Source organism: Carassius gibelio, chromosome A6 (assembly GCF_023724105.1).
Source record: "Carassius gibelio isolate Cgi1373 ecotype wild population from Czech Republic chromosome A6, carGib1.2-hapl.c, whole genome shotgun sequence".
NCBI lineage: Eukaryota > Metazoa > Chordata > Actinopteri > Cypriniformes > Cyprinidae > Carassius > Carassius gibelio.
The window spans coordinates 14,844,382-14,916,470 of NC_068376.1; the positions used below are offsets into that span (position 1 = coordinate 14,844,382).

The following is a 72,089-nucleotide window of genomic DNA, read 5'->3' on the forward strand; positions in this document are numbered from 1 at the left end:
TTCTATTCATCATGACTATTATACCTTTTGAAAGGACATTGTGAGGCCATCTATTGAAACATTGAAAAATTAGAAAGAAATGATTTAATAATGAAAATAATAGATTATTTATTTGATTTTTGAAGTAAATGGCAAGAAATATAATGGATGAACCTGCAACAACTTGCCTTTATCTATTCCCCACCTATAAAGCAGTAATCAAGGACAATGTATACACATTGTGATACTTCACTATTACACAAGGACAAATTCATGCAGTGCTAAGAATATTAATTTATATATATATATATATATAACTATTTAGCAAAAATCAGTGTAAAAATGTCCTCCTCACCCCCGTATCTTGCTCCTCAGGTGCTGGACATCAGTAATGTGCCTGCTCTTGGTTTTAATGCAGTACAAGATCCACGTTGATCATTCCTGCTACATTCTCAGTTATCCCTCAAGTGTTTGTAACAATAAAGCCCATGGCACCATCTTGTAATGCAGAATAATTAATCTCGTAACTCCCTTTATTTCACTAAAAAATGTGCATATTTGTTACTAAAATATAAAAAAATTACTTTCTGGTGTACTGATGTCCCAGATGTTATTAATCCGATCAAAAATGTTTATGTCTTAAATAAAAAAATAATCCCAATAATTAATATGTTGTTTTTCCAAGTCTAAAATAAACACATATGAGCCTACCTAGTAAAATTATGTATTTACCAAGAATCTTCAGAACACAATATTCACCATTTTCATTTTATTGAAGCATAGACTATAAAGTTGATAAAGTAGCATCAAGACAAATAAGATTCAATGAAAATAATTATCATCAAAAATACATTAACCTCATATATAAATCAGTTCACACAGATGAGTGATGAAATGTCCTTAAAAGTCACACAGTCCCATCCAGTCAACTGTGATACAGATCATGTGATACATATAAGACATGTGATACTGTTTCAGAAAATAATGATTCCCATCATCACATCTAAACTGGTTTCATCTCCCCATCGTGTTCTTCTTCTCTCGTGTCTGGAAACAGTTTGTGGTTGATATCCAGCACTGATGTGGTGTAGCTTCTCTCAGTCAGAGGATTTCTCAGTCCTAAGATCCCAGACCTGGTCAAAGTGAAACAAGCAATCCAGATGAAGTTGTTTAATGGACAGAGAGCTCAGCTTATGTTCTGTGTGATTTTAGCAGTGTGAGCAACTATGACCCTTGTAGTACTGTACACTTACCATTCTTCAAGCTGGTTTGAGACCTTTTGAGAAGCTTTTTCTCTGAAGAGAATTTAGCACATCCTCTTCTTTCACTCCTTTCAAGAGCATCACTTGGTCAAAACCCCTCATTTGGCTGATGAGATCATCTGTACAAATTAAAATACTGCAATAAAAATTAAAGAATTAAGAAAAAGTTACAGAGGCAAAGGTCTTGTTCATGAGACTCCATTAGCATGTGTAGTTCTCAGAGACTCTAGAATTCATCTTTTGTTGCAGTAAATGAGTTTTTTCCCTCTAGAATCTTTCTCCAAAGTTCCTGACTTCTCTCACAAATGTGTTTTAGTCTGTGCAGTGTAAGGCCTGGCTTCAAACCAATCCACTATCAATTCACAATTTATAACATAACATTTAGAAAATAATTAAATAATGTACATTGGTGTTTATATCAACTAAACCAATTTCATGATACTTGTCTACTCTTAAAACAGGTGGTGTGTTTTTAAAAACATAATATTAAAAATGTCCAGTCACACTTTGCTAACATGCTGTAATTGTAATAGTAAAAAAAGAAATCAAGGCTGACATGACCAGTTCTGTGAGAGATCATCATAAAATGTTGTATAACACAGCATTGCTTCAACACACACATACCAGAGGACTTCTGTTTGTTTGAGCACAAGATGGCCATCTTCATTCCTCATCCTGAGCAAATCATTTCCTTGGTCTTCCTTCTCTTCTGTGAAACAAGATAATCTCTACTTACTCTGTGTGCAATTAATATTGCTCATTAAACATAATTAAGTAAATTTAAAGTAAGATTCAGACCAGAGCATTTGAGGAGTAAATGTTGATTAAAAAAAATATTCTAAACAAATGTACCTGGGAAGAGCTGATCATGGCAAGATTCGCTGAGACTCAGTAATAGCTCTTTTAGTTTTTAGGAAGGTTTGTGAGGGTTGGCTCTTGAGTGAGCCGTTGAGCTTGATATTTTAGACCTGAAAAAGAAGAACAGCATTAGGATTATCTGCAAAAAATCCTGTAAGACAGAAAGAAGGAAATATTATTAATTACGTGCAACTTGTACATTACACCTCTGTAAAGATGCTGTATAATTAAATGTTAAATGCATCCATTATTGAAAGCAAGTAATTAATAGCAAGCTATAGTCATATGAATACTTTTGATAGTGTCAGATGAGACCGTCCTGGGGCTTGTACAATATCATAAAAGTGTTAAACTGGATTATTAAGACTGTGATGTGTTTAGGGATCATTTTTAAGACTTTGACCCTGTCCAGATACCCACACTTGCAGTCTTGGCCACTTTTGAGTGTGTGTACGTGACAGTGTGTGAACGAGACTGTCCCCGGTCTTAATAATGCCAAAGCACAGCGTCCTTAACACACACTAAACCTCTCCAATACTGCTCCGGAGCACTATACAAAGCTTAGTGTATCCCATCATGCATCATGTTTTGGAATAAATCGTCAGACTTTTTGCCGAGATCTCACAAGAGGTCATGGGAAGCTGTCCAATGTACAGTATGTGAAATATTGATAATTAGATATTAAAAATCTCTGTAAACACATAAGTGTCCCATAAGGCAGTGGCTCCCAATCCTGGTCCTGGAGAAGCCCAACACTGCACATTTGAGATGTCTTCCTGATCAAACACACCTGATTCAACTCATCAGCTCATCAGTGAAGACTCCAAGGCAGATAAGAGAGACACCAAAACCGTGCAGTGCTGGGCTTCTCCAGGATCAGGATTGGGAAACACAGTCATCAGGTCATGAAAAGTTCGACACACACTTGTGGTCATCATGCTCACTCGAACACTAGGCAAAATACAGGAAAGACGTCAAATAAGTAATCAAGTGGTCAAGTGCAAAGATGGCAAGTGTGGGTATTTGGACAGTGCAACAGTTTAAGAAACAACAAATGCTGTACAAATGATAACAGCAGGAATGTTTGATAAAAGGGACAAACTATCACAGACTTACTGCTGCATATATCTGCCTCCGCAGCTTTCTGTCTTCTCCATTTCTGAAGGAATCCCTCTCCAGAAACACCACTGGGCTGACTGCCTTTACGTCTTTTCAGGTAAAAATAAAAATAAAAATAATAAAAAGGGGAGAGTAAATAAAATTGAATTATATACAGAATGTTAATAATGATCTGTGAGCAAAATATTATATATATATATATATATATATATATATATATATATAAATATAAATATAAACTGATATGAAGGAACTGCAAGATGGAAAAATGCATGTTTTAGCATTTATTTTTAATTTGATTTTTTTTTTTTTTTTGGATTTACATTAAAAGGTATTAAAAGCATGCTACAGAACATATGATTACTGCGATATCTGTCATATAAAAGCACATAAAAACACTAACATTACAGACATAGCTGGTTTGGTGATTATTGTATTGTTGTATTGATTATTAATATACCATAGTAAAACTACAGTTACTAATGTCCAGTTTACTGTTTTAACTTCACATTTCATTTATTACTATTGTAAGTGTCGTGATTACCATGATTTTACTACAAATACAACTTACATCATTAATCCTGAAATTAATAATGATATAAAACTGTTCGAAGGTCTATGGCACATCAGGTGACAGATAAGAGTTTAATCAGACTAATTAGCAGCTGTGTTCATTTATTTAAACGCAATGAAACTCAAAGACAGCCGCGGATGACCGATATAATACAGCGATTAAACATATGGCACTAATCTGATTAATAAATAAGACAGAATACATTTTATAAAAGGCATTAAAAGAGCGTATATACGACTACTCACCCAAACTGTGGAACTGATAGCAAGTATCGCGATGTGTGCTGAATGAGACTTCTTGCACGTGATTTCATAGCGATAAACATCTCATGTCCTCGTGTAGAATTCTGACGCCAAAAGTTTCCCATTGAAAGCAATGAAGGTCGTAGTGCTTCGATATTCGACGCCGAGAGGCACATTTGGCGTCATAAAAGTGACGCTAGGGGCGCTTGACCATGCTTCGGTTTTTGACGCCTTTGGAGTGAGAATGGGTTGGGGGTGGATGTGTCTAAATCCAACATACTTATCTCAGCACTGAGAGACAGATTAGCTTTTAAAACTGAGCCATTATTTTTTTTTTAAACATCAACATTTCCATTTGAGAACACAGTGTGGGATTGTTATGGTGAGAATATCTCACACTCTGAATGTGTTGGCGTTTCTTTGGATGATGGATCAGAGGTGTTGGATCTTCACTATACATTTTAACATGTTGAAACGGAAACTGACATTTCAGATCAGCTTCCAAAGGAAGTGTAAATGTTTGAAGTCTAAACACAAACAAACACAGATGGTCGGCTTTATGAAATATTCACATGGACATTTAAAGAGCAGGTCATATTGGTTTTCAAAAAAAAAAAAAAAAAAATATATATATATATATATATATTTATATATATAGAATATATATATATTTGCAGTTTGTAACATAGCTATCCTTCACTGACTGAACTGCTGTGAAGAGAGAACTGAAGATGAACTCGAGCCGAGCAGCATGTGTGTTGTACTAAAAGCTGTTATATGCAGACTCGAAGGTCTGTGCAGCCTGCACACTGTGACTCAGTGTTGTTTCAAGCTCATCATTCTGTGCACGGAATGCGCATTAGCGCTCTGTGCCACTCTGTATTGGCGCCTTTAATATTATAATATTTTTCTCCTCAATCAAAGTTTATTAATAGTCTTTCTTGTTTTGTCCCATCTATCACGTTGCTACCTTTATTACTGTGCTATACACAAAACAAACAAACAAACAAACAAACAAAAAAACCTCTTTTAGATTTTTAAATAAATGTATATACTTGTTTTTTTCATGAATGTATTTTACAACAACACAAAGAGCAATGTGAAACATTTTACCAGATTTTAGACTTATTCACTTTTATTTGTAAATAAATAAATAAATAAAGATTTTATAAAATGATTGTGCACCCATGATTTTTCTAGAATCTAGAGTATATTTTGCTGCTCAATTATCCACTAACCTAGTTTATAATAGAATTTTTGTCATAGATTATGATTATATATTTATTTCTTATTTTCCATTGAAATGACGTTGTGTATATGTAGTAGATTGCGATTAACACAAAATAGTGATGATCAGGTCAAGTATAGAAATTCTACATTGATAAAAAAAAAGAAAAAAAAGAAAAAGAAAACTGCTGGTATCAGATTGGATTGGTATCGGCAGATACTCCGAATTTTGGTTATCGGATTGGATCGGTTCTGAAAAAATGGTATCGTTGCATCACTAGTAGTATAGTCAAGTCACCTTAATTTGTATAGCGCTTTATACAATGCTGATTGTGTCAGGGAAAAAAATTATTGGCACTTCATAACTGCCACAATTGAAATGACCGTTTAATGGATGTTCCACTTTCTTTCTTTTTTTTTTTTTTTTTACTTACGGAATTTACACACATACCCAAGGATACAGATTACTTCATTTACTTTCATTTTCTCTCTCCCTCTTCTCTTGGGGAAATTACATTTTGATTATTTCCATAGCTGGATAAATAAAGTTATAAATAAATATTTACCATTTTCATCAGGCTTCTGTATAGAATATAGTCTTCTTCATCTCTTTGTTTTAAAAATTATATTTACAATATGACATTCTTATATTCAGTTTATAATAATTTCCTCATGATCATTACCTCAGAGACCTTATAAGGAGCACATTACCTGATTCATAAACCTACATCAATATGTGATTATATGCAGAACAAATCACAAGCCCAGCAGTCTCTTAATTTACCTCTAATATAGAAGGCATTTTCTTCTACAATCTGAAGTGCATGAAAATATATTTCCTAATTTAAACAATTCTTTGTTAAGACATAAGAAATAATCAGATACAAAATTAGATGACAATAAAAATAACAATCTTTATTTATTTTATAAATTTTACCTTATACTAGCTACAACAAAATAAAATGGGTGTACAATATTCATAAAAAACAGTCTGTTTTAATGTGTATAATATTTATGGTACTGGGGCATGAATTGCTCAATATGGGTTCTAGGATATTTGGTTTCCATTCATTATTGCTACAGAATAACAGTCAGGATTTAGACAACCATGTCATTTTTTCAATTAATTTGCAAATCATTAGGCAGCACTGAATGGGACTTAAGAACCTGAGACTAGAATCAAAACAGTCCCCATTTTTTAAGCAGTATGCATAATCTTTTGGTTAAAAAACAAACAAAATGTACATCACCTTAAGTATACACTATGTAAGCAAAATAAATCACACAGGTCATGGACTAAGACAGGGGTATCAAACTGATTTTTATTTTTATTTTTTATTTTGGACATTTTAGTAACACATATAAATGTATGGCGATGGAGCCGCACACGGCTGCTTCAGTGGTTGGTTCTCCAGTGTTCTAACTGTTTTTGTTTGTTTTTCCAGTTTTTTGTTAAACACGATCAGTTTCACCAGGGATGAACTGCTGAACATTCGGGACAACAAACCACAAATACTTCTACCGGATTTCAATTATTCTGACGTTTTACTGAACGTTGTAGTCGGCTGAGCAGCTGTGCCGAACAAGAGCTTCAGGATGCACGGACGGGGGAAGGGAGCAGGTGTGCTTGTCTGGCTCAGAAAGCATGGATTTCGAAGGCCGTTGCCTAGCGTCCATCTGGCAAATCTCCGCTCTCTACCCAACAAAACAAGACTAACTTCTGCTCTCCCAGACAAATAAAGATTTCTCACACTCTGCTGCTCTGTGTTACACGGAAACATGGCTGAATGACGCCATTCCAGACAGCGCGATCCATCTACCTACAGAAATGGGTACAATCTTGTCTTATACAATCAGACCAGGAACACACTGAATAAAGAGATTAGAGTGGCTAAAAGGACCTTATGCTAAAAAGTTGGAGGATCAGTTCACTTCCAATGACTCAACTTCAGTGTGGAAAGGTCTGAGAGCCAAACGGATCAGCAGCTTGCTATAACGAACTGAATGAGTTTCAATGTAGATTTGAAAGAGCAAGGTCAGTTTGGTCTGGAGGGCTGTTGGGATGATGGTGTTGAAAGCCGAACTGAAGTCCACAAACAAGAACCTCACATTAAGTTCCTGTTTTGTCCAGATGTTGCAGGATGATTCTGATTGCTTGGTATGCAAACTGCAGGGGGTCCACTAAGGGTCCAGTGATGTGCTTCAGATAAACCAGAACCAGTCTTCAAACGACTTCATGAAGCTTATGTCACTAAAACAAATTCCTTGTATGCGCACTCATACTCATACGCAATAAAGCCTTTTTTGATTCTGATGAATAATCAAATCCAAAATATTAAACTAAATAGCAACTGCAAAACTTCAAAAAAGAAACAAAATTATAATTTTAACTAACAAATTTCAAGGTCGATTTTAGTGGATGTATTGAAACAGATCCCATCTAAAATTCCCAAAGTTTCTGTAAAACATTATAAATTAGCATGTTGGAGATGCCACTTTTGATATTTTTGCTATACTGTATATAATGCAAAGACATCTATGCACTTTTTAGTGTGGCTTAAATGTCCAAAAACTAAGGGGGTCATTGCATGGTGACAACATGAAATATATCTATCAACAAATCATGGTCACATGTATACAAATAGAGAACAAAATGGCTCAGCACTTGCTTTCCTAAATACTGAGATTCACAAAAGAAAGAACGGTCAGTACAGGTGCTTTGGGTCACTGTGATGGCATTCTGGAAATCTAAACAGTTGACAAAAGCTATACAATAACATTCAGGTAACATGATTCGGTATAAATACATAACTATTTACATATTAAAAGATGTCTGGCTCTCTTTAAAAGAAAAATAACATTTAATTTCACATACGTATGTCAAGGCCTTTACAATTAAAAAGCACAACAATAATTACAATGAAAAAATAACTGAACTATTCTTGAAAAAAACAAATGCAAACATGGCACAAAGCACATCAAAATTTCATAGATCGGTAAAGATACCACACAGGGCATAGTAACCACAAAAACGGGGATACAGAAACTGCATTATGTTTATACTCAACCAAAATGATCTTCATACAATGCTTTAATACAGGTCAAAAAACTCTTTCCTAAAAGTGGGTGACTGCACAGTCAGAAGACCTGTAATACACCATATTATACTGCACAGTCAGAAGACCTGTAATACACCATATTATTAACACCTTTTCCACTTGTCTTTGTTCCATTATATATTTTTTATTTTTTTTTAAAGTGAAAAAAAAAAAAAAAAAAAAAAAAAAAAAAAAAAAATATATATATATATATATATATATATATATATATATATATATATATATATATATATATATATAATATATTTATATTTTTAAATATATATACATATATATCATGTTTATACCCAATAGTCAAAGTATGATTTTGTTCAGATTTCAACTTAACCACTTGTGTTATTTGTAATGATTAAGTGAGAGAGCTTTAAGCATTATGGTATGATAAACTTTTGACAGATGTATTTTTTTTTCTGAGCTCTAAGATGTTAACATAAAAGAGAACATTGAAAAAACATCATAACACATCTTTAATAAAAATCTAATTCCAAAACATCATTTTGTTACACATTTAAAGATTCATATTCCACTGATTGGAAATAGTTTTGGTGTTATAAAACAATAGTCAACAGACAGAGCCAGGCAAAATGATGAAAGCAAAATGAACTGAGGAAGTGACTGATGAAAATTAAGAGACTGATGGACAGAAAGCTAGATGGATGGACTGACTGATGGATGGATGGGAAGATAGATTGATGGTCAGACAGACATCTACATTTCATTGGAGAGGACTTCATACCCAGGTACGCCATTGGTGTGGATTGCTAGCTGCCCGTTTGGTTGCGTGTTATTCTCATTGAGTCTGCGTACACGGTACATTTCATAATGGATGCTGCTTGTGATATCTTTGATGTTCTGCATATGAGTTCTAGAAAACAGATAGAGAGAGAACACTTATATATAACAGATGAACTGTAGTTACGCAAAAAAAAAACAAGAACACTTTGAATGGTTGAATACCTGATGAGCAGGTCCCGCAAGTAGGCAAACTCACAGTGTGCAGTGTTCTCCACTGTACAAAAAAAAAAAAGAAAAAAAAAGATGATGATGATGATGTGGTTTTAGAGAGTAGTTAAGTCATGAAAAAAAAAAAAAAAACACATTACCACATTTATATTATTGTATAACCGTGTATGTTTCTATATATTTGTTATTGTGTTTGAGGTGTGGTAGCATCTTATTGCCACTATATGGAAGTGCCGTAATACATATAACTTAGTATTTGAGCAACAAAATGCTTACATCACATTTAAAATAGGCCACTGGGAGAGTGAGCATGTGCATGAATGTGCACGAAAGCCCTATTAATACAAACAAATTAAATCTAATTTGAACTTTGTTGATTAGTGACAGCTAAACACTAACATGTAAGGCTGAAAACTAATATAGTTTTCTGCCACTTTATGACAATTTCAGGGACGAGGAGAAGAAAGTGAGATTATGTGGTGGGTAAGACAAGCACAGAAGGCAACTCTAGATGGAATGATAAAATTCGAAAATATGTCGAACAGAAGCATAATTTCATTATACTTCTAATGATAAGTGTTAATTTATTTCTTACTTGTACACACTGACTCTCTAAATTCTGATGGTCTAAGACAGGGGTGTAAAGTAAAGTAAATCAAATTCCTTTAAATCAACCAATCCAAAAAATAAAAAATAAATAACAGAACATTCCAGCAAGAAAGTTCAATGGCAGAGAGAATGTGCAGATGTGATTTTGGGCAAGAAAAAGTAAGATTGGAGAAAAGTATTTTGAGAGAGGCTGACTGTTTGTGTGTGCACTACCTTCTACTATCCCCCATCTTGTTTTCCTGCCCAGAAGTCTTTTTCCGTTGACCTGATATTCTTGATCACTTCCCACCACAGCAAACGGGATCATCTCCTAAAACAGCGATCATTTGAAAACCTTCAATATACGAAAGCAATACTTTGAAGTACAATATACAGTCAGGCAAAAACAGAAGACACAAAAGCTCACTTCATGAACTGTAAGTCATAAATAAGCTCATTTTAAAACATACCACAGTAGGAGGGGTTGAGTAATAAAGATAAAAAAGTGACAAGTGGACATACCCTGATCTTCTCATTAATCATTCTGTCTTCTGCATCCTCATCAAATTCCTTCTGAGGATAAATATCGATTTCATTGGCTCGCAGGTCCTCTCCTATCTGCAAACACACACACCATAAAGAATCCATGAAACAGTGTTGAGTACCTCATTCATCTTTGGAGGACATGCATAAGTGTGCGAAGAAAAAAAAAAAAAAAGAACAATAGGTCATTTACAATTCAAAAGAAATAAAATAAATAAATAATAAATTTGTTACTAACCTGCATGACTTACTTTCTTCTACTGAACACAGAATAAATGCTAAATAATGTACTGGTTGCCCTTTTCCATGCAATTAATTGGGGCTGGTGCTTTTAAGCTTTAAAAAGATGCAAAATTATAATTAAAATCGTAAAAACTCAATAAATTCCAAGTTATCAGAAACAATTCAGTATCTTTGTTTTACGTACAGGTTTGAAAGCTGAATTAATTAAACACTAAACAAAATTATAAACAACACACTTGTTTTTGCCCTCATTTGCCCCCATTTTTCTTGAGCTGAACTCAAAGATCTAAGACTTTTTCTATGTACACAAAAGGCTTATTACTTTTAAATATTGTTCACAAATCTGTCTAAATCTGTGTTAGTGAGCACTTGTCCTTTGCCGAGATAATCCATCCACCTCACAGGTGTGGCATATCAAGATTTGATATTTTGTTTGTAAACAAATCATATAGACCTTTTCCATAAGATTAATGTGACTTAATTTAGCTTTTATTATATGCAAATGAGAAGCTATTACTTTCTTCATATTTCTTCCTTTACTGTTCCACGAAAGAAAGTTTAACCACGGGTTTCAGTTCAGTTAAGTTCTGTTGGCTTGGCACATCAGTCTTTTTGCAATTTAAAATGATATTTCGATTTTTTTTTTTTTTTTTCAGTACACTTCAACTAAAATTCGAGTACACTTCTGTACACTGTAGAAAAACATGGATTATTATATGTCTACAAATTTCCTTTCAGAGAAGTACTATTTTTATAGATTTGCCATTATTTAGCACTGTAAACACATGTAATGTAATGTATGTTTCATTCATACTGGATGCTAGAGGGCGCCCTCGTGCAGAAAATCCACATATACATCTCAGACATAATGTGACCTTAGAAATCAGAATCAGAATGAGCTTTATTGCCAGATATGTTTACACATACAAGGAATTTATTTTAGTGACAGAAGCTCCACAGTGCAACAGAATGACAGCGACAAGACAGAAAACAGAAAATAAAAATAATAATTATAAAAATATACAATGTACAAATAAGCAAAAACATAATGTATAATATAGAAATGTATATGTAGATGCCTCTTTAGTGACTGTTACTGGGCCGCTATATATAAGCCGTTTGCCACATAGACATATAGGTGCCCCATTTGACTGCGTCAAGCACGTAGAAGCATCCGCATCCTAAACTGTGACCTAGCAGGCCAGCAGAGAGGGCTAATGTAAGAGCATGGACTAGAGCTGCCAACTTAGTTACTTTGTCAGTAGATTAAGCAACTTTTCAGACCCCTTAAATGACTCCAACCATGAGAACCCAACCATGCATACACAAACAAAAGTGAAAGTTATGAAATTTGCTAAGTATGGTTAACCATACTCGGAATTTGTGCTCTGCATTTAACCCATCCAAGTGCACACACACAGCAGTGAGAAGTGAACACACCCCCGGAGCAGTGGGCAGCTGTATCCAGCACATGGGGAGCAACTGGGGGTACACAAGACCACTTCAGCCATGGGTATTGAAGGTATTGAGGGTGGAAGAGAGCGCTGTTCATTAACTCCCTCCCCCACCTACAACTCCTGCCAGCACCGAGACACGAATCTGCGACCTTTGGGTTACAAGTCCAACTCTCTAACCATTATGCCACAGCTGCCAACAAAACAAAAACCCTCAAAATTGCAAGCACAACCATGCACATGCAAACAAACAATACACATTCACTCATACATGCGCACACAAATTTACTCACAAATATTAATTATTCACACTCACTCAACTCACCTTTCTCTCTCTCTCTCTCTCTCTCTCTCACTCACTCACTCACTCACTCACTCACTCACTCACTCACAAATTAATAATGCACATTATAAATAGGTGCAAGGTTTGTGTGATTTAATTATTAATATATTTTTTCTTGTTGTAAATATTCTTTTGTTAAAAAAGGTATGATCTAACTTAAGGATGTGTTTGTGTCCCATAAAGGATTCAACATAAAATTACCCAACCATATTAAGGGCTTTTCCTACATAATTAAGAATGTTCAAGCAGGACTGAAGATATTTTCCCACATCAATTCTTCAAATTAAGGAGCTGTTATAGAAATTCCTTTCAAAGTGATATATATATATATATATATATATATATATATATATATATATATATATATATATATATATATATATATATATATATATATATTATAAAGAATGTAAATAATTTGTTTTTAATAATTTAAAAATAACTAGGCTATAGTACTGCCAATACTATATACTAATATGTGCCACATATTTTATATATATAAAAAATGAAGTAATGAATGAAGCACAGCTCACACAGAAATTACATTCAAACCAAGTAATTTTCTGTTAATCAACGCAGAAAGACTGCATGGCCAACTTTTTACCAAAATCTGGTTTCAATTTGTGCAACATCTGTGTAGGGAAATCTTTCAGCTTAAATAAATTTCACCCACAAAAATTTGCTGAACAATGGTAAATATGACTGAACCATCATGTATTTCAAAACGCTAAAACAACTTCTCAGCAGCTAGGACCGGAACAGTACCAAATATATACACATGCCTACGGTTTAGTCTGCTACCATTACCAAAGTTTTAGAAATGCCATGAGAAATGCCCAGAAGGGAAGTGTTTTACATCAATTCACACCGTCAGGAAGGCGATTCCCACAGATATTTACACAAAGATTTCCACAGACATTGTGTGATGGCAGTTTGTATTGAGGTTAAATGCTTGAAAAATGTCATCATTGTTCAACTGGTGTAGCCTCTGGATGAGTGAAGCAAAATGTCTTCAAATAAATGGAAAACATGTCAGATTCTCTCAAATAAATATGTTATGTCATTCTATTATAACCTTGGTGAAAAGGACCCTCACCAGCATTTTACAACGTCAGAAATTTAAAAGATCTAATAAAACCTCCCATCATACAGTTGAAAGAGATTCATTATCTGCAAGCAGAGAGATGAATTGCTCACCTTCTGTTTGAAGAAGTCTCTCTCCTCCAGGGTGAGTGTGTCTGCCTTGGCGATAACAGGAACGATGTTCACCACTTTACTTAGGTGTCTCATAAACTCAATGTCAATTGGCCGCAAACTAAAACAGAGGAGACAGCAAAGAAAAGCAGTCAGACCCAAAATGGATGAATTAAAAATCATGCAGTAAAGTGTTAAATAGAATGGTGTCTATTCAATAACATTTAAAAAAGCACATAACACTTGCTTCAAACTTTAGTATCACACTCTTAAACTGTAGGTGCACCATTAATAATGATGGCATTGAAAGTCAATATGGAGAATATGGGTTAAAAATTGCTAAAATATATGCAATTATTTATTCACCATAATATTATTCTTATGTGGATCTCAAAAGGAGATTTTAGCAGAAAGTATAATAAATAAAAATAAATATTTTTGATCTGTAGCAGAAAGAAAATTACACAAGATTTGGAACAATATGGGGTAGGTAAATTATAATAAAATGTACAGTACATTAGTACATAATACAGCCAGTAGGCATGTTAGGCAGTAGGCATGTTTAAGTCTGCTGGGTGGAGTGCATCGACAACCACAACACATAAACAAGCATCACTGACATCTTTAATGGCCAGATATTCGGTTCACTCAACTCACATGACACACTACATTTTGCCTTTTTAATAAACTGGAACAAACATGTACAGAAACTCTTAGTCCCCGGGACAGAAATATGCCACAATCTAGGTTTACAAAACTATCACATGGTGAGGACTGCAGAGCTACAGGGCTTTGAATATGCTAAAACACACAAAATATACACATGTATACATGTATGAGGAATTAAATGCATTGATAATGGCATGCCTTCTTGAAAATATGACCATTATATGCAAAGTGACATAATACAGTGCATTATAATATGTTTAAAAGTGAAAGCCCATAAAACTAAAACACATTTGTGGTATTGTCTATGCATAAGTGCATGCACAGAGAAATGTATCTAGGGTACAACATTTGAATGATTAGAAGCTGCATCTGTGGGGCATACAGAACTGAATGAACACAAATTATTGAATGTGAATTGACATAATGTATTTACAGAATTGTAAATGTTGCTTTATATATTATATTAATTATAACGTGTATATATTATACATATATTTTGTATTAAATATTTATTTGACAAAATAAATTCATAAAGATTTTAATGATATATATTTTTCAGTTTGAATTATGAATAAATACATGTTATATCAAGACACTTTAGATGTATTATAATTTTGATACAGGTTAAAAGAAAGGTAAATGATACATTATATTTAATAAATTGACTTATATTATTAGATCATTGTGGAGACTCTACTGCTCACAATGCTCAAATTTTTTTGAAGTAAAATCTTCCTGTCATTCCAAATCACATTTCTAATATAATGTCCACTGGGATGTAGACATCAATTTTAATTTGGGCAGTAAATTTCTTTGTACGATTGAATCAGTTTACTTATTCATGTACTGTATATTTGAAAGGAAACTTAATAGATGCACATAACTTGCACAAGTCCTGGTGCAGGAAAAGCAAATTTGATATTTCAATCATCTACTCCCATCTGTTGGTCACATAATTCTTTCAGAGAGGAAGGAGTCACCATTGCGGTTGACACTTTCTTGTTTTACTTCCTGTTTCCCACAAAACCACATGATGGGTAGCCACCAGAGTGGCACATCCCCTAATGAGATTATTAAATTTCCCACAAGGTCTCAAAGGATCTGTGTGAAATGTTTAAGAATAAACATCATGACAAATTTGCAGCCAGTGCTGACATCTGCACCTGGGCTTTGATCAGCAACTAAAGTGTTTATGGTTCGTTTCTACTTTTCTGAAAAAATAATGATTTAAAGGTAAAGACCTGAATGCTGACAGTGGTATTGTGGTCTTAAAACTAAATAATAAATACATCTAATATTACATGCTAACTGCTAATATTTAATAAACAGGACTGGATTTTTTTTTTTTTCTTCATAGAACTTCCTCATTGTGAAAATAGCACAGTAACCAAATGAAAATAAATAAATAATTTGCACAACTATCTGTACATTCTGCAAAAGAGGTTTTGTAGGAATTGCTCACTTCCTGGTGAACTAACCCATTAAATTTGCATAAGAGTTATGCTATCGTCATGATTGCCATATGGGATACAGTGGGCATATTAAGACAAAGTACAGTTGAACAGCTTACAGACGTGAGCCCACACTGCACTATCCAGTCAGTATCCATGCTGTCCTGTTGTACCTCACAGATAGTCTGCATTTTTTGATTCACGTTAAATTAAATGTCCATTTTTAAACATATCACTGGATTTTTAAATGTAATTTGACTAATTAATCAAATGAAATATGACAGCTTTGTCCATGAAGACTGATTGGCTGATTGGAAACCATTAAAAATTTTGTGGTTCCACCCTTATTTCCGCCTATGCTTTGGAGGTGAATGTGGTTGTTTCCAAAACAAAATGTCAAATGCAGAAACTGCAGTCTGTGTGCTACTCATGCTTTGTGAAATATATCAAGACAAGTAGCTGTTCAGATTTCTTACAAGCATGCAACAGCTGCGAGACAGTGTCTAATAACAGTGTGCACACACATCAACACACACTCATGGAAGGAAATACCCTCTTTAAAAAAAAACTTAGCCCTGCCATCCACACCCAACCCAAACCTTTCCTCTCCTCTGTGCAGACACTACACTACATTCATATACATATATACCAATAAAATGTGAAAGCCAAAAAAAAAAGAAAAAAAAAAAAAAAAAAACACTAACAGGACCACACAGTGGAAGTAGCTGTTCAGATATCTTACAAGTATGCAGCAGCTGACAGTGTCTAATAACAGTGTGCACACACATCAACACACATTACCCTCTTTAAAAAAAGAAAAAATAGCCCTGCCCCCGAACTTTCTTCTCCCCATGCAGACACTGCACACACATACACATATATACCCATAAAATGAGAAAGCCAAAAAAAATTAAAAAATTAATTTTTTTTTAAAAAAATCACAGGACCACACAGTGTAATTTCCCTATGGCCCCATCATAATCACACCCAAATAAACTGGTTTGCATGACTCTCATTTATGGAAGTGAGTTAGAAAACTATGGCAGACAAAAGGAGAGGGATAAAATATAGTATATGACCCTATTCAAACCTGATATTAAGATGCATTTTGTTTACAAGAGGTGCGTTTATAGTTGGTAATCACAAATGAATCACACATAATTAAATTTGGCTGAGAAATTACTCCCAAAAGATAATTTAAAGTCATTGTTGTGTAAAGCATCAAACAGACATTACACAAAGTAGCTTCAGAAAGAAATATTTTGTTTGATTCAACATAAGATTTATTGCATATACTCTTTTGGACCATTAGGGTGAGTAAATGATGACACAATTTATTCAATTCAATTTAACACTCTCCACTGACTTTATATTGCAGGAAGCTGCCTCCTTGTAATTTCCATAGACAGTAAAAGAAATGGACACAGCGACCCCATTGGAACTCAATTGAGACAAGTGAAGCCCATTTTTAGCGTTTTTTAGCACTTCCGTTTCTGATGCGCAGACTCAAACGAAGCTTGACGACGTCAGCAACCTGTCTGACAGATGTAAATCTTCTAAGTGGCTGTGCGTGCAAACTGCCATCTTTAATCTTGCAGAGACGGCGAGCTTGAGTGGGGAGTTCTTTGTCGTGAGTGAGCAGGAGTAAGTATTCCGATTAATTATTTTGTATAGTATTTTAAAATGTAACGCCAGTAAGCCATATTAAGTTAATTGCCTGCGAGCTTCTCCTCCTGTCTGTACGGTAAAGTGACAGAGAGTTGAGTGGTTATGACGCAATCGTTAGCCTATTTTTTACAAAAACTGTTTCTACGGGGCCATAATGTAACATAGAAGGTAATGGAGCCCTTTATACATTGTTGTGTATCTTTAGAAATAAATAATGGACAAACAGAGTCTTTAAACGCCTCAGATGTAAAGTTATTCGCTGTCAAAGTGATGCCAAAATGAATGGGAGTCAATGGGAATGCTAACGCAAGTGAAGTTCTGCTAAAAGATGGCAGCCCCCACCCGACTTCAACTTCCGGTCGAGTTCCTTGCCCCCTGGTAATTTCTGACTTACAACAGAAAACAGATCGATGCCTAAAAGCTGCTATGTGAAAAGGTGTTCAGTAAACAAGCTAAAAAACCCAGAACTAAATTTTTATAAGCTTTCGACCCCAAAAGCAAGCATTCATGTCTCAAAAGTTGAGAGTAACGTGTCATATTACACTGAGAACTGTGCCCACTGGAGAGAAACGTAATCTGCGATAAGACCAATCGTTATTTTTAACCATATAAATTATTATTTCACTACCCTATGTGAATCTGAGAGGAGGAGATTTATTAAGAAACTAAATTTCTATTTCAGTGCCCCATCCCAGCTTATAAAAATTTAGTTCTGTTTTTTTTTAGCTTGTTTACATTAAACTTTGTCACATAGCAGCTTTTATGAATTGCCCTGTTTTTTGTTATAAGTCAGAAATTGCAAGGAGGCAGCTTCACGCAATAGAGAGTCAATGGAGAGCATTGGATTGTACCCTTCCCCCAATCCCCGATGGGGGCGTGGCCTAAATGTGCTCTGTCTCTATAATAGTTCTTCGAGGAGCCTTTGGCTTTTGCCGTGGTACTGCTGATTACACAAGCAACATACTCGTGGACACTGCAGACTAGTTATCTGTATGGATACTGCACATTGATGCGGACAATGAAGAAGTATAAATGAAAACGGACACATAGCATATGCCGTAGGTCCGATGCAGAAGTATAAATCAGCCTTTAACCATCGATCTGGTGATGATCTGCTTCAAGTAGAACAAGCCTAATGGTTCACCCAATTTATTCAAAACGTGGATTAAGAAATTAAATGCCACTGTGTGTTGCTCGGAGACAAACTGTTCTGCTTTGTCTTTATATTTTTATTGGCAAAATTGAGCAAAACAGACAATGTTGAGTCTAAAAATCACAATATTAACTTGTTATTTATTGAAATGTTATATAAGGCATCACATTTGCAATTGTGTGATATCACTCTTACTGCTTGTGTGATACCTAAAACAAAATTGTGTGTTTGTGTGTGTGTGTGTGTGTGTGTGTGTCTCACCAGTGTCCAGTAGGAGGAATAAAATATATGCAGCAGTGGACTCGTGAGTCTGGAATCCTCTTCTTCCTATCAATGTTGATCTCTTCCTGTAAATACTGTTCATACTGTGCATTGATGAACTTCATGATGGGCTGCCAGCTAACAGATAAACAAACAGGGAGACACCAGGAAACACATCAGATCTAACAAGACCACAGGTAATCAAAGAAATAGTTGTTTGTTTAAAGTTGACACTGACCAGTTCTCATTGTTTATCTGGTCTCCAAAACCTGGAGTGTCAATGACAGTTAGCTTCATTCTCACTCCTTTCTCCTCAACATCTGTAAAAAATATGAGTTGTAAGAGGTGAGTATACACTGTGGATACCTAAATCTATGAGACAGTCAAAAGTGTTAAAATACAACTCATTCCTCAATGGATAAGCATGTGTTAGTTTCAGTTTTAGTTCTGTAGGCCTTCATACCGTGACTGATGGACTTGATCTCAATAGTCTTGGGAATTCGCTCTTCCTCTGTTGTCATGACAGATCTGCGACTTATTTTAGATTTAAAAAGTGTGTTCATCAACGTGGATTTACCCAGACCACTCTGACCTGTATACATAAAAAAATAGAAAAAAAATAAATGTTTTAAATTGACTCTGGGGATGTCGATTTAATGAGTTAATTTTTATTTGAAATTATACACTATATTAAACAATTATCCCTAGAATGCATGAACCTTCTGGATTACTAGAAGATGACAGGTAGGTGAGTTTGATCAGGGTTGGAGCTATTCTGCAGGACAGTGGACCTCGCTGGCAAGAACTGAAAATCTCTGGCCTACTATACAATATTTGGACACGACTGATGTCTGAGACAGATTCTCAATTTAGGGCAAAAAGTAGTCAGCCTGTCTGAGTAATTTGAACACATCTTTTTTTTTTTTTTTTAGCATACTCATACTATAAGCAGTGCTAATGACATGTCACACCAAGAAACTGCTATTAAACAGTTCCGATGTGAATACATCTTCAGACACCTGCATTCCTTTGCACTAGATCTAGAGGTTTAGCTGTGCATTCAAAATTAACAATCCTAATTCACACGTGTTCAAGTAAACAAGCAAACAGCCATAGTGTATACTGAGTGGACTAACCATGCCAAAGGGTCTTTGGTAATGTGTGTGTTTGTGTGTGTGTGTGCGCGCGTTTTTGTGACGTATCAGGACACAACTTTGTATAATGACATTGGTATAACACAGGTATTACAAGGAGAGGGTGACTTATGAGGACATAAACCCATGTCCTCATTTTTCAAAATGCTTATAAATCATACAGAATGAGTTTTTTTGAGAAAGTAAAAATTCACAACGTTTCCTGTGAGGGTTAGGTGTTGGGTTGGTGTAGGGCCATATAGTTTCTACAGTATGGGATGTCCCCACTTTTCACAAAAACAAACATGTGTGTGTGTGTGTGTGTGTGTGTGTGTGCGGTGTGTGTGTGTGTGTCTAATACTGTGGATTATAAAAGAGACAGTGTTTTTAGAGAAGGGTCATGGGAGCAGCTTGTTGGATCTCTCATTGACATCCATGATAAAGCAAGAACAAAGGTTGCAGCTGGAATCAGTTGAGTGGAGCAGCCAGACAGATGCTTTCCCTGTAGCTCTGCAGAAAGCATCAACCATGTCAGTTACAACATTCCTTATTGTTTTTTTTTATTTTATTTTATATTTATTTTTTTATTTTTATTTTTTTATATATTGGTATACATGTAAGTATCCAAAAAACTATCCACTTTAAAATCCCTGAAAGCAACCTCCAATTCCTAGGTGTTTGAGAATCAAGCTTAAAAGAGCTGGGTGCAAGTTAATTAGTGGATTATAGTTTGACAACAAACCTCAGAAAACACTCAAAATCACTCATCAACTGCCAAAAGATCAACCCATGAACAACCCTTAAATATTTTCATAAAGTTGCTATCTATCCATATATTCATTTATCAAAGCACCAAGTTAAAATAAACATCAGCATGTTCATTCAGAGTTACAAAAGTGTTTCTCTCAGTTATTAAGTCATAAAAGCAAACGACAACCAGCACTATCAAGAAACAATACTTCTAAAACCAAGATGCAATGCAAGGATTTAAATTTTTTATGCTCAATAAAAACAGTATGACATAAAGGATACATTTTACAAGAGAGAGGTCTAAGAATAATCATATATAGTATTATATTTTATGGATATGAAATTTGTTTTGTTCTCCAATTACTGTTGATTACAGCAAGGCCTTTTAGCTAACAGCTTACTGGGCCAAATTCAGCCCGTTAATCATTTCTATATCATCTCTGACTGATTTAGCTGAACATGTTTACTGTCTAATAGAGCAGTATTTTTTTCTAGTGTGCAAAACTCAGCACAGAGTTTAAACGCACTCATATTCCATAATAATATTGCAAATCAACACATTAAAATTATAAGGTTATATCTGCATTCGGAGCAGATCTGGCATATTGAACTTCAAGTTATTGCATTCAGTATACTTTCTGAATAAAAAGTCCCAAAATGTAATTCAATATAATGTTCACATAATGTAAATAATTTATCACAGAATAAGAATATGTGAATAACTCAGTTTTGGCAAAAATGTCAGCTAGATCCTTATAATTCTAAGGTGATGAAATTTTAACTGAATATATATTATTCTAATAAACAAATAGTTGTCACAATACACTGTTATGAAAGCATGCAGTTTTTAATCCAAGGAAATCCACAGAAAGGGTGCTGGAGCAAACACACATGCACAATGAGTAGACCCGACAGAGGAGAAATTAACAGACAAGAACTTATAAACACAGGTTAATTATCAAACACAGGTGCACAGAATTACTAATTAATTAAACGAGTACAGGAACACAAAATAATAGAACAAAAGAACAGAAACAGGGGCAAAGCACAACAAAAACAGGTCCATTTTCCTGACAATAGTATTTGTTTGTCCCTTATCAAATGTTTATTTTAACAATCTTGATCTAACTATTTAACATAACTCTTTTTATTTGAAGGTTCCAGTGATAGTAAATGTGTATTTTGTACATAAAAATGAAAAAGGCACACATCTGTAACTGCACACTGAAACCTCTACTTACCCACTACCATGATGTTAAACTCAAAGCCTTGCTTCATGGCTTTCCTCCTCATTTGCTCCAAGATGGCATCGATGCCAACATAGCCAAACTCACTGTTTCCCTTCTCATTTCGTCCCACAGGCATCTTTTCTACATCTGCCATGTTGCCGTAAAAACTTTTGATGTTCTCTGGCCCTAATGAAATAATAAGATACAAACAGAGAGATACAGCAAGTTATTATTTTCAATGTATGGCAACAATTGACTTAAACATTTTTGCATGTGCAATTTTCAATTACATGATCAGTGTCATAGCTTTATTGGTCAACTAACCCAAACAGTAATTTTCAGTTTGTGTAAAAGTCACATGATGCAAATTTTGCTTTCCTGCATTTAATTTTTACTTCATGTCTTGAATGTAATGATATCTAAACTCAAAAAGTCTGATTACTGGTTGCATTGAAATTTTGCTAATTGTTTTCAAGTGATACAATATTGGTATGGTTCTGTAGAGAGACCAGGGGCCTGTTATTCGTACGTTAGCTGGATTTGATTGCTGATGTTTTGGAATGATCTTGGATTGGTTGGTTATTCGAAGCTACTCCAAGAGGTGCTGTCATAATCCTGTTTATGTACATGAAATAAGCTTATGGTCCATAAGCTTATTTCATGTACATAAACAGGATTAGATTGCATATTTTTAAGTAGAATTGATACTTTAAATATGTCCGCTAACACCACTACTTTATTACAGGAGTATCCCCCAATTGAAAAAAAAAAAAAAAAAAAAAAAAAAAACAGCATATGCTAGTTAGGTAGGTTATGAAGCTGGGATGTTGGTTTGAGCTAGTTTAAGATGGTCCTTAGCTGGTCATGTGCTGGTCCTAAGCAATAATTTAAAAATGAATTTAAAGATAATATAATAATGTTGTGTAGTCTTTAATACTATAGACACAGCCAGTTTTACTCACTGAAAGATTTATTCGCCATAAAATAGTTACTTCATAATTATATTAGTCTTACACACATGTAATTAAGAAATGATTCAACCAAAACTGAATATACTCACTAAATTTCAATAATACTGAACACAGCCACTTAATGTGCTAGAATTAAATTAGGTAAATAACAATAAGTAAACAGTCATTCAAACAACATGTGCTTTAATACAATATAATTTCACTCAGTTTAGTAGTAACAGATACTTGTGGATTATTTGCTCTTTACAGGTGCAGAAATGAAAGCTCCCAAGCAGAGAACTCACTAAAATAAGATGTGGAAAGACATGCTGCACCCATGACCCCCAAATGAGCAACAACCAAGAACAGTATTCACTGATTACCTTTACAAATGATGCATAGTAACAGTTAGGTGATAATTCCATAATTCCAGACACTTTGCCATTTACCAATGTGCTTTTCAAAACACCATTACATTTATTTATTAAATGTTACTGTCCAAGTGTATATATAAATGCATGCATGCGTAATTTAGCAAAATGTTAAATATTTTATCTACACTTATTGTATAGCTGCGTTTTTTTTTTGTTTTTTTGTTTTTTTTTCTGTGATTGCATGGTTTTGTAAATAAATTGTTTTGTAAATTAATTTTCCTCATGCTAGCTCGTTCAAGCAAGTTTTTTAGTGGACCTTTAAATTGCTTTCATAATAATGAGATGTAGTCATGTTATTTATGTATTATAATCTATATAATTAAAAAGAAAAGAAAACACTTTGTTTCGGTAACGTTGTAAATTTTAAATGAAATGTTAATGAAAAGTACAGTAGATATAGAAATGAAATTGGGTTAAGTCTGGCGTGCTGTGCAACGGGCCGATTCCAGCTTGGATGCGACAGTGTCGGTAAGTTATGGCTGTCGCATCTGGTCCAGTTGACATGGCCCAGAAACTGAATGTGAGTACACAGGCATCTAAGTCGGGTGCGGCAGATGGATCCAGAAATTGGCGTACGGAGAGTTTAGGATTGCAGAGTTTAGGATTTGTATAAGAGATATAAATGGCCTATCAGCAAACATCAAATTGGTAAGTTTTCACTAGACTAGTGAAGTCAGCAGTTTGCTTGACAGTAAAAAAGGATCTAATCCCAAAGTATCTTTTTTTCAATACCATTGTTTTTCATTGTTGTTGAAGTGTTGACTGACACCCATGAATACAGATAATATAGAGTCATGCATTAATTTGAGTGATGACCGCTATTATGTGAGTGGCTTGATGGGATGCAGGAGATGCAGATAACATGACCTTGACCCTTAATAAACTTTAATTAATGTTGTCAAATAAAAAATCTGTTTAAATATAAAATTAAATTAATTGCTAATTACAGCACTGAACTAAATAAAAAATGTAAATCCTGCACAATTATATATAAAAAAAAATTGTGAATATAAATAATTGGGAGAATAATATAATGGCTAGATAATAATATAATGGGAGATAATTGGTAAAAATATTAAGGAAAATATAAACAGTGCACATTTCATTTATCTATTATAGCATTTAGTTTTGTTCGCTTGGCTGTTTCCTTATGAAAGTCCAGAAATTTGTCAAGTTTTTCATCAGGTGTTTATTAATTATATGATGTCATTACGTTGCTGTCTTGCCGCCAGCTAATCAATCCTTTGCTAATCATGGTTTCAAATATTGATACATAACCCCTTTTAAACCAACCCATGAATGTGCAGTTATCTCAGATAACTTAATCCAGCCATACTAATCATCAAGAACGTGTGTTTGAACAACCGAATTAGCCAGATCCTGATTAGCGCGATGATATCATCTTGGATGTGATATTTCATCTCGGATGTAATGAGCGACGTACGAAGAAGTCCCAGGGGTCCATTTCAGAAAGAAGATTAAGAGAAAACTCTGAGTATGTTAACCCTGAAATGAGGGAAAGTAATTTTTCTGTTTCAGAATTTGAATTTTTCAAACCTGAGAAAGCAGGGTAAGTCAAGCCTGTTTCTGAAAGAGAGGCAACTTGTTTAATGTTGTAACAAAATTAGTTACCATAGTAACTTACTCTATGACCCTAACCTGGTCGGGAGCAGGTTTTCTTATTGTTCTTACAACAATACAGAAGTGCAAATAGTATGTACAGGTGCAACTCAATAAATTAGAATGTTGTGGAAAAGTTTATTTCAGTAATTCAACTGAAATTGTGAATCTTGTGTATTAAACAAATTCAGTGGACACAGACTGAAGTAGTTTGTCTTTTGTTCTTTTAATTGTGAAGATTTTGGCTCACATTTAACAAAAACCCACCAATTCACTAACTAGCTGAATACTTCATAAGACCAGTACATATTTTGTTTTGTTTTTTTAGTCATTTGTTGGCCTTCTGGGAAGTATGTTCATTTACTGTACATGTACTCAATACTTGGTAGGGGCTCCTTTTGCTTTAATTACGTCTCAGTTCAGCGTGGCATGGAAGTGATCAGTTGAACATAAAAGACATAGTACATCAACAGTACATGAATCAACCAACGAGGAAATCATGACATCCCCTATTTTCACTATAGACTTTTATTGTATTTTCACTATAGGTGCCCATTGTGCCTGCTTCCCGATGCTTTAATAGCCTCTTAAATTGACCAAAAGAGACCAAATTATCAAGTTTTAAATAATTTTGTAACAGGTTCCATGCTGATGGGGCAGGAATTCTAAATAATTGCTTCCCCAATTCTGTGCGAGCCCTAGGCACAACCAGGTTAAAATTATCATTAGACCGCAGAGAGCGAGTGCTAACTTTGAAGGACATAAATACATAAATAAGGGGGCAATGTCCCAATAAAGGATTTACATATAAACCATCGCCACCGGGTTAGCCTGCGCTGAGCAAGGGAGGGGCAGTGTACTAGATTATACAGAGTACAGCTATGGGGTCTATGGGATTCAGGTCTGGTGAGTTTGTTGGCAAGTCAAGCACACCAACACCATGGTCATTTAACCAACTTTTGGTGCTTTTGGCATTGTGGGTAGGTGCCAAATCCTGCTGGAAAATGAAATCAGCATCTTCAAAAAGCTGGTCAGAAGAAGGAAGCATTAAGTGCTCCAAAATGTCTTGGAAAATGGCTGCAGTGACTTTTTTTGGACCAACACCAGCAGATGCCATTGCTCCCCAAATCATCGCAGACTGTGAAAACTTAACACTGGACTTCAAGCAACTTGGGCTATGAGCTTCCCCACCCTTACTCCAGACTTTAGGACCTTGGTTTCCAAATGAAATACAAAATTTTCTCGTCTCTCAGCTCTCATCTGAAAGGAAGACTTTGGACCATTGGCCAACAGTCCAGTTCTTCTTCTCCTTAGACCAGGTAAGACACCTCTGATGTTGTCTGTGCTTCAGGAGTGGCTTAACAAGAGGAATATGACAACTGTAGCCAAATTCATTGACACGTTTGTATGCCTTGACCCCAGCCTCAGTCCATTCCTTGTGAAGTTCACTCAAATTCTTGAAACAATTTTGCTTGACAATCCTCACTAGGATGCAGTTCAGTATAAATAGCATCTAATTCAGTGTGCAAATGGAATACTGAGTATTCCATTTGCACACTGAAATATTTTCTATGTACTTTACTGTTCATTGCACTAGTGTAATTGATGTTCGTATGTTCATAGTTTCTGCCTATAGTGTACAACCACTTTTACATGATCAATCTGTATAGTATGTTCATAGTACACCAATATATCATGCTGATAGTATTTAAAAATCTGTAAATTATGTCCATAATACTGCCTTATCTGTTGCAATGGTGAATCATAATATCAGAGCTCCATTGATCATGGATTAACATAGTCGTGGTGCACGCCGCATGCATTAAACTAAGTCAACCTACTCAAAGTTTACTGAACTTACACAATTCAGCTGTTCTGAACCTGAAAACTCAGAGTGTCCCATCTCAGAGTAAGTCAACTCAGAGTTCAAGTTTTAACTCAGAGTTGGTCAAACCTCCTTACTGAAAAGAGTTGGTTGAACCTCCTTACTGAAACGGGCCCCAGATGTCAGAACACATGGAAATAAAGTAGGGCAGAAAACCCACAACACACATATAGTTACCTCATATTAACAAGACACAGGTAAACATGTAAGCACCCAAAACGTTTCTTTCAAAATTTGTCCACAATCACCTTTATATCACCAACGTTTTACAATTAACAAGCTCTTAACTCATTAAACCCCTGCAGCAAACTAAGTTATCCTCAAATGATAAATTACTCATTGTATTTACCGAAAGATACTAAAAATGCCTAAACATTAATCAAATGAAAACCAGAAGCTTACCAAAAAGAGAGTATTCAGCTGAATTTGATGATTTAGTAGCTTGAAAAATGTGTATGACAGACAGCAAGTGACATACAACGCAATGTGAAAGTGGGAGGGAACAAGGTAACTGCTTTTCCTTTTTTTAAGAGATAAAATGTGGCTTCCTCTTTTCACAGAACGTCTAGACACTTGTGCAAACTTTAAACAAAAAGATATACCCACATTTTCCAGTGGTGTTTTCAAAAATAAATAAATAAATAAATACGATGTAAATAATTATGGTATATAATACACCATATCAAGATGATAGCATACGGTGAATTTACTTAACAGCAAAAAAGCACAGCCATGTACAAACATAACCTGTCAGTTAAGAAACATACTATTGCTTCATCAGTTGCCTGAGGTGGAAGCTATGAAATCCTGATCTATCACTTAAACCAAAACGGTCTATGATGTATGTTAAAGAGAATGGCTCAATAAAACACAAAACTAAGAGTGTAGTAAAATTAGGAATAATCTTTCTTTTATGTTTCAAATATTCTTTTTTCCCCCTTCTATTTTTAGGTATATTTTCATCTCTAAGAAGTCAATTCAAAACTATCAGTCAGTCAAATACAAAACTGTTTTGCATGTGCTCCTCTGTAACTGATGCGCATTATCACAGATTTAAGAAAACCGTTTCCTGTCAGTGAGTTACACATACTATTTGACATCCTTTTCTGAGAAAACAGAGTCTAAAAACCCTCCAGCCCCAAACATTAAATAGTTACACAGACAACTACAAGCAGCCATGTTTTAGCTAAAAATGTAACCTATATGCCATTTAAGTGTGAAGCAGAGAATTAGCAAAAAGAGCATGCTGTGTGCTCATGAGTTTCAGTTTTTGTGTCTTACTTCTTATTTAAATTAATAACACCATAATGTGACTGCTATGGGGTCTCTCATACTATATATATATATATATATATATATATATATATATATATATATATATTGTGATCTAATTTTTCTCTTGTCATCTAATATTCATCTTTTAAAACCGCTGACTCTAATTTGCATTTTCATATCCAAAATAGATTGGGCCACCTACTCAGAAAAAAAGCATCTTTTAAATGTTCTCATTTTGTCTCATATAATCCTGATTTGCCATCGGCAGATCTTTAAGAGCCCTTTCAGCATGTAAAAATACAATATACCATATAAGTCATTACGATTTAGAATATAAAATACAATTCAAACAAACATCTAAAAAAAAAAAAAAAAGAAAAATCAGTAAGCATTAAAGTTAAAGTTACATTATCAGCCCACGCTATAGATTTTAATACAAAGGACCAGTTTTTAATCAGAAATCCTCCCTACAGCAAACAATAAAAATCAATTCTGAAAATATGTGGCTTCAGTGGCAGTTATCCTGTCTCTCATGCAAAGTTTGTGGCCTATATTTTTCACTAGCATGTTCAAACAAACAGGAAATAGGGGTTACCGCTGAAGTGTGTCCCTGCACACGCATACAGGCAAATGTACGTGCACATTCAGCTATTGTAAATGTCACATTTATGTTACTATAATTTCTTGTCTTATAGTTTATAGGCTACCATTGTCTTATATTTTAAATATTTATTTTAAAACATAACATTACATATTTCACTAATTTTAATTTTAAATTACTACATTATATTTATTCAAATTAATTATACACTTTTTAATAATAATAAGTTAAGTCAAACAAAACCAATGCTGAATTATTATTTATAAAGCTGTTCAAATATATCTCATTCCATTCTGAATAGCATGCCTGAACTAGGGTTGAGCCTAGAGGTGTAGCAATGGGGCAGGCAAAGCAGGCAAATGTCTTGGCCCCCACATTTTAAGAAAGGCCCCCAATGGCCAACCATTTAAACCAACAGGAATGTTAATATTAATTGCTATAACACTCAGTGACATCTCTTCATCCAAGAGCCCTCAAATTTAAGCCCTAGCCCAGCCCCTGGCCCGAGATGCTCAGGCCCTAGATGGCCCGTGTCTGCCAGCTTTTTATCACGTTAATAAAGCATTTTTGTTTGTTAAATATACGTTTTTGTTTTTAAAAGTAAAGACCAAGCAGCCATTGGCAGACAGTGAGCCTATTGTCTGTTAAAAGTATTGTCCTATTGCCTTCTCAAATCATTATTACTTGCCTAATAAAAAAACTATAGATATAAAACAGTTCAACCATATAACAACGTTTAAATGTTAAACCTAGATAAATGTGCACTAAACGCTTGCGTTTTTTTCAGTGTATACACTGTAATTTTTGCTCATAAAGGTAAAAGTAATACATCATTCATAACTGTGAAGGGTCTAATTTTATTTGTGTGCACTCACAATGCCAACAAAATGTTGTGCTTTTATAAAATAAAGAAAACAAAGATGATGAACTTTCTGCCGTCTCAGCTTGAACAGGAGCCCCTCACAAAAATGAACAAAAACTCAGCAAATAAATGCCTCACAGAAATGAGAAAAATATCTATAGAAAGCTTTAAATGATTGCTTAACAAAATAAAACAAATTAAAAACAAAAACTTATGATTAATTATAATCATAATCCATAAAGATGCACTTCTCTCCGAAGGCACGTCCAATGAAAAGGTTGCATGTCAGAATTGGCAACTTCATCCTTGCGACACCGACTCAGAAAACAATATTCATTAGCAAGTGGCTAACCTTTTATTGGCTCCATAGAATGCATTATTTGTTTCACGCTCTGGGCACAACCCTAACCCCGCCACACTCCCCATGTCATCGTCCATGAAAATGTTTCACTGTAGACATAGTCAATGTCAATTTGGTAGACATCGTCCAACTCTAGCCTGAACAGTTGAGCATGCTTATAATTTTTCATTTTGACGTATGGTCAAGGACTATGATGTGTATATCTAGAAGTATGACCGGGTTTGTCCTTTAGAACCAGAGAATCCCCAACCATAGGCCAGCAATTCACATATCTTGTTTTTCCAATGAGTTCTCCAAGACCCCCTGTATGCAAAATTTGACCAGGTTGATTTCCTGTTTTCACTTTAAAGGGGGGATGAAATGCTATTTCATGCATACTGAGTTTTTTTACACTGTTAAAGAGTTGGAATCCCATGCTAAACATGGACAAAGTTTCAAAAATTAAGTTGTACGTTTACTCCTTCCGTTTTGTCACAAGTTTCTGAAAGTTTTTTTCGAGTATGGCTCTGTGTGACGTTAGATGGAGCGGAATTTCCTTTATATGGGTCCTAAGGGCACGATCAGAGCGAGAGCGTCGCGAAACGTCACAAAAGAAGTGTGTTTTTGGTTGCCAGGGCAAGACAAACCTGCACAGATTACCAAAAAAAAAACCAGCATTAAGGGACAAGTGGATGGAGTTTATTTTTACAGAGCATCAACAGAGTTGTGCATGTGTTTTTGTTTGTTCCCTGCATTTCGAAGATTCTTGTTTTACAAACAAGTCCCAGTTTGACGCCGGATTTGCACATCGTTTATTTCTTAAGGATAATGCAGTCCCAACGAAAAAGGGTTACGATCGTGTGTTGGAACCGCAGGCGGTGAGTAAAACTGCTTCAAATATCTCTGTGTTGTTACCTTAGCTATCGGCGCGTAAGCACATCAAGTAAACAACATGCGATGTTGTCATCAAACTGCACTTTCCACATGTACAGCTTAAAAAAAAAAAAAAAAAAAAGACGACATAAAGTGGAACTTAGTCATTTTCCAAAACCGCTAAGCAAATATATACAGTTTCAGTACATACCACATAGAGACGTCGTTGCTGATGCTGCTCTTGTTAAATTTCAGCCTCTGGATCTGATTCTGGATCATAAATATACGCTGAATCTGACGCCTCCAGCCGGTCGAGTTTTTCAGGGAAAAATCGGTACAGACTATCTTTCTCTTATGAATATAATAAAACTAAAGACTTTTTGGAGTTATGAAGGATGCAGTACTACTCCATAGGTACTCAAGATTAACAGGATATTGAGTGAAAACGAGCATTTCACCCCCCTTTAAGAACTCAAGAGGTTGCATGTCCCCCTTATGAACCTGATCCAACCCCATACAGAAACCATATATCCACAGAAAAGCAAGGCAAATTCTCAAACAAGGCCATCTAACAATTAATTTCTTACAGGCAACATACAATTTAATTCTGAGCTGAACAGTTGAGAATTTGCCCAGGTTTAGTGGTCTGTGGTATATTGGCCCCTGTAACTGGACTTTGGACTGGCAACAGACATTTAAACTCAGGAGTAGGCCAAATGAAAAACATTTGTTCAAATAACAACTAGTGTCAACAGCCAATGAAGCCTAGTTAACCTGACATTTGCCCTAAATGTGTAGCTAAATGTGCCTTGGTTACACTAGGCTAGGAGTGTAAATGCTGCTAAAGCTGTTCTTACAGAAAAGAGTGTAGATTTATAAGAATGACAAAATGAAGAAAGAATGAATTGATACATCCTAACTTGTGAATTAATGGAAAACTAAAAAAAAAACTGCAAGACATATCAGGAAACTCATAACAGAGTGACCAAATTTATCATGGTTCAGAGACATACGTCTGCAAAAATAACTATTCATAAGTGCAAAGACTGTCAGTCAGAGCCATAGACAGTAAAAGAAATGGACACAGCGACCCCATTGGAACTCAATTGAGACAAGTGAAGCCCATTTTTAGCGTTTTTTAGCACTTCCGTTTCTGACGCGCAGACTCAAACTAAGCTTGAAGACGTCAGCAACCTGTCTGACAGATGTAAATCTTCTAGTAGCTGTGCGTGCAAACTGCCATCGTTAATCTTTAAACGCCTCAGATGTAAAGTTATTCGCTGTCAAAGTGACGCCAAAATGAATGGGAGTCAATGGGAATGCTAACGCAAGTGAAGTTCTGCTACAAGATGGCAGCCGACTTCAACTTCCGGTCGACTTCCTTGCCCCCTGGTCAGAGCTAATTCTGAATTATCTGTTATACTGAAGCAGAGGCTCCCATAGATGTACAGATGTCAGTAATGAAAAAAAAAACTCACTTTGTAATACGGTCCAGAAATGAGTGCATGAAATCATATAGTACTGTTACTTCTGTATGTATAGACTGTTTTAGAATCTCAGATACACTACAGCAGCAGCCTGCGTTTCAATCAGTCAAAATGCTTAAGATGCCACTTCTATGGATCAGGAAGAATTTGAAGAAGGAAGCGGTCATAATGTTTTATGTCTCTCTTTGACTGAAGAAGATATATGAAGCCTTAAGTTACATGGAGCTTTACTTGAGAAAAAAACAAAACTTCAGCTGGAAGATTTTCACATGCTTCATTTGTTCACCAGATGCATCAAACGCAAGAACGAAACATTGACCTTGATTTTCATTAGGACAGAAAATCATAAAGAACATAACTAGTGAATCATACTCCATCATCATGATTTATGTAAAATGTATGTGCGTTTCTCATGTATTGGAGATTTCTGAGGATATTTGGATTGAAGCACTGCAAGTCGTGTTCTGTACACTCAACTATCAGTCAAGGGTCCCCAATCCTGTTCCTGGAGATCTACCTACCTGCAGAGTTCAGTTCTATCCCTGCACACCTGTCTGCAATTATCAAGTGCTTCTGAAAATCTGTATTTTTCTCAGTCTTTCTCAGTCGCTTTGGTACATTTCTCAAATCATCCTTGAAAAAAAAATAAAAAAAATAAGTGCATTTCTCAAAACAACTCTACCTGCAAAGCCAGTCTCTTGCTCAAAATCCTTAGTTCATCTCTCAGAAATAAATATCTGTGTCAATGAACATGTCAGTGTCATCAGAATGACAAGTCCTTGTGTCATTGCTTAGTCATGTTGTCAATATAACAGTGTACTCTGGAGGGATGTTCTGATGTAAACTATGGCTACAGGTTTGATGACAATTATCAAAATTGTAGGTTACACCTTAGTGTACAGTATGTGGGAGTTTGATTGCAAGAGACTGGACAAGATTCACAATACGCTTTTACTGTTTGTACTGTAATTTGTTGACAGACCATGTCATTGTGATACAGAAAGGAAAAGACAGCACTGCACAAAGACAGCACAAAGAAAAAAAATTAGAAATGTGAACATAGTACAATCTCCTCAGGGAAAACTGTACATGCAGTGTTGTAGGAATTACAGTGCAATCTTCCTACACCTTATGACTTTCCGGTCTATTGGGCCACACATTCATCACAGCGAATATCTTCTCTTGCAATGCAGCGTGGAAAGAATCTTTTAGAGTGTCTTATCCAGCATCTGCAGGCATCTGCTGTGATGTCATCACATGCTGCATCCATGGCAACAAGAAGGGTCATCTGTGTATGTGGCAGGCGATCATATACTTTCCATCTCCATGATGACAAAAATGGAGAGAAAAAAATTGTCTTTTTCTTTTATTTGCTCCTGTGGCTCAGTGGTAGAGCATTACACACATACTGTAAGTATGCACTAAGTACATTGTGCACTGTAATTCGCTTTGGATAAAAGCATCTGCTAAATGCATAAATGCAAATGTAAATTGCAAGAACAATAATCTTAATGCAAATGGATACAAGCATTACCAGCAGAATTTTAAATGGTAGTTTTTATTTAAAACACTGGAGATGCAGGGCACTTTAGTAAGGCCGCTGACTCAGACTGATAAGGAAAGTGTACATTGCTCTCACGCTCTTTCTAATAATTTTTTCCTGGGCACAAATCCATCAAAGAGGAGTTTCACTGGACTGTAGGTAAGTGTTGTAGAAATCGGTTTAAATGAGGCTAATCTGATAAATGTTTTTCACTTGATAACATCTTGCTGTAACCTTTGTAAGCCAATAATTCAAATTTTCGTCTTTATTTTCCACAAATACAAAAGCAACAGTTTTTCTTTTTCTTTGGGATTTTAAATTGTTCTACTTGCCAATCTTCTCTTCATCTGTCAGTGGTGCTGGTTCTGATCATTGATCATGACTTCTCATAGTTGTGGTGCACACACTAAACTCAGAGTCAACATACTCAGAGTTGACTGAACTAACACAATTTAACTGGTCTGAGTTTTCCATCTCAGGGTAAGTCAACTCAGAGTTTGAGTTTCAACTCAGAGTTGGTTGAACCTCCTTACTGAAATGGGCCCCTGCTCTGTGTACTCTGCTAATAACCCAACTGTGAATGATGCTAGGGGCATCACTATGCTGTCAAGGAGAAGCTGCTGCCGTAGCGGGGATGATTTTCAGTGTGCCGACAGAACAACAAAAACTACAACAACAACAATGCGCTACAATGCGTTTCTTTTGCCCTCATTTTTTTTTCTAATTGATTGAAATCTGATTCTCTTTACAGCCTATATACTGTAATGTAGCCTAAATGTATAAAAATATAAATAAATAAAAAGCGCTGTGGAGGATGGACATCTGACTTTTTAAAAACTGTATTATTCAATTTAAAAAGTTTTTTGTAGACACTGGAACTGACATAAGTTCTCTATTGTTTTGTCAATATTTGTCCCAAAATAATATTAATAATATTAATTTGTCAGTTAATCACAAAATAGGCAATTATTGTTATCAATAATCAACGCCATTAGATCGATGGGCTATGTCAGTGTTTTGGCAAGACTAGTTTTTTTGTTCTGTTTTGTTTTTTCCATGCAATGAAACCAAGTTCAAAGGCCAATATAAAATATTGCTACTTTAAATAAAGACAAAACCTGTATTTTGTTTAGGCAGTATTTGTGGCAGTTGACAATGTCACGGTTTGGCAAGGGAGGATCCAGATGCAGAATTAATAGGGAGAACAGTTTATTAACAAGAGTGAGAACACAAATACAGGTGCTGGTCATATTAGGGCTGGGCGATATGGCCTAAAAATAAAATCTCCGATATTTTTTTTTTAATTCGATTTCCAATTTTTTTTTATTTTCCCCCCTGCTTAAGGAAAGCAATAAGTACAAACAGCAGACAACTTAAAGCAAATTTAGCTTTTATTTAATCAAAAGTAGGGCTGATCTCCGTTAATGCGCATCTTGTCAGTAAAGCCGGTTTTCTAATCAGGGGTAAATTCCCTCAGGTGCGTGATTTCACATAGAGCAGCTGTTACTACACAGAGCCGTTTGTTAACTGAGAAGATGCGCAAATAAACGCTGAAAATGATGTGGATTTGCGCATCTTCTCAGTTAACAATGGCTCCCTGTAGTAGCTGCTCGATGTGAAATCACGTACCTGAGGGAATTTACCGCTGATTAGAAAACTGGCTTTACCGACGAGATGCGCATTAACGATCGGCCGATCGTGATCGGAGCAGCCCTAATCAAAAGCAAGACAAATGTAACCCCTATTTTCATATTCGGCTGGTCCTGCTGCTTTTGACTGCGATGGGCTTTAGGCAGCGTAGGGTCTCTTGCTCCACGTCTGTTGCAGCAAACCCATACCAGTTCCAAACAACAGATGATTTTATTCCTTTCTTGGGAACAAACTTCCAACTCTCACCGGCAGCTATGTTGTCGCTTGCTGTTTCGTGTGTGCTATGATGTTGTTGTTGTTGTCGCTTGCCATACTGCCATGTGAAACTAACGCTACAGAAGCTTCGGGGAGCCAAAACTGCGCCATTACACAAAAACTCGATTTACTTATTTTTTAAATCGCCTGTAACAAAAAATTCAAATTAATCCATTCAATAGATTTTTCGTCCAGGCCTAGGTCATATAATTAAAATATCATCAAAAAGTTGATTTCACCAATTCCATTAAAACAAACTGAAATTTCTACATTATATTCATTCATTACACACAGACTGATATATTTCAAATGTTTATTTATTTTAATTTTGATTATTATAACTGACAACTAAGGAAAATCCCAAATTCTCAGAAAATTTTAATATTGTGAAAAGGTTCAGTATTGAAGACACCTGGTGCCACACTCTAACCAGCGAATTAACTCAAACACCTGCAAAGGCCTTTAAATGGTATCTCAGTCTAGTTCTGTAGGCTACACAATCATGGGGAAGACTGCTGACTCAACAGTTTTCCAAAAGACGACCATTGACACCTTGCACAAGGATGGAAAGACACAAAAGGTCATTTCAAAAGAGGCTGGCTCTGTGTCCTAGCAAATTAATAGAGAAGCAAAGGGAAGGAAAAGATGTGGTAGAAAAATAAAAGTGTACAAGCAATAAGGATAACCACACCCTGGAGAGGACTGTGGAACAAAACCCATTCAAAAACATGGGGGAGATGGAGGAAGAGAGGAGAGGCACACAGTCCCCATTGCCTAAGGTCCAGTGTAAAGTTTCCACAGTCAGTGATGGTTTGGGGTGCCATGTCATCTGCTGGTGTTGGTCAACTGTGTTTTCTGAGGTCCAAGGTCAATGCAGCCATATACCAGGAAGTTTTACAGCAAGTCATACTTCCTGCTGCTGACCAACTTTATGGGGATCCAAATGCCATTTTCCAACAGGACTTGGCACCTGCACACAGTGCCAAAGCTTCCAGTACCTGGATTAAGGACAATGGTATCCCTGTTCTTAATTGGCCTGCAAACTTGCCTGACCTTAATGCCATAGAAAATTGATGGGGTATTGTGATATTCGATATGCCAGACCTAGGAATGCTGAAGAGCTGGGCTCTCATAACACCTGAGTAGTGCCACAGACTGGTCGACTCCATGCCACCCCGTATTGCTGCAGTAATTCAGGCAAAGGGAGCCCCAGCTAAGTATTGAGAGCTGTACACATTCATAATTTTCATGTTCATACTTTTCAGTTGGCCAAGATTTCTAAAAATCCTTTCTTTGTATTGGTCTTAAGTAATATTCAAATTTTCTAAGATAATTAATTTGGGATTTTTAGAATTAGTGAAATAAAGCAACTTTTTGATGATATTCTAATTATATGACCAGCACCTGTAGATGAGGCAGGAAGTCCACACAATAGGGCAGGGCACACAATGGCTGTGTCCAAATTCAGGGTCTACATCCTTCGGAGTACTCATTTGAAGGATGTTACGTCACAGCGCCGCGACGAAGGCTGTCCAAATTCGTAGGATACTTCAAATGCGGCCCACAAATGCGTCCTCCTTTTCCCCGAATTGGAAGGATGGGTAAGGTGGATCCTTTCGCATCCTACCTATCCCATAATTATTTTCGGCAGGACGAAGCGAGCAGTAGCAGAGTGGGGGAGGAGTATTATTTTCGATGTTTTTTAAAAACTGGCTTTTCAAAAATATATATTTTCAGTGGTTTTCTAGTTAGGCATTTTGTTTTAGTGTTAAGCATTTTTTTTTTTTTTACATTTGTACGTGTAAAAAAAAAAACCGTTTACTTTCGTAAACTAGCTTCTTCCAGTAAGCCTGTGTGAATATCCACTTACACACAGCTTATTTGTTAGTGATTGAAGCTGTTTTTAACGCTTCTAAGGATGAAAGAGCAGACAGAAGTGTTTATAAAGCTCCGGGGAGAGAACGATGAGCTCTTCACCCGCGTCTAGCTTAGCGCTGTCACGGTTGCTATGCGACAGCATATGAGCAATGGGTAAGGGAGGGAACTGAAAGAAGGGTAGGCTGTCCAAATTCACAAACACCGACTTCCGGTTTTTGCGGTCGTCGGAGGACCCCTCCTCCTTCAACCGGGTAGGAAGGATCCTAAGGAGGATGCAGACCCTGAATTTGGACACAGCTAATAGGAGAACAGGCTGGTAGGAAGGAGGTAGCTCTGGACTCTGTGGCAAAAGGAGACCTGGTAGCAACTCAAGGAACCACAGGCTTGACCCTGTTGATGAAATCACCAAAATGTCTGTCAGGTCAGAAGAACCAGCGACCAGGGAGGACTCAGGAAGCAGGACAGAAACCAACACAACAGACACACAAAGACAATACAACAGGAGAGAGAAGAAATAGAATAAAAGTAAACTTGCAAACCAATGCAAACCAAAAAAGTAATAAAATACTAGAAAAAAACTGGAACTAAATGAAAACAAAAAGGATAATGATTAAGACAGCAACCTTACTGAAAACTAGAAAGAAAATAATAGGGAGAAAAAAACCCAAAAAGGTTCAAAAACTAAAATTAAAAACTAAACCACAAAAGCTAGAACTAGGCTATAGACTACACATGGGAACAAACAAAAACTAGTGAAACAAGAGGGAACTAGACAAGACGCAATACACTGAATAAAGAGTTCTACCAAGTCTAAATATGCAAGCAAGCGACTGTACACAAGGCACACACAAAACGAAACAGCAAAGACCGGAGGGTAATTAGCACAATATAAAGGGAGCAAAGCAAACAAGGATCAGGTGAACACAATTGGAGAAACAAGGACTAATCAAGGGGGCATGGTGATTGAAAATGAGGAGGCACGACAAGAGGAACATACGCCCAACATAAACAAAGACACAACCATGTGCTCAGGCACAAAATGAACAGAGACACACTAAACAAAGAAAGGACAGATAAAACCGTCAGGGCAGGATCCTGAAAGTTCCCCCCATCCAAAGGACACCTCCAGGCGTCCATCCCTGGGTGGAGTTAAATGGGTAACAGTGTTGGTAGGGAGGCAAAATGGTACCGACTGGGGGGTAGGGGGTGGGAAGTGACCCATGGAAGTCTAGGCCTGTCAGGAAACACAAGGGTTGGGATGGGAAATGCGGAAAATGTTCCAGGGGAATGGTTTAGGACTGGCCAGGGAAACTTTTCAGACTGGGACAAATAGAGGGTGGGGGCATAGTTGGTGGCACCTCTACCAACACATTTCACAGGCGAAGGTCTTCTACTGGACTGGGAATTATGGGCAAAATCCAGGATATTTTTGGTAGGCAAGACATGACTAGCAAGGGATTCGGAGGTGGCTTCAATGAGAGGTTTAGGGCTCTCTGGAAGGAACCCCTTGGCCAGAACATGGACAGTTTTTGAAGGCACAGCATTAGAGATAAGGTTATTTTCTGTAGGCTTTACATGACTGACAAGACTTTCAGGGTTGGCCTCTAAGGATGTGACAAAACTGACAAAAACTGATTTTGTAGCGGGAGCGGAGTCTAGAGTGGGCTCTGGGGCAATAACAGGGATGCCATTAGGGGCCGCTGGACCAAGTTCAAATATGGACTCTGGACAGCCGTTGGGACCTGTTGAAATGCCCTCCTGGGCTGAAGGAATAGGCTCAGGAACCGACTCTTGTCTGCCCCTGGGGCCTGATGAACTGCCCTATGGGGCTATGAAGATTGACCCAGAAACTGGCTCTTGACTGCCCTTGGGGGATGCTAAACTGCTCTCCAGAGCTGAAACTGGCTCAAAGACAGTCTCAGGAACACCCTCTGTGGCTTTTGAACTGCCCTCTGGGGCCACAGGAACCGACTCCGTGACAGATTCTTGAGTGTCCTTGGGGGCTGCAGGAACGGACTCATAAACAGATTCTTGGATAACTAATGCTGACGCTTGACTGGGTCTTCAAGAACGAACTTCTGGACTGGTACTGAAGCGGACTCTGAAACAGACTTTGGATTGAACTGGGATGAAGAAGACTCTAGACCTAAAGCCAACTCTAGACTCTGGTCATGGGCTTGAGTGGATTCTGGAGGCTCCTGAGCAGAAGCATATTCAGTGCCTGTGGGGGCTGACGGCTTGAGAATGGCCTCCATAGATTTGACTAGGATAGTGGGCTGGTTAGGAGTGGTCTCCATGGTAGTGTCAGGAGTGGACTGCTCAGGCCTGACTTGAGTGATGGTGACAGAGAGAGGGGGCTGCTCAGGACTGAGATCTGTAACCATGACTGGAAATACATGCTGCTCAGAACCTGCCTTCATGGCCAGAACCGAAGCAGCAGGCAACTTGAGATCATCCAGGGTAAGTATATGAGGGGTCTCTAAACAAAGGGTTCTAGCCCTCCTGGCACGTGACCTCCTACCCTTATGCCTCCCAGGGCAGGAAGTTGTCAGCTTGCCCACTTCTTGCAGGACTTGGACTGACATAAACACAGGATTATCAAGACTGGACATGACTGACTTTGACTTAACTGGGACAGACACCAGAACAGAGGTTGACGGGAAAACTTATCTCAAAGCTACCTTGAGCTTGACTGCTTCTGAGGGGTTAATTGACTCAGGAGCTGTTGCTGAATTGCTCCCAGAGGCTGGAGCCAGCACAGAGGACTCAATGGCAGATGGCATAATGGCAGCAACTTGGGCTGCCCACTTCCTTCTGTCCCTTCGTTTCTAAGTGGGAGTCAGAAGATGATTGTGGACTTGACTCGAAGAAGGAAGGAGGGCAGGTTGGTGGTCAATGCTGATATCCTCTCGAGGGTTAAGGATCTGCCAGTCTTTGCAGTGATGCACATAATTAGAGAAGTCCCAGAAATTCAAAACATGCAGTTGCTCCATCTCCCATTGAGGTAAGGGGTCATCCAAAGTGAGGTTGCAGGCCTCCATCAGGGCTGCATCATAATATTTAAGGCCCCTAGCCATGGTCCAAAAGAATTAGGCATAGGACCGTGGTTCCTGGTCCTGCTGACGAAGCAATGCCAGTGCCTGTTGGAGTGCCAATCTCCCTTCCACAGAGGCAGGTGGAAAAATCTTAATACTCATTCATTCCACATCGCAATCCAGGACCGCAGGCTTCACAACGTGCAGCCACAGATCACAGGAAAAGACCGGCGACAGATCAACAAGAACCTGTTCAGGACATGCTGACTCGAACACCACCGGGCGCACCCTCGCCGCTGCCAGCACACCACCTCGTTTTCCCCCACTTCTTGCGATGTTTTCTTCGGCGAAGGACACAGGACAGCCGACACACGTAAGATGGACAAAGTAACAGGGGCGGATGGTTCTTTCAAATTGGCTGCTCAAATCAACGTCGGATCGGTCTTTCATTCCATGTTTGATAGCTAACAATGTTTGACGATTACATACCATGTGAGGCGAAGAAGGTTGGGCCGAGGAATATAAAACAAACACTAAAATCGCTAATAAAATAAACATTTGACCGGAGCACAGACGGCATGCCGCATACAATGGCACCATAATTTTTGATGAGAGAAGTCATGCAAGATATGGTATGGTACACTCCGTATCACCATTGTTCAACTACTTGTATTCTTGTAATTTACACGGGTCATTGTGTCACTCTTTATCTGTCTCTGAGTAAAACTAAACCTGTCAAAAAATAATAACAATAATAAACACTCCTAATTCATTTGGAATAATATAAAGAATATTCTATATACATTTTCTACATCATTTGAAACAGTGCAGACATCCAAGTGCAGACATACAGCAGTGAGAAGTGAACACACTGTAAACACACACCCGGAGCAATGGTCAGCTATAGATTGCTCAAGGGCACTTCAGCCATGGGTATTAAGGGTGGAAGAGAGAGCTGTTCATTCACTCCCTCCCACGTACAACTCCTGCCAGCACCGAGACTCGAACCGGCGACCTTCTGGTAACTAGTCCGGCTCCTCCACAGCTGCCCCCTCATAATTACAATGTCTAAAAAAGTTAATGTCCAACTAGCTACTATAAGTAATCAAAGCCATTTTTTTACATTTAAACTATGACAAATATTACAATTAGCATCATGTACATGATGTTAATATAAATGGGTTCATGCTTCAAAAAAGAAAGAAAACAGCTCCATTGGAATAATTTATTAAAGAAAAAATAGATTTTCAGATGTTCTACAGATCAGGGTCCGTATTTATCAAGCATCTTTGAATTACTTTGCTAGAACTAGGCTATAGACTACACATGGGAACAAACAAAAACTAGTGAAACAAGAGGGAACTAGACAAGACGCAATACACTGAATAAAGAGTTCTACCAAGTCTAAATATGCAAGCAAGCGACTGTACACAAGGCACACACAAAACGAAACAGCAAAGACCGGAGGGTAATTAGCACAATATAAAGGGAGCAAAGCAAACAAGGATCAGGTGAACACAATTGGAGAAACAAGGACTAATCAAGGGGGCATGGTGATTGAAAATGAGGAGGCACGACAAGAGGAACATACGCCCAACATAAACAAAGACACAACCATGTGCTCAGGCACAAAATGAACAGAGACACACTAAACAAAGAAAGGACAGATAAAACCGTCAGGGCAGGATCCTGAAAGTTCCCCCCATCCAAAGGACACCTCCAGGCGTCCATCCCTGGGTGGAGTTAAATGGGTAACAGTGTTGGTAGGGAGGCAAAATGGTACCGACTGGGGGGTAGGGGGTGGGAAGTGACCCATGGAAGTCTAGGCCTGTCAGGAAACACAAGGGTTGGGATGGGAAATGCGGAAAATGTTCCAGGGGAATGGTTTAGGACTGGCCAGGGAAACTTTTCAGACTGGGACAAATAGAGGGTGGGGGCATAGTTGGTGGCACCTCTACCAACACATTTCACAGGCGAAGGTCTTCTACTGGACTGGGAATTATGGGCAAAATCCAGGATATTTTTGGTAGGCAAGACATGACTAGCAAGGGATTCGGAGGTGGCTTCAATGAGAGGTTTAGGGCTCTCTGGAAGGAACCCCTTGGCCAGAACATGGACAGTTTTTGAAGGCACAGCATTAGAGATAAGGTTATTTTCTGTAGGCTTTACATGACTGACAAGACTTTCAGGGTTGGCCTCTAAGGATGTGACAAAACTGACAAAAACTGATTTTGTAGCGGGAGCGGAGTCTAGAGTGGGCTCTGGGGCAATAACAGGGATGCCATTAGGGGCCGCTGGACCAAGTTCAAATATGGACTCTGGACAGCCGTTGGGACCTGTTGAAATGCCCTCCTGGGCTGAAGGAATAGGCTCAGGAACCGACTCTTGTCTGCCCCTGGGGCCTGATGAACTGCCCTATGGGGCTATGAAGATTGACCCAGAAACTGGCTCTTGACTGCCCTTGGGGGATGCTAAACTGCTCTCCAGAGCTGAAACTGGCTCAAAGACAGTCTCAGGAACACCCTCTGTGGCTTTTGAACTGCCCTCTGGGGCCACAGGAACCGACTCCGTGACAGATTCTTGAGTGTCCTTGGGGGCTGCAGGAACGGACTCATAAACAGATTCTTGGATAACTAATGCTGACGCTTGACTGGGTCTTCAAGAACGAACTTCTGGACTGGTACTGAAGCGGACTCTGAAACAGACTTTGGATTGAACTGGGATGAAGAAGACTCTAGACCTAAAGCCAACTCTAGACTCTGGTCATGGGCTTGAGTGGATTCTGGAGGCTCCTGAGCAGAAGCATATTCAGTGCCTGTGGGGGCTGACGGCTTGAGAATGGCCTCCATAGATTTGACTAGGATAGTGGGCTGGTTAGGAGTGGTCTCCATGGTAGTGTCAGGAGTGGACTGCTCAGGCCTGACTTGAGTGATGGTGACAGAGAGAGGGGGCTGCTCAGGACTGAGATCTGTAACCATGACTGGAAATACATGCTGCTCAGAACCTGCCTTCATGGCCAGAACCGAAGCAGCAGGCAACTTGAGATCATCCAGGGTAAGTATATGAGGGGTCTCTAAACAAAGGGTTCTAGCCCTCCTGGCACGTGACCTCCTACCCTTATGCCTCCCAGGGCAGGAAGTTGTCAGCTTGCCCACTTCTTGCAGGACTTGGACTGACATAAACACAGGATTATCAAGACTGGACATGACTGACTTTGACTTAACTGGGACAGACACCAGAACAGAGGTTGACGGGAAAACTTATCTCAAAGCTACCTTGAGCTTGACTGCTTCTGAGGGGTTAATTGACTCAGGAGCTGTTGCTGAATTGCTCCCAGAGGCTGGAGCCAGCACAGAGGACTCAATGGCAGATGGCATAATGGCAGCAACTTGGGCTGCCCACTTCCTTCTGTCCCTTCGTTTCTAAGTGGGAGTCAGAAGATGATTGTGGACTTGACTCGAAGAAGGAAGGAGGGCAGGTTGGTGGTCAATGCTGATATCCTCTCGAGGGTTAAGGATCTGCCAGTCTTTGCAGTGATGCACATAATTAGAGAAGTCCCAGAAATTCAAAACATGCAGTTGCTCCATCTCCCATTGAGGTAAGGGGTCATCCAAAGTGAGGTTGCAGGCCTCCATCAGGGCTGCATCATAATATTTAAGGCCCCTAGCCATGGTCCAAAAGAATTAGGCATAGGACCGTGGTTCCTGGTCCTGCTGACGAAGCAATGCCAGTGCCTGTTGGAGTGCCAATCTCCCTTCCACAGAGGCAGGTGGAAAAATCTTAATACTCATTCATTCCACATCGCAATCCAGGACCGCAGGCTTCACAACGTGCAGCCACAGATCACAGGAAAAGACCGGCGACAGATCAACAAGAACCTGTTCAGGACATGCTGACTCGAACACCACCGGGCGCACCCTCGCCGCTGCCAGCACACCACCTCGTTTTCCCCCACTTCTTGCGATGTTTTCTTCGGCGAAGGACACAGGACAGCCGACACACGTAAGATGGACAAAGTAACAGGGGCGGATGGTTCTTTCAAATTGGCTGCTCAAATCAACGTCGGATCGGTCTTTCATTCCATGTTTGATAGCTAACAATGTTTGACGATTACATACCATGTGAGGCGAAGAAGGTTGGGCCGAGGAATATAAAACAAACACTAAAATCGCTAATAAAATAAACATTTGACCGGAGCACAGACGGCATGCCGCATACAATGGCACCATAATTTTTGATGAGAGAAGTCATGCAAGATATGGTATGGTACACTCCGTATCACCATTGTTCAACTACTTGTATTCTTGTAATTTACACGGGTCATTGTGTCACTCTTTATCTGTCTCTGAGTAAAACTAAACCTGTCAAAAAATAATAACAATAATAAACACTCCTAATTCATTTGGAATAATATAAAGAATATTCTATATACATTTTCTACATCATTTGAAACAGTGCAGACATCCAAGTGCAGACATACAGCAGTGAGAAGTGAACACACTGTAAACACACACCCGGAGCAATGGTCAGCTATAGATTGCTCAAGGGCACTTCAGCCATGGGTATTAAGGGTGGAAGAGAGAGCTGTTCATTCACTCCCTCCCACGTACAACTCCTGCCAGCACCGAGACTCGAACCGGCGACCTTCTGGTAACTAGTCCGGCTCCTCCACAGCTGCCCCCTCATAATTACAATGTCTAAAAAAGTTAATGTCCAACTAGCTACTATAAGTAATCAAAGCCATTTTTTTACATTTAAACTATGACAAATATTACAATTAGCATCATGTACATGATGTTAATATAAATGGGTTCATGCTTCAAAAAAGAAAGAAAACAGCTCCATTGGAATAATTTATTAAAGAAAAAATAGATTTTCAGATGTTCTACAGATCAGGGTCCGTATTTATCAAGCATCTTTGAATTACTCTCAAGAACGCTGTTAAAAATTGTCTTAAGTGTGAATACATTATTGGCTCAAAGATGCATTTAAAAATTAGTTATCAAGCATCTACTGTACTGTATAATTTAAGCAAAGTATAGGACTTAATCTTAAGTGTCAGTCTTATTTAGAGTAAATTCACAACAGTTTACTGTGCCAGAAGTGGGAATTTGGATGACGAAATACACATAGACCAGTCACTGAAAAGATTATTTATTATTTAATTAATTATTTAATAATATTCTCAGATAAATTCACACTGAATGGTTAAATTCCTAAAAGGAGTTTACATTCAACACACATATGACAATAAAGAATAAAATACATTATGGTAAGGAAATGAAATAGTCATCACAACCTCCAATTTAGGGTTCTGCCAGTAGATAAAAAGTATTACCGACAATAGCCAGAGATATCGCCTGTTGCTGATTTCTTTGATGACAGCAAGGCAAATATTATTATCCGTCAAAAATAATAGGTGCCTATCCTTAGTGATGCTGTGTGAAGAGCCACTTCAGAAACTTGCCACAGATGTGTGCAGTGTAAATAAGGGTAAGAGATTTATTCATATTACAGTGTGGGTAGCTTCACTGATTATAATGGGATTGTTTTTAAAGAGCATATAATAATCGTGATAGACTGAAGTCATTTATGATGTTCTTTTGGTAATGTAAATATTCTTTGCTCATTTTCTTTTTGAATAACTAAGGAAATGTAACAGTTTAATTAAAAGCTCATTGTCAAATATTTCAAGAACATTCTTCCTCTCCTTTGTGGATTTGTGGATGTCTCGGTCTCCTCAGTGCCATCACAAGCCCCTACTGGCAACTCCTAACAACTTGAGAGACCTCTCAAGCTGTCTTTAATAACTGGGAGAGTAAAAGAGTGATTCTTAGCTTTAAGAAACTTGATGACTTTCTTTTATACTTAAGTTTGAAAGTAGGAGTAAATTAAATGAATTCTTAGCACTTAAAATAAAATGGCACTTTGATAAGCTTGTTAAATATGGGCCCTGGTAGGATTTGCAGTGAAATAATTGGGTCAGTATATGAGGAAGTGGTTTTTATCTGAAAAAGGAACTCCGCTAAGCAGGTATCATATAACCTTGTTGATGTAACTGGAGATGACAGAAATATTTGTTATTGATTTATAACCAAACTCAAACACAACTGAAAGATGTGTTTGAATTTGGAGTTCAGTGTTCTAGATAAATTGTTAACTGCTGTTACTGAAAATCAAATAAAAAACCCTGGACGTAATCTGACACTCACAGACAAATGGAATCAGAAGTTAAAAAGAGGAACAGAACAAATCTGTGCTCAATACACACAGGTCAATTAACTTCTATGTTAATGACAACAATTAAACAACAGGAACTATATTGTCATGCAACACAAACATATTAGAATGAACATAGGAAGCCATTCAAAAAATGCTGATTGGATATAAACCCAGGGAGAACATATGAAGCTATGAAGTTTGAATACAGTATGTGGGATTCCGGGTCTAATGTAAACCAATTAGAAAAACTAATTATCAAAATGTCTGATTGTAAAAACTATACAACCAGTGATGACGAACACCCCACACAAAGAAAAGAGAGGGCCAGGAGGAGGAGAGAAAGGGAGGGAGTGGAAGAAAGTTAAAGGAGGGGTTCACTATCATCTGTTTCAATGCACAGACAAACAAGAAAAAGTGAGGTCTTAAAACACATTTCAAAACTCCACGAACGTTAGCCAAAATCTCCCGTTCTCTTCCACTCTCACTTGCTTCCTTTCCTTGCTGGCAAGAACAGAGTGAGGACACCTGGGAAACTAGTGCATGCAGCAACACACACACACACGTCACCCTCTCTGTAGCTCTGTAAATGTGCTACAGCCTCTCTGAATGAGACTCTGGAAAGATACATAAAACTCAGGCATAGAAAGCAAGTAAACATGGAGAGCAGATAGTGACTCACCCTTCCCTTAGTAGCTCTTGCTGTCTTTCTTTATCTCTCTTTCTGTCTCTGTTTCTCTGTGCCTGAGTCAGCCTGCAACACCAGCTGGACTCACAGCCACGCCCACTCCAGGGTCATGTGACTACAGAACAGCCAAGCAGCACTCATCCCTCATTCAAGCAAGCTATAGTAGAATCTGTCATGGTGTGTTTATCAGATTGTGGGGACCAAATGTCTCCACAAAAATAGACTACTTTGTGAGAGAAAGAAAATGGTTAATAAACATATCTGAGAAAAATAATGAGAGATTTTGTGAGGATTAAATATGAGTAGGGTAAATAGAAAATATCATTAGCTCAGTATGAAAACAATGGAAGTTACCATCATGATATAAAAACAATCACTTCAGTGTGTATTGCCATGTGTAAGAGTACTTAAACCCTAATTTGTATTATTTGTAGTATATCATTGTAAGGGTTTTGTTTAGAATTCTGAAGAAAAATAAATAAATAAATAAATAAATAAATAAATAAGTCATATTTTATTAAAAACATATTTATATTAAAAACACTATTAAATTTTAGGCTAAAATTAAGTAGTACTGATGGAAATGTATTCCCTCCAAAAAATACAATTTATTTATTCATTCATTCATTCATTTGCATAACTAAGTAACTCGTTTGGCATCACTCATTCATTGTGCCTTTCACTCATCACTCATTTCTCTTTCAAAAAATGTTTTGTGGCAGAATGTTACACGGTTGAAGATGAGAGGTTCAAAAATGCCTTGGAAATACTGTGTAACAACACATTACAATACGTTCTCTTGTGCTTCTAATACAAAAGTTTAACAATATACATTTATGTAAATTTAAACTAATAATAAATCACAACAAAATCAGTCAATGCCAATACAATAGGAAATTATTAAATATATATTTGCTATGACTGTAACAGATGTGTATGAATGTGTGCATATATGTAAGTATGTTTGTATGCATATGTATGGGCGTGTAAACATGCAAAATGCAGAAAGTCATTAAACAGCACAAAACATTGCTTTAACTTTTGAGGGTGAAAGGATAGGTTACATTTATTCAACTTAATGGAAACAGCTCTTCTGCAACACACTGATGCAGTTTGATTGTGTCTGAGAATCCAGAATAACCACATCCTGACAACTGATCACAGACATGATAAAACTGCATTCTACACCGAATATAATGAGACGACAGTCATGTGCAAAGTTTTTTTTTTCAGCTTTTGAAATGACAACAACTTCAAATCTATTCTTAAGAAAGAAATCATAATCTGAGAATAACGAGAGAGGCCAGGCCATGATTTTAGGGTACAGGAAGTAGTCTGTCAAGGATAGCTACATTACGTTACTCAGGAGCTCCTAGGCTCATTGAAGACATAAACCAGAGCAAGACAAGGAGAGAGGGTGGGAGAGAGACTCCAGTCTACGTCCTTTAGACATTTAGGTTTACTCTGCTTATCTTAATTACTCATACACATGAGAGATTGGTCTTTAGAGGTTTGACAACATAACTTCCTATCCATGATTACTACTATAAACATAAGAATATTACTGGCTGGTTGTTCTTCACAGATCTGCCTCTTCCTGAGATTCTAGGCTGGAATTATTTGTTATTCTAGAGTGAATGTTTGTGTTGTTCTCCGCACAGAATGTAATCAGAAAGCAAATAGAGGTGTATCACTGCCCAGTAGCAACATTAAAAGAAACCAGTCAGAGAGACAAAGGGACAGAGCGATAGACAGTGTTAAGGAGGAAGTCTGTGCTGTGTAAGATTAGATATGATAGTGAGAGGCACACTTTATAATTACAGCATATGGAATTGATTTCACAGCTTTCTTAGAACTGAGGCTGTAAGGATGAATCATTCTTAAGGCTTGCATAGATTTAAGACTGTAGCCCTGTCTTATCTGGAAAAGGTTTAAGTTTAATACCTTCCTGTCCCCCTGTCCTAGTCAGCTGAAGGACATTTAGTTTGAGGATACTTTGAAGTTCCCAACACAGGTTCGAGAGGAGCCTCATCATCCAGTCCTGTCAATCATCACTATGGTCAATATATATATATATATATATATATATATATACATATGTGTATATATATACCACTGGAACGGAGCAATGACTAATGCTTATATAAATATAATATACGTATATATATATGTATATGTATATATATATATATATATATATATATATATATATATATATATATATATATATATATATATATATATGTATGTATATATATATATATATATATGTATGTATATATATATATATATATATATATATATATATATATATATATATATATATATATATATATATATATATATATATATATATATGTATATATAAGCATCAGTCATTGCTCTGTTCCAGCGACAATACTTCCGGCATCCCTCCACCTCTCACGTGATGAACCAAAGTCACAAGCAGCTTGTAAATAATAACATACATAGAAGGTGCACAATGTCATTCAAACAAATTCTAAACACCATCATGGTGAGACTCATTAAAATGAAATATGCAATAAACATTAATTTAATAACATTATATGTAACATACAACCCTAATAAACTTTACAGATAAGAAAAAATAAAAATAAACATAGTTATTTCAAAGAAAAAAGCATCAAATTCCAAGAAAATTTGAAATGCAACGCAGAGAATTCTGGGAACATCAGTTTACGTTTTTTTTATTACTGTTAACCATTTAACAAGTTTGTACTGCAGCATTTTACACAGTTTTTTTTACTGTTAAAATCAGTCATTTTTACAGTGTCTACAGAGACACCTTCATCTATGTTTTTTTTTTTTTTTTTACATTTATCCTTTGCTGCTTATGATATCCCACTATCATATGTGTTTGAGTCTGTGAAAGTTGAGATAAAATATAAAATAGCATCTAAAGTTGGTTTCCTTTTATGTGTAAATGCATTTTTGAACAATTTTCTCAACATCTGCATCATTTCAAGCTAGAAATTAGAAATTCAAAGCTCTCTCTATTTAGTTTTTTTTTTTTTTTTAGTTTATTATACTGCTTCAGAAGCATGTACAAAATCATTTTCTTGAGTTACCTTCATTCACAAATGCTGCCTGTGAATTTACTGTAACAAAGAAACTGCCAAAGCTTTTGGACACAGTCTCCAGCTCCTTCCTTTAGAAATGGCTGCTTACAAAATGGCCTTTTTGAAGGCTCTGTCAGAAGAAAAATGCATAAAAAAAAGAAAAACAACCTCAGGACAGTTTGTTCATTTATTCAAAGCCTGTTTCTCTGATGTATAGTAAAAGACAGACACTGTATTGTACCCATGTTTGTTGTTAATTCATTCCAGTTGTGTGGTCACTTCCTGCACTGCTGCACAGCTTCTTATTTGCTTACAGTTGCTCAGCCACAGGTCCACAGCACAACTCAACCACATAAGTAGCAGTGTTGTTAATCGCATCTTAGAAATCAGTAGGGGATGAAGCCTCCAAGAGCTGGATGAAACCTGCTGTTCGGTATTCTGAGGCTGACAACTGTGAGTAATGAGGTCATAATGTGCAGAACACGAAGGGAACATAAGGTAGGTCAAAGGTTGCTTTGGCCCCCACTGGTTAATTAATTTATCTTCCCTTACGAAAGGAAAATATATTTACCAATATATTTCTTAAAATATATTGTGATATATTGTAATATATTATTTTCCCTTTTTATTTTCTAATATTTCATATATTTGAATACATTTAATAATATATTGATGATACATATATTATATAATATATTGCAAAATATACAAATGATTGCGGCTTTTAATATATTGCAATATATTGGAAAAATATAAATATATATAAGAATATATGCCTATATATTACATGATATTTTCCAATATATTGCAATATATTTTTGTTTCATAAGGGCTTCTCTCACTCAAACACACAAACACACAAACATCCACACACACACACACACACACACACACACACATCAAAGCTTTTCATTGGGGTCCACAGTAAAAACACAATTCATTCAGGCCACTGCGGGGGTGGGGGGTGGGATGTTAAGGTACTACCAAGATTGTGGTTAAATTAACATTCCTATGTGATGATGCTTGTTATTAAGGATGTGCCAAAAGTTGAATACATTATTTATAATGGCACAATAACTAACAAATTGTAACATATAATAATAATAATTATTATTATTTTTTTTTTTTGTATTTACTAATTGTGCTTGGTGGATAACAGATGAGCCGGTGTAAGCACAATATTTTAGATAACTAAAATTACAATTTAATAGTGAGTGTGTAAAATGAATGTAAACCACAATCAAATAGTTGTTGTGGTTTCAGATACAAGCTTATGAATTTCTCATGGCAACCATATTGAGAGTGAGGAGTTGTCGTCATAGCAAAGAGCCCCTCCCCTCTATATCACAGTCTCCGCCATGTTGGCAGGACACCGGCGGTGAAACAGGATTGTTTACATGTGTTGTTAACTCGGTAGTAGAGGAGGTTCTCGCAATTCCGCACTGTTTTACCATGCCTGGAAGTTACTGCTGTGTTAAAAACTGTTTCAGTACCTCACACGATACATATGGAACACATAGGAACAACGGAATACAGTTTTTTTTAGGTTACACCAAGTGCAAAACAGTGGTATTTGGAGAAGCTCTAAGGCATCCAAAATATCGACCCATAAGTCTCCTTTCTTTCGCCTTATCTTTTTGCATTGCTTTAATTTCTTCCTTTTCTTTCTTGTATTCGTAGATCTGACATAATAAATGTGCACAGATGGGCGCCTCTGTGCAGTTCTGAAGGCATTGTCCTACCATCATGGCCGACCGGCTCAGACCCCTCCCAAATCAACCCAAATTCGGCACGTGACTCCTCACTTTCAATACATTCAAACTTTCCTAAAGGCTGGTCTGAAAAGGCAGCTACATGAGTAGAAACATGTAAGCAGAAGCCTCAGTTGTTAAAATATACACCGGAAATCCATAGCATCAGTTCTCTCTTTCACATATGGTTGGACAGTACTGTATCATCTGATTTGTTTAAACCGGCCAGCCATTCAACTACTGATGGAAATGTACATTATTTAATATAATATGTACAAATTAAAAATGGAGAAAGGGATTGCAGAAGATTTTCATCTGCACTTAAGCACACCAAGTCAAACTATCTGCTCCACTTTCACTTGGGTAACTGAACTAGTAAATGTTACACAATGCCATGTGACAATATTGGATTAATTTATCAATATAAGTTTGAACCAGAAACTGATTCAAAAAGAAAAAAAAGAAAGATGAATAGCAAATTGTATATGGCCGTCCACAAACTGATGCATCAGAATGGTAATGCATTTTATGTAGCACTCTGTAAAATGACATAACAGCAACTGATGTCACTGGTATTTGGCTTGTCTATGTTATCAAACAGCTAATAATGTGTTGCTAATGTTACACAAACCTTGCTCCTGTTCACTATCTCAGACAGCTATAAAAATCCCCACCCCACATGTTTGTAACAGTAGTAAACGAGGGCTGTTTCAAACCACATTTTTGAATCTTTCTTTCGTACACTGAGGTTTAAAGAAGAAAATACACAGCAATGGTGTTGACTGATGATTTTGCACATCAGAATCAGAATGAGCTTTATTGCCAGGTATGTTTACACATACAAGGAATTTGTTTTAGGCCCCGTTTACACTAGTGTGTTTTTGTTTTAAAACAACGTTTTAGAATTACACTACCTAACCGAAAACGCATGTCACATGACCATTCATGCCCACTGGGCATGCACATAAAAGTGTAAACAAGAAGTTGGTTGCTAGTCACTGGCAAGTTCAACAATGAGCATGATGGGGACTAAAAACAAAGACGTCTTATATCTGTGAACAGATAATGAGGTGGAATTGTTACTCAAAACTAATGATGTCAAGGCAGCCGGAAATGTCGATTTGGAGTCATGCCAAAACAAATACAGCCACATACTCAACAGAGACATGATACGGTTACACGGTCGTCAAGGATATGCAGAGATCACTGTGGGCAGCCACGCCATCGTTTTCGAAAGTCTCCGTTTGAGTCTGTTTACACTGAAACGCAACTCCTGAGTTTTCAAACTAAAATGGAGTCAGCAGCATTTTTTTATTTTGGAATGTGGAAAATTCAAGGGCAGTGTAAACTGTAGGCATAACTGTAGCAAAAGTTATGCATTTTAAAACGAAAATGCACTAGTGTAAACGGGGCCTTAGTGACAGAAGCTCCACAGTGCAACAGAATGATGAGACAGGACACAGATAATAATAAGAATAATATAAAAATATACAACATAGACAATGTACAAAAAAGCAAAAACAAAATATAATATAGACTATTATAATGTGCATGTATGATGTTTGCAAATTTGAAATGTAAACAAGTATAGTGTTAAATAGGTAATGTATATAGTGTTGTGTATTCCAAGATTATTGTTAAGAGTTCATGAGATGGATTGCCTGAGAGAAGAAACTGTTCCTGGGTCTGGCCATTTTGGTGCTGTAGGTCGCAATAGTTCAAAGAGGGTGTGTGCTGGATGGGAGGGGTACAGAGTGATTTTACTGTCCCTTTTGCTCACTCTGGAAAAGTACGATTCTTGGAGAGAAGGGAGGTTGTACCAATGATTTGCTCAGCAGTCTGGACTACCCTCTGTGGTCTTCTGAGGTCAGATTTGGTAGCTGAGCTAAACAAGACAGTTATAGAATTGCAGAGGACAGATTCAATGATGGCGGAGAAGAACTGTTTCAGTAGCTCCTTTGGCAGGTTGAATTTCTTCAGCTGTCTTTTTCAAAATGAAGACTATGTGATTGTCCCACTTCAGGTCCTGGGACATGGTGTTGCCCAGGAACCTAAATCTGTCATTATAATGCTGTTCATGATGGTGAGTGAGGGGATAAAAGGGGGGAGGGTTCTCCTGAAGTCCACTGTCATCTCCACAGTTTTGAGCGTGTTGAGCTCCAGGATGTTAAGGCTGCACCAGACAGCCAGAGCTGAAGTCCACATTCAGGATCCTCACATAAGTCCCTGTTCTGTCTTGATGTTGCAGAATGTAATGCAGTCCCATGCTGACTGTGTCATCCACAGACCTGTTTGCTCTGTAGGTAAACTGCAGGGGGTTCAGTAAGAGTCAAGTGATGTCCTTCAGATAAGCCAAAATTAGGCCAGCTGGTCAGCACAGGATTTCAGACAAGATGGTGTAACTCCATCTGGGCCTGGTGCCTTTCTTCTTTTGTTCTTTCTGAAGACCTGATGCACATTATCTTCAGTGATTTGGAGTGCTGGGGGAGGGGAAAGGGGATTACAGGAGGTGTGAATGGTGTTTTTTCAAACCTACAATAAAACTAATTCAGATCGTCTTCACTGATTCTCCACAGTGCTGGGGGATGGTGTCTTTTAGTTGCTGATCTCTTTCAGGCCTTTCCATACTGAAGCAGGATCACAAAAAAAAGGTTATTTAGCTTTCCAGTATAATTTCTGTTTGCCACTCTGCCATTCCTCTTTGCCATCTGCATTTCAAGTGTGTTTTTGGCCTGTTAATACAAGAATCTACCCTCATTTCTGCAAGCATCTTCTTTGGCCTGACGTAGCTGTCTGAGTTTTGGAGTGAACCATGGTTTGTTGTTGTTGTATATTAAATAAGTCCTGGTAGGAATGCACATATATTCACAGAAAATGATATTATAAAACAGGCTTGTAAATCCTGCTCTGCTTCATTAGTCCATCTTTTTACAGTCCTTAAAACAGGTTTGGCTGATATTGAGCATGGCGTTAGTTCAGTCAGGCCATGTTAGTCACGCTTGCATCAGCTGATAGTCAGCTGTTCCTGACGTGTACCAATCCAGTCTTGACACCTATCACCTGCGGTCTATTTAAATTCCCATTATTCGGTGTCTCTTCTATCGCATTGCTGCTTGCAATTAACTCCCTCCTCCAACCCCAACTCCACCAACTGAACCTGTAATCCGATCGAACTTGTTCTTTCTTTACAGTGTCTTCATTGATAGCAGTCTCTATCACATTTTGTTTACAACTCATGTAATTGTGAATTGTAATTATATATGCTTATAATGGTTCTGTTCTGTACCCCAGGGGGGTTTTTCTTGCTGCTCTCCCCGCTCTGTCCAAGCATGGCTGCATGGACAGGCATGTGGAGTGTTGCCCAGAACATAACCATACCGGCAACACTAACTGTTTGCAATTATAATTGTCATAAATATACTTGACGGAAGTGGACCTGATTGAATTCAGTTTCTCCCTGTAGGTTGGTATAAGATGAATAAAACAGTAATCAAAGTTCCCCAAAGCTGTCCTTGGAACAGAGTGATATGCATTCTTTATTGTGGTGTATAAGTGATCCAATATATTACTGTCTCTGGTGGGACATGTGATGTACTGTCTGTATTTTGGCTGTTCACAGGAATGATTCAATCAGAGTCCAGGTGTTGTTATTCTGTGTCTGTGATCTGATCTGCTAGTTTTTGTTCACGTGCACTGGCGGAAGAATGTAAACACTCACAAGAATGAACGAGCAAAACCTCCACGGCAAATAGAACTGCTTGCAGTTAATGGAGAGTGCTTCCAGATCAAGACAGCACATTTAACACTGTTAGATCTGTACACCACCTTTTGTTGATGTAAAAACGTCAACTGCGTTGCAATCTTCTCTAAACAGCTGAAAGCCTGGCAGATGGAGTGTGCTGGAATGGCGTCATTCAGCCCGGTTTCCTTGAAACTCAGAGCTGCAGGGTTTAAAAAATCCTTCTTTGTCCTGGAAAGCAAAATAAGTTTGTCCATTTTGTTGGGTATAGAGTGGAGATTCGCCAGATGGATGCTAGGCAATGGCGTTTGAAATCCGCACTTTTTTGAGCTTGACGAGCGCGACAACTCTCTTCCCCCATCTGTGCATCCTGAAGCACTTGATCAGCGCAGCTGCTCAGCCGTTTACAACATTCAGTAAAATGTCAGAATAATTTAAATCCAGTATACGATTTTGTGGTGCATTGTCCCGAATGTTCAGCAGTTCATCCCTGGTGAAACTGATCATGTTTGAAAAAAAAAAAAAGAAAAAAAAAAAACAGTACTAACACTGGCCATGGCAAGTTTTCCTGGGTTGTCTGTATATAAAAACAGCAGATAGACATATAAACGATCTTAAAAACTAGATTTTCATCATGGGGTCTTAATAAGATATTAATATATTGTAATACAGAATAACATAATTACATTTAAAACAAGCATCTGGTCTGACCTCCGTACACATCCAGTTTTATTCAAATGCAGATACAGAAAGATTTTTTGTTTATAGATACACAGATATTGACTTTGCTGCAAACCCCTACTTATCATGATTTTTGGATTGGGAGGAAGATTGCATTGCTCATGTTTGGTTTGGTTTACAGTCTACTAAATCCGATGTACATCTACTAAATCCGTTCCATAATATCTTGATGAATATGAATACATAATGAATAATGCATTCTTATAAGCATTATATATATATATATATATATATATATATATATATATATATATATATATATATATATATATATATATATATATATATATATATATATATATATATATATATATATATATATATATATATATGATATCTACACATCCAAAGCTTTGTTCTAACATGGTTCCAGGTGGTCTGATCACAAGTTGTTAGGCATGACAGTAATTTTTTTCCACTTTGTAGTAGCATGCATCTCCAGTGAAAGCGCTTGTGATCAGATTTTAAGGGGATGATCTTTGATTTTATTTCTCTATTTTTGACTATATTTTGACACTGCATGACTGGATAGTTTCCAGACAGCCCTCGTATTACAGTATTTCCCTCACCATGTTAGCGATGCTTCAGACTGATAAAGCTCCAAAGAGCACAAAAAAAAAGCAGCAGTTTTAGTCAAGCAGCTGTATTAAATGAACCTTTGATTGCTTCACTTGATGTTCTTGAGGTGTAATATGCATACTTTACTTAAATTCTCTCACTTAATGTGTGGTTACATTACCTCTTACAAGAGTAAAAGACTGTGATATTTGACAAAAAAAAAGGTAACATTTAATTAACATTTTGATTATGTAAAACAATTTGAGTCACATTTTATGTTTGAACGGTGTTAAACAAATAAAGCTGTATTATTATTACTTATTATTATTATTTTAAGGACCAGTTTTCACTATTAAGTAACATTCACATCACTTGCATATTGGCTGTTTATTAGTACTTATGAAACACATATTAATGCCTTATTCTGCATGACCATATTTTAGATTACTGTTAATAAACAGAAAATTAGGATTTTACTGAGGCAAACGTTCTATTTAATAGTTAATAAAGAGAATTGGACCCTAAAAACAAAGACCAAACAATTATATCCAAGCAAAAAAAAAAAAAAAAAAGGAAGAAAGAAAGAGGGAAAAAATGTCAGGGATAGAACAAGAAAATATAATATCTAGGCTAAGACAAGAAAAGAAGATTGAATCAACTGGGCCCAAGATAAAGTCATTTGGATGGTGGGAAACTTATATTACCCTTGAGATTCCCTCTCGCCATGTAAAGTAAACACATGTTTCCGGAAATATTATCAAGAGAGGAGTGTCATATTTCCAGTGATGCATCTCAAGTGAGGCGTCCTCTATCAACATTACACACAACTTTATCAAAAACAACATAAAAGGCTCCAGAACTCAAATGTTTGTTTCTGAACCTGACACTACAGAGTAAAAGTGTATGTGTTTGTGTGTGTGGGCATGTTTTTGTGACATATCAGGACACAACTTTGTATAATGACATGGGTATGACAAAGGTATTACAAGCAGAGGGTGACTTATGAGGAAATAACCCATGTCCCCATTTTTCAAAATGCTTATAAACCATACAGAAAAAGTTTTTTTGAGAAAGTAAAAATGCACAAAGTTTCCTGTGAAGGCTAGGGTTAGGTGTAGGGTTGGTGTAGGACCATAGAATATACAGTCTGTACAGTATAAAAACCATTACACCTATGGGATGTCCTCACTTTTCACAAAAATGTGTGTGTGTGTGTGTGTGTTTGTTGCAAATTTCCTCACTTTTTTTTGAAGCTGTGTACATTAAGCATCTGCTTTTGACTTTAATTAATAGATCCTGGAATACCATTTTACATCAAATGTGCATTACAGCACTTGTGAGAACTCTTAAAATTAAATGACAATTAGAGCATTTCAAATTCATGTAAAGGTTACACTTTATTTCGATAGCCCTCTTTAGAAATTCTACTTACTAACTTTACAACTACGTGTCAACTAACTCTCATTAATTGGCAACATTATATCAACTAACTTTCAATAGAGAAGACTGCTAGGTAAGGGCAGTGGTTCCCAAACAGCATGCACCCTTTTCTAGTAGCACAATTCACTGTATATAGGGCTTTAGATTAGCTGTCTGGTCTCTTAAGTAAAATTCTCTTTCATTTGCCCCTTGAAAAAATATCACTTATTCCAGACAAGTATTAATGGCGAGATCTGTTACTGTTTATAAAATTTGACCTTCCAAAGTGGGAGTGACCATGTTACATTTGGAAGGTGTTAATGTCAAGCCCTGTCTGTATATTAGAAAATATAAAAATTTCAGTTAGAAATAAAAAGAATATGAAAGAATACTATAATTTATTACACTTTTTTTGTGAGATGGATAGCCCTGCAAGCTTGCACACATCATCAAAATCATTCTCTCGCACAGCCCTGGTGGTCAGTCTGCGCACCCCAATTTGGGAACCGCTGTGTTAAGAGTAAACATTAGGGTTAGTAGAAATGACAAATTATTTATAATGAGTAGATATTGAGCTCACAGTCTACTAATACTCTAATGACTGGTAGTATACGTGGTTGTAAATATACTTATAGTTAGTAGAATGTCTAAAGTGGACTGTCAAATTCAAGCATTACCATAAGTAAAAGCCATGAGACTGCTAGTATGCATTAAGTGTGGGACGAGTCTTAAAATTGTCTAGTTGTATGATAAATGCTTCTCTGTTATGTCCTACTGATATAATTAAAAGGATATAGTTAACTTTGAAATTACCACATTGTGTGATAGATTTACCTTTGTTGTTTGTGTAGTGTATAATAATTTCATTTAGTTCTAATATGTGATGTACTAGGCATACAGAATGAAAGAATTATCCAAAAAGAGTTACTCAATCATGCATTCAACATACATTTCGAACTTATTATAATAGAGTTTAATTAATTTGGAGTTTTAGCATTATGATACATATTTTTGGTAACTTCAAATTAGCAATGCTAATGATATCATTCCTTATCGTTATAGCTGTGGCATGGACTTATTTATTTATTTCTCACAGATTTAGAATTATTATTAAAACTTTATCTACATATTTATCTTTTTTATCATTCTACTTATCATCCCTGTGTAAGGGTCAGTAAGATGTTCTTTAAAAAATGCCTTTCTGTACAATGATTATAGAAGCTACATATACAGATTGATTAAATATTTATAATAAAATAATTGTAATTTGCTTTGCATGTAGAAGTTAGAAAGCATGGTTTGATGTGGATGTTAGCAGCTCTTTGTTGTCTCTAGTGTTGTCTCTGTGTATCTCTTTTCTACATGTAGGTCTCAAATACCTTTCTATCTCAGTTTCAGCTGTTGAGAAGATATGGGGTCAACACACACTCACGCACACAAACAGGATGAGGCATGGAGCCAGTCAAAACATCAGCAGGAGGCGCTTAGTTGATGAACTATTTGTCACCATTTTGACAGCCTGTATCTTGTGCATGTGTAACTTTTTTGGTTGGGTGATCTGGGTGTTACCTCTGTGAAGCTGAAGACACAGCTCTACTTCATTGTTACCGACCCAAGAGTGAAGCTTTTAAATTAAACCTCTGTAATACAGCTGAGTAACAGGATCTGTAGGAGGGACCCAGGAACTGGTATGTGAACCAAGGTCAGGAATAGGACAGAAAACCAAGTTTAGAACTGTTTAACATGCAAAAGAATAGGACTGTCAACAGTTAAAGATAACATAAGATAATATGAAGAGTTTGCTTCCAAAACGCAATAAACAACATAAAAAAAAAAAAAAAAAAGAGTTTCCGCCAAAATCTGTATTGTTTCTGGTCGGTATTGAAAAGTCAATTTCTATTTGCAGAGTTATCAGGTCATGTTTTCTCCCTTTTTCCAAACTGTGACAAGCACCAGTCTCCCTTTTTTGCAGAATGCGATATATCTGCTCAACCAATCACAGCGCACCATTCCATGCACTGTAAACGGTAACAACCAATCACAGTGCACCATTCCACACACTCTAGAAAAAGACTAGCAGACCAAGTAAGAGTCACAGTCAGCCAACAAGGCATTCTTCTGGGACAGCATTCCAGTCAGTTGACCACCACCTCAAGGGAGGTCGAGTGCCTCACAGCCCAAGTAGCGGACCTCAATGTCCAGATTCAGAAGCTCCAGCTTGAAGCCTTGGCTGGCAGATCGGCTACTACCTTTAGCCATCCCCAGTCTCATGCTGAGCCTGAACCCCATGCCAATAGTCTGCCGCCATATGATGGGGACCCTAACTCCTGCCAAGCCTTTCTGTTCCAATGCTTTCTGGTCTTCACCCTCCAGCCTCGGCACTATGTTACAGAGGAGTCCCAAGTTGCATTCGTAATCTCTCTTGAAAGGAAAGACCTGGGACTGGGCAACAGCTGTGTGGGATGCCCGTGCTCCATTCTGTGCCACTTTCCAGGACTTCAGAGCAGAGATGATGAAACTGTTTGACTGCTCTTCTCAGTGCGATGAGGCAGCTGCCCAGTTAGCGCGTTTGAGCCAGGGCAGATGTTCAGTCACCGATTACTCCATCCAGTTCAGAACTCTGGCAGCCTCCTGTGACAGGAATGAGGCAGCTTTTCATGAAAGGTTTCGGGAAGGTTTGGATGACGACATCCAGGATGAGATTGTTACTCACGAGCTGCCTCAGAGTCTAGACACCCTTGTGGATCTGGCCCTCCGTGTGGAAGGGCGCCTTCAACGTCGACATCAGCGTTGTGCTGCTCATTCCTCCTGGATGCTGAAGGGGGGCGCCCCTAGTAGTGCTTCCACCTCCTTGTCACCATCAACAGACCCTGAGCCTATGCAATTTGGGCGTCTTCGCCTTACCCCTAAAGAGAAGCAAGATCGTTTGATTCAGGGCCTGTGTCTGTACTGCGGGAAGCCAGGCCATCGAGCTATCCAGTGCCCTTTAAAAGCCAGAGCCCATCAGTAGTCCGGGGGATCCTGGTGGGTGCTACTCCTCATGTAGACTCCCCCATCTCTCGTACCCTGTTAAAGGTCTCTATTCAGCATAAGGACTCCTTTCATTCCTGTTCTGCACTGGTTGACTTTGGTGCCGAAGGCAACTTCCTGGATGCCTCTGATGTGGCACGGTGGGGTATTCCTACCATTCCTCTTCCTTCTCCTATTTCTGTCCGCTTCCTGAATGGTCTCCTCATCTCTTCCATCACCCATTCCACTACCTCTGTAAGTTTAACTGTGTCCGGCAATCACCGGCAATCACACTCCTAGATTCCCTGGGTGCTCCTGTCTTTTCTTGGGCACCCATGGCTGGTGCAGCACAACCCTCATGTGGATTGGTCCGGCAATTCTGTGTTCTCTTGGAGTCAGTCATGTCTTGCATCTTGTCTTGGTTCTGCTTTGTCTCCTGGCTCTGTGTCTTCTGTTTTTCAGGTTGAGGAGGGTGATCTTGCCGGGGTCCCGGAGGGGTACTGTGATCTTTGTCAGGTCTTCAGCAAGTCCCGGGCCACATCCGTGCCTCCTCATCAGCCGTATGACTGCGCCATCGATCTCCTCCCAGGCACTTCTCCGCCCAAGGGTCATTTGTATTCCCTGTCTGGTCCTGAGAGAGAGGTCATGGACAAGTATATTCAGGATTTCTTAAATGCCAACCTCATCTGGCCCTCTTCCTCACCTGCTGGGGCTGGGTTCTTCTTTTTTAAGAAGAAGGATGGCTCAATGACATCACTGTAAGAAACAGGTATCCTCTGCCTTTGATATCAACAGCCTTTGAGTTTTTTAAAGGGAGCCAAGGTCTTTACCAAGCTAGACCTCCGTAATGCCTACCACTTGATCCGTATACATGAGGGGGATGAGTGGAAGACAGCATTTAACACCCCGACAGGACACTTTGAATACGGGTTCCTACACTTTGGGCTTACTAATCCCCCAGCTGTCTTCCAGGCCCTGGTGAACGACGTGTTGAGAGACATGGTGAACAGATTTGTCTTTGTGTACCTTGATGATATTCGTATCTTCTCTCCCTCATTGCAGGTCCACACTAAACATGTCCGTCAGGTGCTACAATGGCTGCTGGAGAACCAGCTGTACGTCAAGGCGGAGAAGTGCGTGTTCCATGCCAAGTAGGTTTTGTACTTGGGGCATATTATCTCGACGGAGGAGATCAAGGCCGATCCCGCTAAGGTAAGGGCCGTGGCCGAGTGGCCAACCCCTGACTCACGGAAGGTGTTGCAGCAGTTCGCCAACTTCTATAGGCGATTCATCAGGAACTTTAGCCTGGTTGCTGCACCCTTAACTGCACTCACCTCACCTAAGGTATCGTTCATTTGGAAATGTACAAGCTCAGGAGGCCTTTGGTGCTCTCAAGTCCCGATTCATCTCTGCTCCTGTTCTTTGTCTCCCAGATCCGGAACGGCAATTCATTGTTGAGGTGGATGCTTATGATGACGGGGTAGGCGCGGTCCTGTCCCAGTGGTCCCCAAAGGATGGGAAGGTTCATCCTTGCGCCTTCTTTTCTCACCGTCTGAGCCCGGCCGAGCGAAACAATGACATAGGTAACAGGGAGCTGCTGGCAGTAAGGCTGGCCTTGGGGGAGTGGCGCCACTGGTTGGAGGGCGCAGAGTTGCCCTTCTTGGTCTGGACGGATCACAAGAATTTAGAGTATATCTGTTCGGCCAGGAGGTTCAATGCTCGCCAAGCCCGCTGGGCACTTTTTTTTGGGCGGTTTAATTTCTCCCTCTAGTATCGGCCAGGATCCCAGAATGTTAAACCTTTCTCGTTTGTTTCGAGAATCCCGGGGAGGAGGTGAGTCCCAGTACCATTCTCTCCAGAGAGGTGGTGGTGGGGTCCCTTTCTTGGAAAGTCGAGCGACGGGTAAGGGAGGTCATGCGCGAGGGGGAGGTCCCAAGGGGGTGTCCAGGGGGGCCGTTTGTTTGTACCGGCTGCACTGCGTCCTGAGGTCCTTCGGTGGGGTCATGAGTCCAGAGTTGCCTGTCATCCAGGGGTTCAGAGATTGCTGGCTGTCCTCCGTCAGCGATTTTGGTGGTCATCCATGGTCCAAGATGTCAGGCAGTTTGTGTTGGCTTGCTCCGTTTGTGCTCAGAATAAGACTTCTAACCAGTCTCCTGTTGGTATGTTACAGCATCTACCCATTCCCTCTCGTCCATGGTCACATCTGGCCCTTGATTTCGTCACTGGCCTTCACCTGCCGAGAGGTAACACCGTTAATCTGACGGTGGTGGACCGCTTCTCCAAGTCGGCCCATTTTATCCCCTTACCCAAACTCCCCTCCACCAAGGAGACTGCTCAGGTGGTCGTGGACCATGTCTTCCGGATGCATGTGGTCTCCGACAGAGGACCACAATTCGTCTCCCGGTTTTGGAGAGAGTTCTGTAGACAGATCGGGGCCTCTACGAGTCTGTCTTCAGGTTTCCACTCCCAGACCAATGGGCAGGCCGAGCGAGCTAAGCAGGATCTCGAGCGTGCTCTCTGCTGTCTAGCATCACAGAGTCCGAGCTCCTGGAGACAGCAGTTGTCGTGGGTTGAATATGCCCACATTCCCTCCCGGTGGTGTCTAGTGGGTATGTCTCCTTTTCAATGTTCTGTCGGTTATCAACCACCCCTTTTCCCTGCACAGGAACCCAAAGCCGCGGTCCCGTCTGCCTTGGCCTTTGTCCGTAGGTGTCGGTGCACCTGTAGGAGGACTGAGGAGGCCTTGGGCCGGGCTTCCAGACGGATCAAAATGGCGGCTGACCGTCACCGGACTCCGGCTCCCCAGTACGTTTGCAGTCAGAAGGTATGGCTTTCCACCAAGGACCTGCCTCTCCGGGTGCCTTCTCGTAAGCTGGCACCCAGGTTTATTGGGCCATGTCGCATCACCAAGGTTCTCAGTCCGGTGGCAGTGCGGCTCAAGCTTCCTCCCACGCTTGGTCGGGTTCACCCTGTCTTTCACGTGTCCAGGGTTAAGCCTGTGTTTAGGTCCCCCCTTAATCCTGTTGTCTCTTCCCCTATACCCCCTCCCCCTCTTCATCTAGTGGATGGTACTCCAGTTTACACTGTGAGAAAGCTTTTGGATGTTAGACGCCGTGGTCGGGGTTTTCAGTATCTAGTGGACTGGGAGGGCTATGGTCCTGAGGAGAGGAGTTGGATTCTGGTTCGAGATATTCTGGACCATACTCTGATTGAGGACTTCCGCCGGTGACGAGGTGAGCCCTTCCTGGTTGCGCCTGGTGGCGCTGCTGGAGGGGGGGACACTGTCATGACTTAGGTCTGAGTTGCTGTGTTTTTGTCTTGTTGTCTGTGTGCCTAGACTCAGAACACATGGGTTTTGTTTTGGCAGCTCATGTGTTCTGCTGTCAGTGTTATTTCTTCCCCCTCCCACTCATTACCCTTATTTCTCTGTGTTTTGTCACACCTGTAGCCACTCTTTCCTCATTAGCTCTCCTCTTTTAGTTACTCTCATGCTCTGTCTTTTTTCAGACCGTTGTAATTGTTTAATGCTTCGCTGGTGACCGTCTTGTCCGGTTTGCCTAGTCCTGCCTTGTTATGTTGTTTTAGGCTCCAAGTGTTTTTTGAATTTTGTTTTTTGTCTGGAACTGTTCCCTCTCTTCCTGTCAGACTTGACTGGTTCTGCCTCCGGTCCTTACATCGCTTTTCTGTTGGGATCCTCCAATACTTGACTCCATCTCGTCTCTGCACATATCCTCTCATTCAGGGAGTTTGGTGGGCCTTCGACGTTGTGTCCCAAGGACTCTCAGTTCAGTGTGACTCTGACTTTGCGTCCCCAATGACGCTCTGGTTGATGTGACTTGACATTGCGTCACAGAAGACGCTTGGACCGGTCTCCGCTGAGAGGTTTCTTTTGCCCTGTGGAGTGATCATTGTTTTGTTTTTCCTGTTTGCCCAGTGAGGGCTAAAACCTTTTGTTACCTGCAACTGAATCCTGCATATTCCTGACAAAAGTGTCATGTATGAGGGGACCGAATTTGTATATGGTACTGTAGTTTACATCTGTGTACATAATACTTTGAAAATCATTCTGTTGTTCTAAGTTACTTAAACACAAATGCAAGTGCATTAGCCTAAGGTTAGCAAATGTAAACAAAATTAATTTGCATTCAAAATAACATTTGGTTGATATTATAGGCCAGTGTTGGGCGATATGGTCATTTTTCAAATCATCATATCGTCAGTCTGCGAGCCAAGCTCAGTTTCAGTAGAGTTGGTGCATTCAGGAATTCAGGTGTTTGTAGGAAATCTAAAGAAACATCTCGCAGCATTTTGCAGATACTGACTTTCTTGCCCCTAAGGAACATTTCCACTCACAAGTGGAAGTTTGCATTCACTAATGCTGGAATGAGATTTTATGAGAAAACTTTGTTTTTAAAGGGGGGGTGAAATGCTAGTTTTCACTCATTATCCTGTTAATCTTGAGTACCTATAGAGTAGTACTGCATCCTTCATAACTCCAAAAAGTCTTTAATTTTATCATATTCATAAGAGAAAGATAGTCTGTACCGATTTTTCCCGGAAAAACACGACCGACTGGAGGCGTGACGTGTGGGCGGAGCTAAAGAATCACGAGCACGAGTAGGGTTTTGCGTTGAGAGCGTTTGGAAGCTGTGACACCGTGAGGAAAAAACCAACCAAAACAAACCATGGCTAACAGTCAGATTCAGCGTATATTTATGATCCAGAATCAGATCCCGATGCTGAAACTGAACGAGAGCAGCAGCAGCAACGACTCGCTCCGAGCGGGGCTTGAACCCGGGTCTCCGGCATGGGAGGGGATGCACTAACAAGGAGGCAGAGATATTTTAAGCAGTTTTACTCACCGCCTGCGGTTCCAACACACGATCGTGGCCCTTTTTCGTTGGGATTGCATCATCCTTAAGAAATAAACGATGCGCAAATCTGTCGTCAAACTGGGCCATGTTTGTAAAACAAGCATCTTCGAAATGCAGGGAACAAACACAAACACTTGCACAACTCCGTTGATGCTCCGTAAAAATAAACTCCATCCACTGGTCCCTTAATGCTGTTTTTTTTTGGTAATCTGTGCAGGGTTGTTTTGCCCCCTGGCAACCAAAAATACACTTCTTTTGTGACATTTCGCGACGCTCTCGCTCTGATCACTGAATGCCTCTGCTCTCAGTGCTCTGCTATACGGGAGCGCGCGCTCTTCCGGCAGACGTGACCTAGGACCCATATAAGGAAATTCCGCTCCATCTAACGTCACACAGAGCCATACTCGAAAAAAAAAACTTTCCGAAACTTGTGACAAACCGGAAGGAGTATTTTTGGAACAGAAATACTCCTTCAAACGTACAACTTAATTTTTGAAACTTTGTCCATGTTTAGCATGGGAATCCAACTCTTTAACAGTATAAAAAACTCAGTATGCATGAAATAGCATTTCACCCCCCCTTTAATGTTGGTGCTAGTAAAGGATTTGAGAACTAATGGCCTGGTTTCACAGACATGGCTTAGACTAAGCCATGATCATAGTTCGATAAGGACATTTAAGTAATCATTAATAAGTAATTTCATTAACATGCCTTAAAAAATATTACTGGTGTGCGTCTTGAGACAAAACAAAAGCACTGATATTTTTAAAGATCAGTCATTGCAATTTTCTTTCAGTTGAAATGGCTCAGATTTACATTTTATTTTGGGGCTAGGCTTAAGCCTTGTCTGTGAAACCAGGGGTACAAGTAACACTGTTTGGTAATATTTTACAATAAGGTCTCATTTGTTGTACATGGAATGCATATTATTATTATTATTATTTTTTTTTTTTATATATTTATTATTATTTTTCTTTAATCAAATGTGTGTGTGTGTGTGTGTGTTAGTTATTCTATATGTTTTGGGGACAAAATGACTCCACAAGGATAGTAATACCAGTAAATTTGGACCTTTCTAGGTCCACAATGAGGAAACAGGCTTATACATCATAGGGAATGATGTTTTCTATGATTGGGAAATTAGGTACTTTTGTATGCAAGTAGTAAGTAAGTATGTAATCATAACATTTTTAAACTTTAAATGAAGTCTGGCGTAAACAGCCTCTGGATGTTTTTAATTATTATCATATTTTTTATGTATAGTTTCAACTACAGTTACCATTCAAGTTTGCAGATACACCGCTGCACTGACTTAAATATGATCACTTTCCTTAAAATTCAGCACAATTCTCTTCTACCTCAAATCCTTTGTAAGAGTAAGAAACCTGTCTTTCTTCCACTCATGGACCGTAAGGGACAAAACTCAACAGCTCGTTCAGCATGTCAGAGTCAGTATAAGTTTAGTGCCCAGCTGATATGAAACACAAAACAGAAAAGCTTGGAGCTCAGCTTAAGCGGGATGAGATCCAACCACAGACCCGGGCACCTCAGGACAGACCACCAAAAACAAAAAAAGACCACTAAATAACAAATGTGCTCCATGACTGTTTTAAAAGACATTGATTTTGCATTAAAAAAAGAATAGAAAATCAGAAGACAACTGAACAGATTGTTTTTTAAGAGCTTCATTCTTCTATTCTTGGAGAAATACATCTGTTTAAGTGGATTGTACTTACTATGCCCATTAGAACAAGGGGATTTCCGTCCAACATGATTAGGTGATGGACACCTTCTTGTAACTGGTGGATGCTGAAGACTGTCATGACCTTTAGTGTCTGATGATTTTGTGACACTGATTTCAGGCTTTCTTGCTGATCCATCTGCAGGGCTTGGTGGCTCACTTTTCCTGACGGTGGTCTCTGGGAGTTTAGCACTAGCATGGGGAATGGTGATAGATGCTGCATGTTTAATGGGGTCAATGGTCTCCAGTGTCTTGTTGAAGGTGACTGAGTGCTTCTGCGTTTCATGGGTCTTTCCGTGGCTCAAGATATCTGGCCTCCTCAGCCCAAACCGAGCCGTGACAGGACTAGGACACAGTAACATTTTATTTTGTTTATTTTGGTTGCATTTCATCCATTACACAAGCTAGGACTAATATGCATTATACAACTGTTAGTTCTTCAGATTAGTCAAAGTGCTCATATTTCATATAACATCAGTGAATGCTGTTTGTATCACTTTTTCTCTGTTGGCATAAATCTGCTAGTCAAATATTATTCTTGTTGGCTGAACAGAAACAAACTTATTTCTGATTTCTAAAACCATTTTGTGAATTCAGAAGTATTGCAATTATATATATATATATATATATATATATATATATGAAAGATTGAGCTCCTTGTTCAACACAGTATTACCAGTTACTTTTCAGATTTTTGCTCCATTGACAAATATTATTTTGAACAAAAACAAAGCAGAATCAAAAACATGACATGTCTCTGAGTAACACACATCAGTGGTTGTTCCTAAATGAATCAGTGTTGAACAAATTAGTTGAGTACAACATTCAGTGACACACAAAAATAAACTGACTGCTGTATAATGCATATTTCAAGCCAACTAAACAGATCTAACTCTCATACTGAATGAAAATCAGGTTTTGCTGTAAATCCTGAGAAGATTGGAGTACCTGGACTTTCAAGACCTATGCATTTTCACTCTCAGAATTTTGTGCAATATTGAAATCAGTCTGCTAAGAGGCTAGAGACTAGTCTTATTTTATTCTGTTTGTGAACAACAAAGCTGTTTTTTTTTATCTCTCACTTTTACCAAAAGTGCTTACAGCAAGACCATACAGCTGATACTGCCAACCACACAAGACAATTTTTGTTTTGCCAGTAAAATGTAATAACTGACGGTGACATGAACATTGCAACTATACATGTTTAAGTGTATACCTGGGAGAGCCTTCAATAGCTTTGCCATTGTTGTTGGATGAGATGAGCCCAGCTCATAATACCATCTGCTAGCCTGGGACATTGCCAAACGCTGGACATTGGATGGTGCTTGTCGTGTGTGAGGTAATGAAGAGTGTGAGGAGGAGTCCACAAAAAAAAAAAAGAAAACTTGAAATGCTGGTTAAAAGTGTTAGAAACCAGTTACATAGTAGAAACCAAAAAGAGGTTCCACTTCCTCACTGATATAATCGCACCCTTGGTCATTTGTCTTCCTTAAAAATTAAAAGCACAGACCACATACAGTAGATCAAACATAATGATTTTTGCACTTTGTAACTCGGAAAACTTCCATTTTGGAAGATTTTTTTTTTTTTTTTTTTTTTTTTTTTTGAGAATAGATAAGATAGACATAAATACAGTTTATTCAGACCAACTACTGTATTGTACCTACTTCAAAAAAGTTATTTTTGATCTAAACTCAACAGACAACAAAACACAGGAACTGAGTACTGAGTGTCACACCTAACTGTGCCTGATCGCCACCTGACCTACCTACAGAAAGTGGAAATTACATACACAGTACTTTCTATCCATTTCTCTAAAAAAACAAAAAACAAAAAAAAAAACAATAGCAACAATTGAGTAATGGACAATTTATCAGATTATTTATGACTGTTATCATTCTGAGCTGTCTTTTAAACTAAAAGAGACAGAGAGAGAGAGATATTTACTTACCAGTGATTCTGTCTCGCTGCATAGCTGGATTATGGCTCCAAACAGCAACATGTGGTTTGTAGCATTTCTTCTCCTCTCCTTTTATTTGCAGACTTCCCATTTTGCTTTTTCAGAGAGTTTAGTCACTCTCTTCCTCTAGCCCCCCCCTCTCTGTTCAGTCACTTTGTTCTCCTTGTTTTTCCCCTTCTTTTTTTCTTTCTTTTTTTCTTCCCCAATACTGATCTTAAAATTGCTCAAGGTGTGTCACTGACAAATGTATCAATGGAACAATGGAACTTCACTGACATGTGCTGATCGTATGGTTTTATTCAATCTTCTTTCATCATTCTTTTGACCTCTTTTGACACTGAAGCTTTATTTTGTCTTTAAGATAAGCCATGTGACTATACGTAAACAGCCTGGTGCCCTCACTATGAAAGAAAGTGACAGGAAACTTAAATCACTGCATTTGATGTAGAATGTGAATTGCTAAATCCAGTTAATAGTTCTATGCATTACAAGACTTAAAGTTACAATGTAAAATTAACTGAGCTATTTCCATTTAGATTCAAGATGACACAAATTAAATAAATTATACTCACTCCTAGTCCATCCAAGATGTGGAGATGTGTTTCTTCTTTGTATCTTCAGATTTAAAGAAATTTAGCATTACATTGCTTTTGCTCTGCATTGCTCACCAGTCGATCTCCAGTAAATGGGTGCAGTCAGAATGAGAGTTCCAACAGCTGATAAGAGCATCACATTAATCCACAAGTAATACACATAACTCCAGTTTATCAATTAATGTTTTGTGAAGCATGCTTTTATCTGCTGTGTTGACTCATTCTGACAGCATCTGACATCAATTTACAGTTAAGTCCGTATATATTTGGACTCTGAAAGAATTTTCATAATTTTGCCTCTGTATGCCACCAGAATAGAATTAAAATGAGACAATCAAGATTAAATTAAAGTACAGACTTTTCAAAGGGTTGAACAAATTACAACCATTTTTTTGTACTTATGCTCAATTTCAGTTCGCTTCTGTACTCAGTCTGAGATAGCGACCTATCTCTCAGTTTTCCTCCAGCCTCAAAACAGCCGGCCAATCAACGAAACAGAGGGCGGGCTGAGAGCCGTGACATAGACGCTAAGCACCGAAAGTAAGATCATAGTTTAGGTTAGGGAAATCGAAAACGACAGTGGACATGGAGACACGGGATGCTATTCGCAGAGTGTTAGTTTTACATTTTGAATGGAGGTGATGTTGTGGCCCTAATCGCAACAGGTTTTGGGAATGTTTGTTGAAAAGATTTGCATAACACTGCCCAAATGTTTACGCAAAGAAAGAAGGCGTTACTTTGATTCTCTTTGTAGTATTGTCGTGGAGACAATGTGTTTCGTTGTGAAAGCGAAACTACTTTGTTTGGTCTTTCAAAAGAGGACACAACTAGAAATCAGTGATTAAGTTGTATTTACTACACTGTTCCAGAACAGTTCAACAAAATATTCAAGTGTGTGCAGCGCGTTTTACTAAGGACTGTTTCCTGAACCTGGGAGGTTAGCCTACAATGCCTGCTGTTCTGACTCACAGTCTGTAAGTACGTTTTCATATTTATAGAATTTGCAA

General features: G+C 38.1%; 1 protein-coding gene and 2 long non-coding RNA genes across 4 annotated transcripts in view; all 3 read right to left on the reverse strand.

Moving 5' to 3' along the window:
• Window positions 1-329: 329 nt before the first annotated feature.
• LOC128015141 (uncharacterized) lies at window positions 330-2,209 on the reverse strand. The gene is made up of 4 exons (XR_008183808.1): window positions 2,094-2,209; window positions 1,866-1,950; window positions 1,233-1,360; window positions 330-1,112 (listed from the first exon to the last, which is right to left on the reverse strand). It is a non-coding gene; the product is annotated as an uncharacterized LOC128015141 (long non-coding RNA).
• Window positions 2,210-8,830: 6,621 nt separating this feature from the next.
• On the reverse strand, window positions 8,831-47,777 carry LOC128015498 (septin-9-like). 2 transcript variants are annotated; one of them, XM_052599359.1, is made up of 10 exons: window positions 47,612-47,777; window positions 22,035-22,208; window positions 19,374-19,502; window positions 19,149-19,230; window positions 18,911-19,048; window positions 13,712-13,829; window positions 10,454-10,549; window positions 10,166-10,262; window positions 9,338-9,389; window positions 8,831-9,245 (listed from the first exon to the last, which is right to left on the reverse strand). In XM_052599359.1, the coding sequence occupies exons 2-10, from the start codon at window positions 22,174-22,176 to the stop codon at window positions 9,089-9,091; spliced, it is 1,011 nt and encodes a 336-aa protein (XP_052455319.1). In that variant the 5' UTR covers window positions 22,177-22,208; window positions 47,612-47,777; the 3' UTR covers window positions 8,831-9,088. The 2 variants fall into 2 exon arrangements, with proteins under 2 accessions (XP_052455319.1, XP_052455320.1); XM_052599360.1 differs by lacking the exon at window positions 47,612-47,777 and adding an exon at window positions 27,314-27,417.
• Window positions 47,778-68,728: 20,951 nt separating this feature from the next.
• LOC128015499 (uncharacterized) overlaps window positions 68,729-72,089 on the reverse strand; it is a 4,164-nt gene continuing 803 nt past the window's right edge. The window contains exons 1-3 of the long non-coding RNA XR_008183925.1: window positions 70,481-72,089; window positions 69,746-69,853; window positions 68,729-68,874 (exon numbers count right to left, since the gene is read on the reverse strand). The exon at window positions 70,481-72,089 is cut by the window's right edge and continues 803 nt beyond it. This is a non-coding gene — a long non-coding RNA (uncharacterized LOC128015499). The remainder of the gene's footprint in view (window positions 68,875-69,745; window positions 69,854-70,480) is intronic.

Coding starts and splice junctions, on each gene's coding strand:
- LOC128015498 (XM_052599359.1), bottom strand. CDS start 22,176: ATGGCAGATGTAGAAAAGATGCCTGTGGGACGAAATGAGAAGGGAAAC. Junction 19,231..19,373: donor GATCAAGTCCATCAGTCACG/GTATGAAGGCCT, acceptor TATTTTTTACAG/ATGTTGAGGAGAAAGGAGTG. Junction 13,830..18,910: donor ATTCCTCCTACTGGACACTG/GTGAGACACACA, acceptor CCTCTGTTTTAG/TTTGCGGCCAATTGACATTG.